Source organism: Mya arenaria, chromosome 7 (assembly GCF_026914265.1).
Source record: "Mya arenaria isolate MELC-2E11 chromosome 7, ASM2691426v1".
Classification (NCBI taxonomy): domain Eukaryota; kingdom Metazoa; phylum Mollusca; class Bivalvia; order Myida; family Myidae; genus Mya; species Mya arenaria.
Window position 1 is genome coordinate 48,352,216 of NC_069128.1, and position 72,089 is coordinate 48,424,304.

General features: G+C 32.7%; 1 protein-coding gene across 2 annotated transcripts; it reads left to right on the forward strand.

Moving 5' to 3' along the window:
- Positions 1-7,225: 7,225 nt before the first annotated feature.
- LOC128240134 (uncharacterized) lies at positions 7,226-58,674 on the forward strand. Of its 2 annotated transcripts, none has more exons than XM_052956655.1 (7): positions 7,226-7,384; positions 42,097-42,333; positions 43,274-43,463; positions 50,228-50,367; positions 54,370-54,639; positions 55,140-55,262; positions 55,569-58,674. In XM_052956655.1, exons 1-7 carry the CDS (start codon positions 7,321-7,323, stop codon positions 55,586-55,588), a joined length of 1,044 nt encoding a protein of 347 aa, XP_052812615.1. In that variant the 5' UTR covers positions 7,226-7,320; the 3' UTR covers positions 55,589-58,674. The 2 variants fall into 2 exon arrangements, with proteins under 2 accessions (XP_052812615.1, XP_052812614.1); XM_052956654.1 differs by lacking the exon at positions 7,226-7,384 and adding an exon at positions 22,080-22,317.
- Positions 58,675-72,089: the final 13,415 nt, after the last annotated feature.

Genomic DNA, 72,089 nt, shown 5'->3' on the forward strand with positions numbered 1-72,089 from the left:
AATGCAAGTTCTTCTTTATTGTTTTCTACTATTGTAGTTTTGTGCTGTTCTTCCATGTTTCTTGTTTGTGATCTTTGACGTTTACCCATTGCCATTTTTTTTATACAAGCTTTGAGCTGCAACTATAGGATATTTACGTTTTCTTAAATAGCAACAAGACATATAGAAGAATAATGACTTTAAAGAAGAAAATATTCATCTGTAGAATGCATTTCAATGATAAATAATTGACAACTAATTAAGCCCACGCCGGTAAATTGACGTGATGATCTTTGCTTTATTAGGCGTGGTAGATATGAGTTACATTTCCTTTAAACTTTGAAAATACTTTACAGAGATATTGTCAAAATTTAAATTTGTTTTTGAGAAATAATCATTTTTCAATTTCGTTATTAGTTTGAGAAATACAAAACGTCTATCGAGCTCAAATCATCTTATTTTGAAAATAGAGAAGTTTTTATATGAAACGCGGTCAAAACATAACCATATCTCAGAGAGCATTTCATTCTGCAGGAAATTAAAAGCACGTTTTATCGACGATGAGATGATTGTTGCATGGTTTGGATTGTAAATTGAACTTTCTTGAAACATTAAACGGAAGAAAAAGGGAAACTATTTGTTAGAAAGGGTTTCAGTATCATTAATGTGAGATATTAAACTAAAGTTTAGTTTCCCGAATTGTTAGTTTTTGGTTAATTTTCACCGCTTTGGATGACAGACATTTGTGGTAGTGATGTACTCTTCCTCCCAAATAAGATTTACCACAATTAATTATATTGTTTTGATATTCCAAAAATGATAAATAAATGTCGAAAACAATGGTTCTTATGAAGGATACCGAGTTTTATTTGAAAGAAATGAGCATAAAACACGGTAGTTCTACCTCATGAGACTATAGTAGACCTCAGTAAATTATTTATTATATAAGATATTATAATAATCATAATAATAATAATAATAATAATCATAATAATAATAATCATAATAATAATGATAATAATAATATATTATTATGATTATTATTATTATTATTATTATTATTATTATTATTATTATTATTGGTATTATTATCATTATAATTATTATTATTTATTTTTTGAGACAATTTTATGTGTTTAAATTATCCATAACATATATTTCTAATAAGCATATTTTTACAGGGCGCATATTTCAATCTGTAGAGTAACTACAGAAAGTCCTGCGTGTAATCTGATACTGATCAAACAGAACCGAAATGTTCACGGGTCACAAATCACGTTAACTCACTGAGCATGTAAGTCTGAAATGGAATAGGAAATGAAGAGCATAATTATATAATTTGAGGCATATTTTAGATATAATAATCAGCAATATTTTAAAAAAGAGTTTCTTCTTTTTCAAGATTAGTCAAACATTATGTTATATAATTTTTCCGTGTAGTCATGTTAATGAGCTCTGAATTATATAGCTAAATTAGTCTTAAATTGCTACAGCAATGCTACATATTGCTTGACGCTTAGATGAAGGATGTAACATAATGATCTTATTAAGGTTATTTTTATGATATAATTAGCTTTTAATTAAATGGATATTTGTCTTCATACTGAATATTTAGTAATTATTGTACGGCATATTTGATTGTTAATGAATGCGTAAGTGGTTGACAGACGACTTGGTACAAATGCACAGTTATGCATAAATTGTCATGTTAATTACAATAACGTGTATGCTTTGGGTTGTTAAGCTGTCGCATTTGCCTCATATTAGTGGTATTTAAATTGGATCATTTTCTCTGTGAAGTAGAGAGGGCCGGAGGAACTCCGGGTTGAGTCCTTTTTGGAGTTAGGTTTTGGGAATGAGATTAGAACGTTATATTGTACTAAGAACTATATTATTATATTTAGAAAGAACCATTTAAATAAAGAATGAACATTGAAACAATTGTTGGTTAATAACTTAAAGAGTTCTATAAAGTTCTGTGGCTGTTACGCTACAAGGATATATTTTTTTTGTAATAAAACGTTCAGAAGCATACACAACTATACACAAAACATCCAATCTTCCATAACATCATCCCCACATGCCTCACTGAAGTGAATACTGTTAAAATAACAGTGTTTCAATGTCGTTGAAAAATAAACTCACTTTGACTAAACCAGTCGTCATGGTTAAACGATAAGGACAATTATTTGGCCGATGAGACATTCTTAGTTAATGTCAACTTTACTATAAATTGAACGAACCGACTACCACAACAATGCTTAAACCAAACGCATCTCATTTATATTGTTAAAAGCATAAAACAACGTTCACTAAAAACATATTAGTGCAACCTTGTTTTTTGTCTGCTATGTGTATTAATTTATTTTCAATCGTGGCCATTATTTCCGATATAAAATAATCAACGGGGTTAGCAAAAAAGGTATGACTGCTATTTATAAGATTATTTAATGATATTACTTTTCTGACCACTGTACCAGTACAGAGGATGTTTTATTACTATTTCAAGATATTGGGTGCACTCGAGAAAACATGACACTCGTTTTCAGTAGCTTTCATGTGAAATAATGCGAAATAATTCAAACACATTATGTCTAAGCGCTCTACTGTAAGGTCTGCCTTGTCTTATTGCATTATGCTTTGAACCTCTGCGGAACCTCTGCTGGTAACAATGTTGCATTGTGTATGAATGTCTGCACATATTCACTCTAGACAAAGGTCTGCCTTGTCCTATTGCATTATGCTTTGAACCTCTGCTGAACCTCTGCTGGTAACAATGTTGCATTGTGTATGAATGTCTGCACATATTCACTCTAAACAAAGCCGATCACACCAGTTTCAAGCTAGAAATGTCTTTTGTAAATACAACGTTAAGTAAACTGCCAACAAAAGTTGCAAACTTGTATTGTACAGATACAAAACACCTAAAAAATTGATGTAAACTGCCAACAAAAGTTGCAAACTTGTATTGTTCAGATAAAAACACCTTACAAATTGATATAAACTGCCAACAAAAGTTGCAAACTTGTATTGTACAGATAAAAAACACCTTACAAATTGATATAAACTGCCAACAATAGTTGCAAACTTGTACTGTACAGATAAAACACCTTACAAATTGATATAAATGGCCAACAATAGTTGCAAACTTGTATTGTACAGATAAAAACACCTTATAAATTGATGTAAACTGCCAACAAAAGTTGCAAACTTGTATTGTACAGATAAAAACACCTTACAAATTGATTTTTCTCCCCAAATAAAATATTGAAAACGCACGACGAATTAGTCCTTCTGCAGGAAAACTTCGAAATCATTCCTAAATGACAGCTATTTTTCTTGGTAAAATTTTCCTTATTAAGGCACTTATTTTCTTCAAATCTTAGCTCGTAAACATGTTTGGTCTAAATTTACCAACATAAATAGGATTACACATTCTTAATAGGCATGCTGTTTTGAACCGCAAGGTTTCACTTCAGAACACGTTTATTTCTTTGAGCGATTTTATTCAGGATATCAAAACAAAGAGTAGATTGGTGAAAAAAGAAAAAATGTACAGTATCGTGTTATAAGCATTGGGCATATTGTTTGCAAGTCTGAAACCAGCACTCCTCAAAGCATCAGTCTGTCAGTTTTATTTGTATGTATTGCCCACTGCTTCCCATATGGACCTTCATGTTATGTGATATGTCATTGAGTGATTCAAGTGCCATGCATTGTGAATGCCATATGCGCTATTAAGATATTTCTATGAATTTAAAATACAGATATATATCCGAGCAGAATCAGTTTCTTATATATTTTATGAAACTTGTAAGTACATTATTAAGAAGACAGAAACATAATGATAACAATACATTTAGTTAGGTCATGGGATATTGAAACAATATTCCTCATTATGGTCATTACACACACTTGAACCCATATTGAACTGAGAAATAATGCACCAAAAATAGATAAAATCAACCAATGAAAACAATTACCTGCGGCGAAATGTTTGGTTAAGAGTCTGTGACGTCATTTTACCCTTTAGTATTGTTTTGTTGCAATTCACGTTTATCAAATCTTTGAACGTCTTAATCAATCACGAATTTATTGAAAAATACCAGATTTCTTACATAAACTTTATAAAACAGCTATGTATGTTTATCAAGGATTGTAAGGTACCGCCTTGGAACACAAACCTTTACATTCTAAGGAGAAATACCCTCCCCTCCCCAATAGATATAGAGGAAGTCGAAAAATACCTTTCCAAAAGACAATTGCCAAAAAAGGAGCTAGAGTCACACTACTTAAATCCAAACAAAGCAATACTTAAATCCAAACCAAGGAATGATATTTGTAAATCATACAGACAAGTATGACTCTTTAGTTTGTGATTGCATACAGGTACTCTTAAAATGCAAATGAAACTGTTAGATCTAAATATATATTGAAACTGTCATTCGACAGCTAAACATTTTATTTCAAGCAATTCGAGACGTGCTACTTCAAAAGATATTACTCTTGTTAATTGATTATATTGGCTAAGGGTAAACAAAACGTCTCTCGTACTAAACATCAAAGTAGAACACGTAGGAAATTAACATAACCAATCAACAAGGTTTATCTTTTGGTGCGTGCCTTTGATTTTTGGTGAGTATTATATCTTATTATTATTATTATTATTATTATTATTATTATTATTATGAGAACTATTATTACTTTTATGAGAATTATTACTATTATTATTATTATTATTATTATCGTTATCGTTATCGTTATCGTTATTATTATTATTATTATTATTATTATTATTATTATTATTATTATTATTATTATCATCATCATCATCATCATCATCATCATCATCATCATCATCATCATTATATCATTTTTATTATGTTAAAAATCATCATCATTAACAAAAAACTAACGTATTAATTAGAACTCGTAAATACTTTTCTGATAGCCATTGTTCATGCTGTTTTGTAGATATTAAGGCATGTTTGAGGCTTCGATATGGGTTTTAATTAGTCATAACAAAAACCTACAATTATCATGCCTTCACTGTAAAACACGATACAATCAGTAATAATAGTTCAACAGTAGTTGTACAGACCATATACACCTTATGATGAGTAATTGCTTGCTACTTCATTTGCGAACGCATGCATTATAACTTGATGAACTTAGGTATTGATCATTTTGCATATAGTGTTTGTGCGTGAAATACTCGTGAATTATACATGCACAAGTTACATCGTAATACACTGTTTGTATATTATGCATTACGCCTAGGTATCAAACAGGGGAGAACGGCTCTCAAACAATCTTTGGTTACGACTACGGGACTTGCCATGAATAATTAACAAGGGAAACCACGACCTGATCATTAAATAAACTCTCCTATCAACAGTTTTTCATACATATTATGACTGCAATTCCGACTTTATTATCGACTCTTAAATAGAAAATTATAAAAAAACGAGTTTTCAATTTATTGGAGAAACCCGATTTAATTGCCCAAAGAAAGGTATAACGAACACTGAACGAGAGACCCAAGGGGCAACAATACTTATGTGAAAAACTGCAGAAACATGCTCAGTAGCCAAAAGGTTAAACATAAACCCAGTTTAATGGCACTGGGTAAACGCCAAAGACATAGAACATAAGAACAAAAAAAATCACAAACAAAAAACACCGCTTAACAGCATAAAAATCCACAAACAGCACAGTGCATATATACTATATTTATGTTCATCACGAATTGTTAGGTACCGCCTTGAGACGGTCAGTAAAATGTAAATTTACAGGGGCTTTAAACCAGTTTACGTGCAACACAGACGTATGATATTTATTAAGACTAAATATCCATCTTACAACTGCCAGGGACGTAACCAGGCATACCCCAGCACGCCTGGACGTAAGTGTTACTATTTATTCAACTGCATTAAAAAATGATCTAATCGTGTAATTAAGACTGAATGATTGTACAAAAAAAATATAAATATATCAATCAAGGGTTTTAAATTTTGTGTTTACGCCTTTTATCGTAACAGGCACATTCGAAACAATAATATTTGTTCTATTTCGTCAGGAAGCATTCAACGCAACAGTCCATACCTATTTATGAAATAAATAAAAGATCACATTAAATGTTGTGCCAATTTAATACAAATTCATTAAATCGGCTTATTCAAGTTGATAAAAAAATACTCGTCAAGACTCCGTACATGAAATATCATCTTTATTGCATTAGGCAGCAATATATTAAACGTAAAGTACAAACTGGTTTGACTATTTCAAAAGACATCATTCTTTTAAAGAAATTATTTCAATGGGTAACAGATGTAACATCAGGGAAATAATTATTATATCTAGCTGGCATTGGTAAGGATGACACCTTAGTGTCATATCAATAGCAACGCTCTCTAACAATGTTAACCTTTTCATGCCTTCAAGATGTTCAGGAAAACTGTATTTATTTTTTAAGAACAAAATACGATTTGTAATTATATACTTTTCTCTTGTGTATTAACATGAACAATTAAGAAAATAAACCGGTGATACCTTTCTGATACTCGTAAAGCTTCAATGTCGTGTCTTAATTCATTTGTGAGTTTCAGTTATTTTCCTTGAAATCACACGTCTTTTTATTACTATTGTGGTATTTCCAAATTATAAATCACCTTTTTCCTTGTATGACAAATAAATTCATTTCAAAGTTAAAGGAAAAAACATCATAAGTTGCAAGTGCTCTTAAGAATAACAATATTAATGGATAGATCTTTATAGCTGAAAATCTCTTGTTGGAGATGTATATTTTTAAGTGGTTATGAATTATAACCCCGTAATGAATATGCATTGATAAAAATACATTTTTACCATGACGTATTTTCAGTGATTTAAACATTTACCATACACTGAAATAAGTTGCTTTTATGTATTGTATAACCTAATGCAAGTTCTTCTTTATTGTTTTCTACTATTGTAGTTTTGTGCTGTTCTTCCATGTTTCTTGTTTGTGATCTTTGACGTTTACCCATTGCCATTAAACCGGGTTTATGTTTAAACTTTTTACTACTGAGCTTGTTTCTGTAGCTTTTCGCATAAATATTCATTGTATTAAATTGTTGTAAGATGTTAAATTTCAAGCTTATGCACATATATATTACAAGGTTACAAGTCAGCAAAGAGAACGAGGATGATTCCACCAATATCGGAGTTCTCAGTAATGATCATGCGTCGTCGCAGTTCGGACGCCTAATGATAGCTCAATACTCGCTGACTCTGCTGTGTCTATCGGAATTCCACATGTAGATTGCCAGTGGGAAGCTTTACAAGGATAAAGTCACAAACATGGAGTTTGTTAGCATTATCGTGATTGTTCTTGGACTTATATCTATATCTATTGATCCGACATGTGAGTCGTATTGTTTTTTTTAACTATTTCTTTAATCGTATTCTTTATTCAGCTCAGGTTGTTTAGTTTTTAAAAAGTGTTGTTTTTTCTCGGTCATATTTTTTTATTAAATCTTAAATTTATTTTACAAAACATTGCAAACAACATTTGAACTAATGCAGTTATTTAATTTTGTTAAAAGTTGTTTTATTTTTTTTAAATAAAATAATATAGAAGGGCATACAATAAGCTGTTTTTCAAAGTTTGAGCATAAGATATTGCTTTACATCAAAACAAAATAATAGGAACAGTTCAGGAGTTAAGTCGTTTAACCCGTTTCTGCATATAAAGAAACAGTAAGCTATATATACGTTCTAAAAGTCACAATTGTTTATAATCATTTTCATTTAATGACTTGTAATTGTCTTTGTTTTGTCATTGTTGGTTCTATACAATATTTCCAATTCAATGGTTATAATTTACCTACTTATTAAACAGCGAGTTTGCCATCAGCATTTAACATGGATTACAACAAACAACATTTCGAAAGTATGCGTTGTTAGGAATTTAAACCGGACAAATTGAAGTACTATTAAGTGCTCAAATGTCTATAAATAAACGCAAACATTTACATTGAAAAGACAAATTCTTGCCATAAACTCATGCACAATAAAATGTATTGGGTGTGTATAATTTACCGATGACGTATTTAAACACTACAGATATAGCTCATCTTTCTCCATATAACTAGGACAATATGCTGATCAGTTGTGACCAGTTGCATGACCAGTGGTTTAAACAGCGGTCAGAATAATAATACAAATAGACTAATCGATTGCGATTTTGGCAGAGAGAGGCTCGGTTATTCTCTGTCAGAGTGAACGATTGATCTGCATGCACATGCATTAACAAAACCCAAAGTAATGAATGCTTATTGTCTATTATGTTTATAATTAAACAAGGGCCTGGAATACACTACATTAGAAAACACAAACCTACACAGAACCAATCAGACAAAAACGCATTAAATCGATAAAGTACCTAACAATCGGTACCTAACAATCCTTTTTAAACATACCTAGTTTTTTATATAAGTATATATGCACTGTACTGTTGTTCCATGTTTCTTGTTTGTGATGATTTGATTTTGTGTTCTTTGTCTTTTGCGCTTACCAAGTGCCATTAAACAGGGTTTATGTTTAAACTTTTGGCTGCAGAGCCTGTTTCTGTAGTTTTGCACATAAGTATTTATACATAAATTATGGAGTTACCCTCTCGGATGTGTCAGTGAAACACGAGTTATCATGCACATAACCTTACACCTGTCCTACCATCATTCACAGAATAAAAAAAAATGTTTTTAGATAATATAAGATAATCCTATTCATCATATCATTTGTATTTGCTTTATGTGTTGTTTAACTTGATAAAAGAAAATTTGTTCAGTGTTGTTAAGGCCTTTATCGTCTGCCTCTAAACTACAGTCATATTTGAATTGTGGAAACTGGGTTTGCCTATGAAGTTTGCATTATATTACCAAAGTTTAAAATCATTTTTTGCAAAGTGTTTTATATTTAACTGGGTTAGTTGATTATAATGATACATTTCAGTTGCTTAAGAAAAAAACGAAAATGCTCGGAAATGTGTTCAAAGATTGTAAATGTCAGATAAAATATCCCAATATCACATTTTGTGAGTCCGAACACTTAAAGTTCGTCGCAATAATTATTATCCCGCTAAACAGACAAAATGATCATTCTTTTTGACCATCCAATACCAATTGAAAAAAAAATCGATCCGCAAAAAAAATCAACACATTTCACCATCCAGAACACAGACCGAAAAAAAAATTATCCGCTAAACAAAAACAAAAGTGATATATTTTACCATCTTATTCGAATTAAAATCATTATCGCTCCGCTTAACAAACAGCATATCCGTCCTATATTATCATACAATTCACGCTTTGAAGAATTTAGCGCCACGTTTTACAAACTCCAGTTTCATCTTATATTCTATCAACTACGCATTCAAAAATTGTCATCTTTACGCTGAATAAACAACATGTTAATTTTTAACGTTTGAAAACAAAGTGAAAAACGAATCATTCCGCTCAACAAACGATATATTCATCCTATTTAACCACTCACTGCAAATACTAAAAATGGATAACATTCACTATAAAAGCGTATATATTGAAAAGTGTTTTTGAATACTCAGTGATATCCCCATCGGAAATAAAAAAAAACATTCCCTATGGCTATAAAATATGTTTTCAATGCATCCTCAACAGCTTTTGTAATTGTATTCCTTGTAAAAGTGTCCTTTTGTTCTCGCCAATGTTACCTTAAATTTATATTTTGACGTTGTAGTTTTCTATAATATAGACGTATTTTGTACGACCAAAAGTTATATAGCTGCTGCTCCAAAAATATACTTTTTGATACGTCCTGTAGAAAATAATCAACCAAACAATCAATGTAAAGTACAAGAACAAGCACCGTAACCGACCCTGTTAACAGGCACAAATTATGGCCACTAAGGACAATGGGCGAGGGTCACCAGTGTACAAACACCACAATGAGACAAAACACACATCAACATCAACGTTTACCTACTAAAAACCGGTATCTAATGTCGAAAATGAAAAACAAAATAAAAATGATTTAGACAGTATATTCATGTATTAAGCAACAAATTGTTTAACTAAAATTATCTGGCCTCATAGGTGTCATATTAAATTGTACGCAATATATATATTTAAAAATCTTAAAAGCTATTATTTAACGGATTCCCATCTGATAAGTTGTTCTATGGTAAACGCTTGCAATTCGTTGATTCGTACAAACGTATTTTCTCTATATTGGAGATCTTCGCATCCCATTTCGCGTAATGGAATTTCATTGCCATTTGTCTCTTTGTTAATCTCCCCACTGAACAAACAACATTTTCATCAAACAACGCAATTTCTTGTAGTCGATAACAATCAATACAAATTGTATTATAATGAAAAGCCCGCTGTTGAATCACATGTGACTTCCTTGTCGGAAAATGAAAATAAAGATTCTTGGCTCTACTTTATGTTAACTATCATTAGCAAGGTTTTAAATTGTTGTAAATTGATATTAATATACATTTTGTTTTATTTAAAAGATGCCTCAAAACAAACTGTCTGTTTATGCCTTGGACATCCTAAGATGAACGTCTTCAATTGCTCGAAGATTCGAACAATCATTCTACATGCTGTAGATAATATATCGCAGTACATTTCGCGTAACGGCAAAATCGTTGCTTTTGTCTTTGTGTAGTTCAACTAAACACACAACGTATTCCAATTCAAACAAATAAATAAGCTCTAGTCGTTACTAATCAATACAAAAGCATAATTCCTTCATTCTGACAATCCCAGTGTTGAGACAGAAGTGATTTCCTTGCCGGAAATCAAAACGACGATTCTTAACGGCAGAACGTTATGTTTATATTGAATCTTTGAACGCAATTGTGACTTTTTCATGATGAACAAATATAATATTGTCCTCCCAAATGGTGCCACAAACTGGTATAATGCCATTTATATTTCAAATCATAAGACCTCTGTACTTCAAGCAGGGATGCTGATCATGTTCCGAAGGAGTTGCTCCTTGAAACCACCCTTGTAATCAAACGGGCTTTATGTTTAATCATTCGGCTATGGTACTTGTTTCTGTAGTTTTTCATATAAATATTTAAAATATGAAGATAGCAGGAACTGTTTATTGACAATTTCCTAAATTTCAATTATCGAAATGTCATATGCAATAATCACCAACGATCAGAGAAAAAAACAACTGCTCTGTTGACATGCCTAGTCGCATGAAACTGTCATATCCATACAGCCACAAGTCGAACACTACAAGATACCTTAAAGCCAGTTACCATTATGCATTAACGATAACATGTCCTGCTACAGAAACCAATGAAATGTTCATGTTCATGCAGCCATCAGTCGACGTGTACAATAAAGCATATAGACAGTTTACATCGCTTCAATATCGATAAAGTGATCTTTTGATGTTACAGAAAATTATGGAACTTCCATGTCCATGTTGTCATCATTCGAGCCCGACAACAAAACATATAAACAGTTTACAACGCTGCAATTCATATAACATGTCATTGTATTGCTTCAAAATGTGCCATGGAAATAGTTTGTACATGTGAATTATTATGGGATATTATTTGTGTTTTCTGCACCCATACTTATTTCCGCCTTTAGTTGTTCAGAGTTAGAGACTCAATTCTAAAACCTGCAAGTCTTGATTGTGTTCTTGCAAAATAAGAATTAATCAACCATTGGCAATGCATATGCTGATTAGAAACTTATTGTCAAATTATAGTTCTACGATATTCGTCCATAACAAGCTCTTTTATCCATTAACCATAATGTTAAAAGCCACATTTTTTAATATCACCATCAAATCATGTGTTTAGCAACACGATAAATGCGTTTCAACATTGTCATTTATAAATTTTAGTACAACATGTTAATACGGATTGTAACACTTTGCTATTTCAGGTATGTCTGGGGAACGGTTAAATTAGCTTGCCTCACTCAAAAAAGAAACAAATGTTACTATATCGTTTGAATATTTTACTATTAAAATTTCTTTAACCCAGCACATCCGCGGTTTTAATTTGTAACCGAAGGCATCACAAATTGCAAGGTTGAAATGAATAAATAAAACATTATGTCGAGCATTAAAACATTCCCTCCGAATCGATAAACAAGTCCCTAAAGACCTTTCCAGGGAAAACTTGTCAGATAAAACATGACTTAATTCTGAACAAAGCAATTCTATTTTCAATAAATAAAAGAGAAAGTATGAATTTGCGTTTGATGGCTAGACATATAATACAAAATATGCTCATGAAACTGTCTAAAGGTTGTTTGAATTATTCCGTGCGTTATTCACATGTTTGTATGACATACCAATTTTTAAAGGAGTTTTACTGGGCTTATACTATATGAAATTTGAATTGTGCTCACGATACCTCGGTGAAGATTATGTAAACCTTTATTACTGTTCACGTTACTCGCGATTAACTTGATGTACATTATGTGACACCTACTTATTTTCGATTATGCGTGCGATTTACTGGACATAAACTATGTGACATCTACATAATGTCTACGATATTTGAGCATTACCCGACGTAAACTATGTGACATCTACTAATTGTCGATAATACTTAAGGATTACTCGACGTTAACTATGTGACATCTAATCATTATCCACGATACTTGAGCATAACACGACGTTAACTATGTGACATCTAATAATTGTCCACGATACACGACGTAAACTTTGTGACATCTACTTATTGTCTACAATACTTGAGCATTACTCGACGTGTGAACCTGATTATTATTCACAGACCCCTAGTATATAAATCCAGTATACTCTAGAATATAACTTTGGACTTTCTATCATTATGTTCACTAACTTTACAAGTAACGTCTATTTCTTTAGATTTATAGCGGAACAGATCATCAGCTGATGTGTACTCTCGAATACTATTTCAGTTTATTTATAACAAATGTAGTATGACTTATTAATTTTTTAGGTGTGTAACCAAGAATAAACATGTCAAATCAATTGCAATGCTTACATTAACACTAAGCCATTAATGTATATCTAACGGAAATTATCACTTTATATACTTTATATACAAATAAGAGCGTTTAAAAAAAAGCTTTTAGCAGCAAGAATAACAGTTTAAGAAATCTAAAATAAAAAATAGACGAGATATTATTTGCATGTTCAAAGAGAACCCATATTTATGAGCAGCACGATATAACTAAGTTAGCTGACGTAGGTAAAATGACGTGTAGATCTTTAGTATATGAAACGAGAAGAATATTCGTTACACTTCTTTAAGAGAATACCTTACAGCGAGCCTGGTTTATATTCGTTTCTGAGAAATCATGATTGTTCAATGTCTATACTAACGTGAAGGACACAAAACGTCTATAAAAGCAAACTATCCAAATGTTCATCTACAGAATATCGGGAAGCTTGAATATAAAACGCGAACACAAACACCTCCAATTTCCCTATTAATATCATAAAGCACTCAATTCTGCTGGAAATTATAACACTAATTGACGTTATTGTGTTCGTTACATGGCATTGATTTCAAAATTGATATTTTTTAAGTCCTTAAAGGTACAATACAAAGGAATGATTTGTTACAAAAACAATCAACACTATGCTTGTCTTTTTATGCCCCCACAAAGTGGCGGCATATAGGGTTGCCCTTGTCCGTACGTACGTCTGTCTGTCTGTACGTACGTACGTCCCGAAGATTGTTTCCGATCTAATTCTTGAAAACCGTTTGTCCAATCCTCACCAAACTTTAAACACATGTTTGTGACCATAATATCTTGATCAAGTTCGATAGTCATGGAAATCACTTTAGTCATTTAGGAGTTACGGCCCTTTTTTGCCAAAAATACTTCAAAAATATATGTTTCCAATCTAATTCTTGAAAAGTATGTGTCCAATCCTCACCAAACTTTACATACATGATTGTGACCATAATATCTTGATCAAGTTCGATAGCCATGGAAATCGCTTTTGTCATTTAGGAGTTACGGCCCTTTATTTGCAAAAAAAGACTTGAAAAATACGTCCCGAAGATTGTTTCCGATCTAATTCTTGAAAACTGTTTGTCCAATCCTCACCAAACTTTTAACACATGTTTGTGACCATAATACCTTGATCAAGTTCGATAGCCATGGAAATCGCTTTAATCATTTAGGAGTTAGGGCCCTTTATTTCCCAACAATACTTAAAAAATATCTTATCCGATCAAATTTTTGAAAAGGATTTGCCCTTGTTAACTTTACTTTATAGCTCTAATCTTATACCCAATGTTTTGTTTTTCCTTTGTAAGTGATAGAACCACGGTGTGTCACAAACATAACGGTACAGCATTTAGTGATCGTATACTTATCAACATAAGAAGGAACAATTTGGTTTCTTAATTGGTATTATTTTAAAGCAATGAAACTTTAAATTTCCTAGTCTTTATATCATAATTATTATAAGCAGTAGAAGTATACAGATATAAAACGAGTCCATGCATGAGGTTTGAAGAACAAATACTAAACATTGTTTATGTATACGTTTGTGATGGCCGTAACGCAATTTATGCCATTTGATAACAGTTCTAGCATGTCTGCGGCAATTAAATGTGTTTAAATTATTCATAACCAGCCTGTCTGCACAGAACACATGATACAATCAATAGAGTTACTACAGAAAGTCTCTAGGGTCATCTGATACTGATCATACGGGTCGTTATGGTAAAAATAGCAGGTCATGTTACCTCACTTGTTTTACTGAAATTGAATGAGAAATGAAGAATATACACCATATTCTGTATGCATTAAATAAAAGTTTAATACACATATAATGTGTTGTTTGTGGAGGTTTTGTGCTGATGTTCTATGTTTCTGGTTTATGATTGTGTTATATGTCTTAGCGTTGCCCCTTTCGACTATCGTACTGTTTTCTTTAGTTTCTCATATAACTATTAAAACTGATAGGACATTTAATACAAATTGAATACAATTAAATGCTTAATTGGCCATAAAAATGCTTACATTTTTACATATGCTTGCCATTAAATCATGCGCAATCTAATATGTAAGCTGCGTATATTTGCTCAATGGCGAATATAAACACAACAGATATAACCAACTATGCTTGAAACAACATTTACATATAATTAGGACACCGACCTTATCACTAGTGATGTGAACAGCGGTCAATTGAATCACGTATATACGTAGATAAGGCAAAACAATTTTGGCACAGAGAGTCTCTAATATTCTCTGTTAATATTAACAATTGATCTACATGATCATATATTTACAAAAGTCATAACTATGATCGATTGTTTTCTGTTTAGTAAATAAAAATTGTCTAAATGTACATGTATTTACGAAATGTGTGATTTTGTTATAATTTATTTTATTTTGGTAAATAAACTTTGATAAACATAAACATAGTTTTCAAAAACGCATACTGATGATAGGATATTGTCGTCTATTTTGGTAATTGAAAAATAAGATATACATTAACATGTCTTTACAAAACGCATAATTATGATAGAATATTGTCTTTTTTTGCTTGTAGTTAAACATTGATCGACATGTACATGTCATAACAAAGAGCATTAATATATGATGGTTTGTGTTCTCTTATTTTGAAAATTCAAAAATGTTCATTTCTGCAGAATCCAATAGTATGTTTATATGTCCAAAAAGAAAAAAAAGAAAAATGACACTCACATATATCTAAGCACCATTAATTGATCCTAACAGCAACAAAACAAAAGACCTTAAGAAATAGAAACACATATTCAAAGCTTAATATAGATAGCACAACGAAAACTTTTTGTTCGTCCCGCTAAACAATCAAAGATTTCATCCCATTTCAACTTTCAAAACACACTCTAAAACATTAATCGTCCCGATAAATCAACAACATTTTCATTCTATTTTACCATCCAATTCAAACAGAAAAAACAAACGTCCCTCTAAACAAATAATACATTCATCAAATGTCATTATCCACTGCAAACACCGCAAAGTCGATAACAATCAGCACAATAGCGTTATTTCATTATACCGGACAGCCAACGGTTACTGAATCAGCAGTGATTGCCCTGAATGTAAATCAAAACATCGATTCCTAATGCCTGTAAGCATGTTGATAAAACATATTTAAAGCTTAGTTGGTTTCATTCCTGACTTTTCATATTGTTCTCTGAGATGTTAATTTTTTAAGTATATGTTAACGTTTAAGCGTTGTTGTTTTATCAAGTATAGAATGTTGTACTACCGATAGGGATGTTGCTACTGATCCAAATAATAGCTTTCATGAATACGTCGTGTATAACATAGTCAACAAAAACCTCAATAAAGACTTCAATGAAGAACTCTCCTAGTGATTTATATAGTACATATGTTGTTTGTGGTGAATTCTGCTGTTGATCCCTGTTTCTGGTTTGTTTTTGTGTTCTAAGTCTTTGGCGTTTACCTTGCGACATTAAACGGGGTTTATGTTCGAAATTTCGACTGCTGAGCTTGTTGCCGAATTTGTCCATATAAATATTCAAGGGCAAAAACATTAGCCAAAATTTAAAAGAAAACATGTTAAGAGTTACAAAGATATGGCCCAGACGACAACGAACGAACGCCACAAACAGACCGCGCACGCAATAATATCAAAGTCTACATATAACACACTTGTAGCATATGTCTAGACTGGGATACAACATAAATACGATTAAGACATATACCTTAAGCATCACATTAATAAATATCATTATCAAGGATCTAAATTGGCATCTTTTGATAGTAATATACATTGATTATTATTACATAAATGTTATTTGCTAGGTTCCCTTCTTTCATGCATAAGACGCTTTAAGAAAAACGAACTTTTTATTGCTCAATGCTTCAAACAATTTAATTTTCTCAAGCTCAAGATTGGAGAAGAAATACGATTAAATCACATACGGCGTAACAGAAAACTCAATGCTTTTGTCAATATGTCAATCTTGCCACTTAACAAAAAATATTTTCATCCTCTCACATCATCCACCTCAAACAAAGAAATTACCTGTAGTCTATGACAATCAATACATTTGCTTTATTGCACTATCCTGAAAGGCCCAGTGTTGAATCATGAGTGATTTCCTTTCCGGAAATTAACAGAACGATTTTAATGGCTGCACTATATGTTTACATAGAATCGTTGTAAGCGTTGGTGACTCCATTCAAGATGAAATAATCTAGTATTGTCCTCGCAAATGGTTACACAAATTGTTATACAAATATATATTTTACAATTTAAATTTCCAATTCTAACACTTATGTTGTCCCAGCAGGAATGCTGATCCTGTTTAATACATTAAGATGAGTTAACCCTCGACAGAACATGAACAATTAAATAGTGGAAACTGTCCCTTGGCAGTATCCTTAGTTGTGATCTAGTTGCAAATGCCACAATTCCATTTCAAGTGTAAGAATTCACATTTTGAGTCTGAGTCTGAGTTTCAGCTTTTTTTTTAAATGGCCTCTGTTGTATCCACCACAAGGCTATGCACTAAGTTATATGCAAAGCAAATTCTGAATATTTTGATATTAGCCAGTCCGTGTGGTACATTTAACAGACATGCAAGAATAACTTGGATTTATGATATTATATGCATGGATTGGAAACAAAATTAAATCTTAGTGTTTAAGGTTTTCAGGCATATTCTATAACATTTAAATGTTATGGTATTCGATCTAAAAATAATTTACTCATGCTGTTTTACGCTTCATTATTGATGTTCACCCTCAAAGCGATTTTTAAGAAATAAAATGTATGCGCTTAAAAAGTGTCTTTTAACCGCTTAAGTCAAACATCCTATAAAATATTGTAAAACTTATATTGTAAAGCTAGATCGTATGTGCCCTAGGGCCTTTCATTATTTTACATCGTGGCTAAAAACTGTTGCTAATGTGAGCAGACAATCATTGTCAGATTAGGTTTACAACGAAACGGACAATAAGTAAAACTATTATATAAATTGTTTACTAGTGCATGATCTTGAACACAGATTTACCGCGGGTTTTACTGGTAACAAAACGGTAGGCAACATTATTTGCATTTTGGTGAATAATAACTTAACATTATATCGAGCAATCAAACAACCCTCTCAATCGATATACAAGAAGTCCCTAAAGACGATAACGGCGGCAAAACTGCCAGATAAAAAAGAGCTAAATGTCACAGTACGTTTGTTTGCTCAAAGCAATTCTATTTGCACTAATAATAGGGAAAGTATAAATTTGCGTTTGTTAGCTAGACACACAAAAATGATAATTGCACTTAAAATTCTCATCACGAATATTGTGAAAAGAGATAACATTAAACTATTCAATGCATGTTTTAATAGTTTTGTGTCATAACCAAGCGTCTTTCAAGCCTGTTATTTGAATATTCATCAATAGAAAATCGTGGTATGAAAGGCGCACTTAACACAACGATTTCCAGATTAATTTGAGAGAGCAATTAATTATGCAGGAAGAAAACAAAACTAATCAACGACGTTGTGTTTGTTTCACGGCTATGTATTCAAAATTCAATTTGTAAAGTCATAAAACAGTAGAAATAAGGAATATTTTTTTGTTACAAAGACCTTCCGCATCGCTGTAATTGCGCTTTTCAATTAGTTTTTTTTTATCAGTTGTGTTTTGTTTTAGTTTCAATTTCTACTGTAAGTGGGTTTGCTGTCCTGTATCACAAAGTTAATGATCGAGCTCAACTATTGTACTGATAAAAACACACTTAGAAGATAGAATTTGCTTTCTTGCATTCGTTTGACTTTGAGGTAAATGTACATTTAAATAGGTGATATGTGTATGTATTATCATATGTCAGGGAAAATGAACATTTCAATTTACTAGTACTTAAACCATTTTTTTAATAGCGTTTTAACCTTTTTTTCCAACTTAAAATTACGTTCTATTAGCGTACCTTTGTAAGGACCATAACGCAATGCGTGCCATTGTATGTCCATTTAAGTATGTTTGTGGCAATTATATGTGTGTAACTTATTTATGACACAAATTTCTAAGCGGCTAGTCCGCAAAGAAAACATGATATAATCAATAATCAGTAGCTACAGAAAGTCCAGCATATGGTTCTGATTATGATGGAATAAAATCGTTACTATGGAAATCGCAGTTCATGTAAACTCTGAAATGGAATAAGAAATAAACAACGTATACTATAATCAGCCTGTTTGCACAAAGCACATGATACAATCAATAGAGTTACTACAGAGAGTCCGGAGGGAAATCGTTAATAAATTAAGAAATGAAGAATATAAACCATATATGGTATATCCGAGATATAAATATATCAAAAGAATAAAAATCGGCAATGTAGTTCATCGGCAAACGTGATTGAAAGGTGAAATGTTGAAGAAGATTGTTTCACAATCATTAAAATATATTCTAATGTTGGTTAACCAGTATTATTTTATAAGTCTTAATAATAAAATGATTTAGTTGAAGGTTTGCACAATCAGATATTTCAATATTTATGCAAAAAGCTGCAGAAACAAGCTCAGTATCATAAACCCAGTTTAATCGCACTGGGTTAACGCCAAAGTCATAGAACATAAAATCCACAAACAGCACACTAACCGTAACCCTCAAGTCATATAGTAATATTTTATTTAAATCAAAGGGAACAGAACGATTATCACAAAACACACATTAACTGCTTTATGTTTTATCAATTTTTGATTGCGGCAATTATTTGCGAAATGAATTATGCACGCTGTTTAACAATAATGGTATAACTGCTGTTTAAAAAATAAAAAATAAAAACAACGATTGAATAAGTCGCCTGACCACTGTTTAAACAGTTAACAGACCCCTCATATCGGAGTCTCTCGAAACAGCATAACACTGATTTTCAGAAGATTTCATTTTACAGTGGCTAAAAAAAGTACATATGACCACGCGATTTGCAGTGAATGACAGGCATATACATCTGAGGCATGTGTTTTTGGAGATTGTTTTCGCTTTTAGGCTTGCCATGTAGATACGTTAGTTGTATTGGATGAGACAGCGCGATAACAGAAGCCAATAATGGTATTATTAATTCATTAGAATGATGCAATCCTTGACAAATACTTCAGCGTTGCATCGTTCTACACTATTCTATCAAAGGAAATTTTGGAGAGAGGGATTGCATCACTAAAATACAAACAAATGTAAAATATTTAGTGTAAAATAATATATAATATACGTGTAAAAGCAGAAACTAGCATAGTCTTTTATATGCTTAGAAATAATTTCATAGCTTTTCTGTAAAAGCATATTTAGAAATTAACATCACTTACTGGCTTGTTTGCACCGGTTTTGACCCGTGGTGCCCCATGTGAGAACCCCTTTAAGTCACGTGATTCCTCACCCTGAAAACGTAAGGGTTTTTGACCTGTTGACCATAAAACAATAAGCGTTTTTTTACATAGTATATTGTTCATATAGTATAGTAGTTCATTCTGTTGGAACGATACTAAGGGCAATCTTTCTAGCGCCGTTCAAAAATGTTTGAAACTTCCGATTTATTCGTTTGCTTCCCTTTTAGGTAGGAAAATACCTTATTTTCTTTAATGCTCTTGAATTTCGTCTTAAGAGGGTATTAATGTTGACATGCGTTTATATTACTTTCATATAGCCATTTCAGACAAAGATAACGTCCGCTTTTGGCCAGTTTTTGTCTTTCTTAAAGAATGGACCTCAAGTTATAATTTGGACTTCGTACTACAGATTAAACAGAACCTATACATTGATTTCAAATATATTGGCCAGTTTTTGTCTTTCCTAAAGAATAGACCGCTAGTTTAAATTTTGACTTTGTGCTACATATTTAACACATCATACACATGTATTTCAGACGCAGTGGCAATTGAAACACGCGAAAAATAATCTAAGCTGTGGAATATTACTGATCCATTTCTCATTGAAACCCCTATTTCTTAAAAGCCCTTCATTTACCTCAAACGTTATATAAAAAGACATGTTCTATGTCCCGATTCTGTAAAAGAAATAGGTTTAAACATTCTTAATTAGCATGCTCCTCCTTTGAATCGCAGGGCTTCACATTATAAAAAGCTCATGAAAAACATTAATTTATTTTAACTATTTTAAACAGAATATCCCAAAAAGGTTGAAGATACTTCTGCGACTATAAACAAAATATTTTTTTAAAGACAAGACAACCTTGAACACATAAAAAGCAATATGTAATGGGCAGTGTTCATATTACTTGCAAGTGTGAATCACGCACTTTCCATCTCTTCGGTCTGTCAGTTATATGTATGTATTGACAACTGTTGCTCTTATTGACGTTCATGTTATGTTGTATTCCTTTGAGGAATTAAGTGTCATGCAATGTGTATTCCAAGACAGGCAATCACTCCATTTACCTGTGTACACAGTGTCATTTGGAAAAAAACATAACCTTTCGAAAAAATGTTCAATAAATTTATAAATCATATGGACTTTACATATGATATATTCCTTCAACTGCCAAGAACATGATTGACATGACATAAACTTATTTCAATATCTATCATTGAATCATGACAAAACCACAATTATCTGATTTTCCTGTTTCCCCAATAACATAAGAAGACCACACTCTGACTTAACATTGGGACAACTATGTTGACTGAGTTAAGGTTATTATAGCACTCTTCAAACTCGTTGTAAAATAAAGAAAGTTCAAACAACAGAAACTCATGTTAAGTAAAACGTGTATGTAAAACCAGCATTTGGCAGAAAAAACATGTTTTATTATATATCTAAAGTGACATTCAAGCATTTTAAGATATGCGTTTACAAATTGTATCATTTCTTTGAAGGAATTAATTTTATGAGCCACATGAGACATTTAATTACATCTAACCGACCATGATAAATTTTCCCCGTATAGCGTATTCACACTCGTGCCCATTGTATTTAATTTGGCCCTAAACATGTGCCGCAAAAACAGTGTCATAGTTATCGCTTTTCTGCTACTGGTCTAGTCCTTGTAGCTTCCATTGTATTATTGAATTGGTAAGCCTCAAGCTCACCGCACATATATAGGACAATGTAACAAGTCAGAAAAGAGAACGAGAATGATTTTATCAATACCAGAGCTCTCAGTAATGATCATGCGTCCTCGCAGTTCGGACGCCTAATGATAGCTCAATACTCGCTGGCTCAGCTGTGTTTTACGGAATTTCCATGTAAAGACTGCCAGTTGGGAGCTCTACAAGGATAAATATGGAATTCGCTTGCAATTTCGCGATTGTTCTTGGATTTATATCTCTATCTATTGATCCCATATGTAAGTTTCTTTAGCGTCGCTGTTGACATTGTTTTTGATTGTCATTATTTTGATCTCCTGGTCGAGCTTTGATTATCTGACGTTGTTTGTTTATTACTAAGTGTTGCATATATCGCGGTCACTTTTGCATTTAATCCAAAAAATATATTTACAGAAGTGTGCAGTATGCAACAAACCATATTGTAACTATGAAGTAATTTCTTTTTTTTATACTTTTTATGATTTGAAAGGATATCTAAATTGGCTAAATCATTGATGTTTTTAAACGTTGTACATTAGGTTTTTCTTCGTAAGAAAACAATTTGACTGGCACAGTTCAGGAGAACATTCGTTTAAAATTGTCTGCATGCAAACAAACGATTGGCTATGTATAATGTTTACCAATCTGTGTTTTTTTCCATCATCATTCACCATGGTTGACCACAACTTTATAATGAGGCGGTATTAGTAATATAAACGTAACACATTAGAGTACCATTAAATGCTCATTTACCTATAAATAATCGCACCTTGACATTATATTAGGCACACTCTACTGTATTGACCGATGGTGTGTACAAAGATATAAAACAGTTTGCTTAAAATATCATTTCAACATTACCAGAACAATGTGTTGCTCATTTATTTCTTGTCGTATGACCAGTGGTGTGAACAGCGGTCAGAATACGTTTTACGTCGACTAATCAATTATATTTTTGGCATAGAGAGTGTCTGTTATTCTCTGTTAGAATTAACATTTTTTTCTAAAACATGCATGTAAACAAAGCATAATTATGATTAGAAAGTGTGTTTTATTTTTGTTCCTTTAAAATTGATCTACATTTTCAAAATGAATTATTATGATGGGATGTGGACTTCTTGTCTGGTAATTACAAATTCGAAAAAAACTACCTTTTCATAATCCAAAACTATTTGTATTCGTGGAAAGAGAACTACAAATAAAATAAAAGAAAATGACATATTACCTAGCAGCAAATTTGTTCCTTAAAGCACGCAAAACCAAAAGACCATAAGGAAATGAATAACCATATATAAGGTATCACATGTCAGCACTTAAATAGTAAAAGAAAAATATTATTTAGAAATAGTCTCACTTATTAATCAGCGCATTGTTTAAATATCATTATCTAGAATCTAAATCGTCATAATCTGATATCAATATATATTTACACAATGTATTATTATTTAAAAAAACGCCATTTTACAGATTCCCATTGTTATTGTCTACGACCTTCTAAGATGAACGCTTTCTATTGCTCGATGATTCGAACAATTATAATTTCTCTAAATTGGAGATACTATAACGCTGCATCACTCTCTCCCTGAACAAGCAACATTTTCATCCTCTTCCATCATCCACTTCAAACAAAAAATACCTCTAGCCGATTGCAATCAATACAAAGGCTTAATTATATTGTTCTGCAAATCCGAGTGCTGCGTCAGGAGTGATTGCCTTGCCGGAAATCAAAACAAAGATTCTTAATGGGTGCACTCAATGTTTACATTGCATCTTTGTAAACATTGGTGATTACATTCATAGTGAATAATTCTGATATTTGCCTCGTAAATGGTTCAGATTATTCTATGTTGCCATTTTATTTTCCAGTTATGATACATTTTTCAACCAGCAGGGATGTAGATCCTGTTGAATTGATTCTGGATAATTTTCCCCTTGAAAGCACGAGAACGTTTACAGTATGAATATAGCGGCGACTGTTTATTGACAGTTTCTTAAGTGGTTTTCTTGTTTCGACAATCACAATGTCAGAGTAAACATTCCCTCGTAATCGATAAACAAGGAGTCCCTAAAGACCTTTCCGAGAGCATATCTGCCAGATAAAACAGAACTGAATGTCACAGTACTTAATTTTAAACAAAGCAGTTATATTTACCAATGAATAATTTGGAAAGTGTGAATTTGCGTTTGATGGCTAGATTCACGGACTGTTAATATGTGCGAGAAATTGTCAATACGAACTTTATGAAAACTTTTACTTTTACTTTTTTACTTTTATGAACTTTTGTTATAATTTCTACTCTATACGCTGTACTCTTGTAATACCCATAATATTTTCGTTCAAGCATGTTTGCGGCAAATAAATGTGATTAAATTATTCATAACAAATATTTCTAATCAGCCTATCTGCACAGAACAAATGATACAATCAATAGAGTTACTACAGAGACTCTCGCGGGTCATCTAATACTGGTCAACAAGATCGTTATGGTAGAAGTCGAAGGTCACGTGTTAGGCTGAACTAATAAATGACGAATACATTCATATTTGGTTTATCTAAATTATAAAAGTCTAATAATCAGCAATCTTTCTTACCACCAATAATGTCAGATGTGTTTCCTTCGTCAATATTCATGGACAATGTCATATAATGCTTTACGTGCAGCGCATGTACATAACAACACTGTTATATAATGCTTAAAGTGAAGAGCTGCGTATTTTATTTCACAATTAATTGCCCCTACTGAAAGAAGCAGTTGTGAAAACAAGGCTTATTATCGTTATAAACGTTGATTATGTTTGTTTACAATGAAACTGAGTTGAGTTTTATTGCGTCTTTGTTGTGCTAATCGTTCTTCCCCTTAGGAGTTAAAGCGTACATTCTGACTTTGAATGTCTAATTGGACAGACGTTAGACTTTATTGTTCTATTATTAAGACTTCTTAAAAAACATTTTTGTTTCAATGACTGTAAAACAAGTATTTTTAACATTTGACTTATCAATAACTTTTCCCATAGTTTCTCAAAAAGGACATAGGTCTGGTTTCTGCCGAGCAATAGGACTCGAGAGTGATTTCTTCACATACAAGCTAAAATACATAATTCTTTTCTTAACTGAAAACAAGGGCTATACATTTACGTATCCATCCAGATGAAACATGGTAATTTCAAAACGAACTTAACTGGGTTTGGACATTTTAAGGACGAGTGTTGCCATGAATATCGATGTGAAGCTGTCAGAAACCATGGATAGACCATCGTAAAATAACTTTTATCCTTTTTATGAACTAAGATTTATGAACACGTATTCAATATAAAAACATAAAAAAGTATATTGACCTTATCAATTGAGTGTAAAAGTTAAATTTCATGAACATAAATTTGCACAATGACCTAATCTTTACCTCTCTCTTATAATTGTGACATCCAGGTCAGACCGTCTATATTCGATCTACTTGTATATGCACTTGGTTAGACTTACGAAGCCCATGCCAATGGATGACAAGAAAATAAAGTGAGGTAGTCTAGTTAGTGTTGTTGTTTTTGCACACTATCCTTTCACCAAGGCGGCCATGGTTCGAATTCCCGAGCTATGAATGAACTTACTCTGAGTCACGATGCTGCGCAAGATGAAACCGGATAACCCGGAGAAGAAGTATTGATTACCTACCAAACTCACATGCGCCAAGGCCGGGAATTCGAACCATGGCCGCACATTAGTTATCACATTCGTTGTACAATAAATACAGCTTTAACTAAACTAAAGGGAAGAAGGCGCCTCTTTAACACCGACATTTGACAGAAAACCATGCCATTTAAATAATGCAATGCAAACTCCAGGAACATTCATGCTTTGTGAGATGTGCGTTTTCGAAAAATAATATTCGTTTATAGCAAACAATTTTAATGAGCGGCATGTGACATTTTATTTCATCTAATTGACCTGGGTAAATCAACCCCGTAAAGCTTAAACTTATAACAACGAGAAAGATACTAAGTACTGAGTCTTAAATCCCCTTTGATATTGTCTGATCCTTTAATGGGCTTCGTCATGACATTGTTGTTTCCATTGTTTTAATTAAATGTCTTTCTTGTGTGGATACAAAACTGCACTGGAGCCGAATAACAAATTTGTCCAACACTGATTATACAGCATTGATATAAATGGCGTACAATAAAATCAAAACTGTTCCTGGATTGATGTCAGTAAGCACTTTGTTCTGCAGGAAATTAACAAAACCAATCATCGATGTTATGTTTGTTGCATGGCTTTGATTTCGACATTAATTGTCTTTAGACTTTTAACAGAAGCAATAGGGAAAACGAACATTCATTTCAAAGAGTTCAATATCCTTCCGCTAATGTTAAAAAAAATAATTGTGAATTTCATCAAGACTTGACTTACTTTGACTTATTAACTATCGTTTCAAAGAGTTTCATATCCTTCGGAAAATGTTGAAATATCACTTTGTTGTGAATTTTCATCCAGACAAGTCTTGAGTTATTATTATTATTATTATTATTATTATTATTATTTTTATTATTATTATTATTATTTTTATTATTAATTTTTATTAATATTATTATTATAATTATTATTATTATTATTATTATTATTATTATTATTATTATTATTTATTTTTATTTTTTTATTATTTTATTATTATTATTATTATTATTATTATTATTATTATTATTATTATTATTATTATCATGTCTATTATTATTATTATCATTATTATCATTATTATTATTATTAGTAGTAGTAGTAGTAGTAGTAGTAGTAGTAGTAGTAGTAGTAGTAGTAGTAGTAGTAGTAGTAGTAGTAGTAGTATTTTTATTGTTATGAAACTAAAGGTGTTTTCATAAGTTTTTGAACGAACGTATCTAGACATAGTTTTATGATTGTCATAACTCAATTCGTGTCAATTTCTATCCGTATAGGCATGTTGAGGCAATAATATATGTTTGCATTATTCATAACAAATACTTCCAATCACCCTGTTTGCTCAGGTAAACATGATACAATCAATAGAGTAGCTGCAGAAAGTCCCGCGGGTAAACAGTAAACATACAGTATATATGAAGGCATATATATATATAAATATACAGCGCATATAAACATACTGAACACAACATGGCTTATGATTAGTAAGTGGTTGCTACTTCATTTGTGAACGAATGCATTATCACTACCCTAGTATTGGTCACCTTGCATGGAGAGTCTATGCGTGAAATGCTCGTTCATCATTCATATTGTATAATATATATGTAACATCATAATACACCGTCTGTCTATAATTCATTACAGCGTATGTACGTAATGGGGGAGAGCGGCTCCTATACAATTCCTAGTTATTCCATCGGGAATTGCCATGAATGATTTACGATGGAAAACACGACCTGATCAATAACATGACTCTCCAAGCAACAACCGTACATCGCTGGTATGGCTGACATACTGACTCTAGTATTTTCCATAAATACAATATCCAATACAAAGTTATCAATTGTTTCAATAGAGGAATGTTCGAAGGCAGCAGATACTCAAACAGAGACACACAACTTAAAATTACTGCATATTCATACTTAATAATGATGCATTCAGATAACTATATAAACAATTGTCATGGTTATGGTATAGATGCAATCATTATGGATGCATACTGGAACTGGTATCGTCCGTTAAAACAATCAAAATTACAGGGACAAGCCGAATTGACAAACATTTAGAGGCACAAGTTGCAAAGGCCTTCCAAACATACAAGGAGAGACACAACACAACACAGACATAGTACATGATGATATGTTTAGTGTATGTGTAAAGAACAGGTGTTACTGGCTTACTACAGTACACACGGGTCTGAGAACACGTTTGATTCCTATGTAATGTCAAAAGCTTTCGTCTTGATAAAATAAAGGACAAAGGCTATAGCAATGTACAACGAGGTTAATATCATATAAGCCAGTATTATTTAACATGTATATACAGGGGTTTCAATTTTATGGCGCTTCGAACTTTCCAGATGTACTGTTACAAGTAATATATCCGGCTTAAAACAATGGAATGCAGACATCATTGTTTATCCATTTGTGTTACTAAATCTAAGACCATATTGATGCTGAGGCTGGTAAACATGTGAGCAAAAGTAAAAACATGCCTAAGAACATGACCTAATGACAGTTAACTCCTAAAAATTTCTTTGTTTATGTTCTTTGACAATGTAAATAAATCCATACATCTAGTATTACAGAAATTGCAGCAAGCTTTAAAAAAATCTTTGTTTATGGTCTTTGGCAATGTAATTAAATCTATACATCTAGCATTACAGTAATTGCAGCAAGCTTTAAAAAGGTTTACAAAAGAAAGTCTTTGGAGATGTTTATTTTCTAAAAACAGTTAGAAATGTTCGTTATTGATCACATTTTTTTACCAAAAGATGAAACGATCATTTTCGGCATTTGTGTACACGCCGTTTATTGTCATAGCCATATTCGGACGTTAGTTTAAACGTATTTTATTTTTACAACGATTGCGAATCAAGCTATTGCAACTTATATTAATCACTCTCGTTGGCATGATGTTGCGCAAGAGTGTGGTCTTCTGTTGTGGGGAAAACCGGAGTACCCGGTGGAAACCCACTTGTCCGTCTCCGTGACTATATACCAAACTCACAAGCGCCTAAGCCGAGAATCGAAACCGGGTCGCCTAGGTGAGAAGCGAGTGCACTAACCACTGCGCTAACCGGACAACCGGACGTTTTAACAGTTCTATTATGACGGAATACATTAAAAACACCAGTCGTTTTATATTTTATATTATTCCATAAGACTCGTTGGCATCATGAAATAACTGAATTATATCGTTTTAATATACTACTACAATAATGCTTCTCAACATGATGCCATGAATAAATGCGTTTTTAATTATGCGCGTTGCATGGCGACGTTTTATTATTTTTTTCGCTTCAAATCATCCTATGTTTATCAATGGCATAACTAGAATATCACATTTCTGACAATTAAATATAAAACTTATTAATGTGGAGTAGATACAAAAAATGTCAAGGCTCGTAATAACAAGTAAAACTTTAATTACCTCCGTTTTGACTAACCATTCATGTAATATCCTCTATTTTTTGCCTTTGTCAGCAATATATTATTGAATGTCAAGTATAAGTTGGTTTTTCTAATACACACACATCATTCCTTTTATGGAAATTATTTCTACGAGTAACAGAATAACATCAAAGTAATTAATTGTAACTAGTTGACGTTGGTATGAATAAAACCTTAGTGCCATGGTAACGCTCAACATATTTTCAACTCTATTATTTTGATCTTGAGTTTTCAAGACATTCAGAAAAAATGTGTGTTTTAAATAGTTAGTATCTATGATTGCTTACGTCGTTTTGGACAAGGTTCATGTTGTTTTTACTGAAAATTATACTTTTGTTAAAAATGGAACAAAATCAAAATTGTTATAAGATAGTGCTTTAATTCGTAAAAAATAACAAGAAAAATTAACGAATTAATTTTAATAATTTTCAATAGTGTATTTATGGCAGCAATAAAGTAAGCAAAGCGGTGATATCCCTCTGAAATTCTTTGAGGTTTCCTTTGTTGTGCCTTTACTTTGACGTATATCATATTGCAAACACCGTTTAAACACAACATGAAAATTAAATGGACAGGTGTTTGTAGTACGTTCAATATAATTTCAAATGTTTCCGTTTGACATTTTGATGTAACAGGAAGTAGCAGCCTACGTTCTATGTATAACAAATTGTACTCACTAAATTCATTGTGAAAGAACAATAGCAATCGACTGTCCATTTTAAGTGATTATGAGTTAAAACTTCTCTATTTAATACGCCGATATGAAAGTTATCTTTATTAGTCAAAATAGTAGCATTATTTTAATAACTGTTTTCTCTGTGATTGAAGCGTTGTATTTACAAAAACCATTAAGCTTTAACTTGCAAACATTTTTTGTTTAAAATTTAAAATGCTACAAACAATTACATGGCGGAACGGCACACCAACCTTATTTATGTACATTTATTAATACGCCAATTTAAAAAACCCATCAAGTTCCAGTCAACAATCCGAGCAATTCGGGTATCAGAACAGATCAAGATTGCAGTTTCGTTTTATCATCGAACATATTTAACAATATTGTATACCTTTGATATTGAATGTATCTTACTTAGGTTTTAGCATATAGGACCTGTCAGAACTAATTTGTTATTTTTTATTTTTTTTAAGCCGAAGGTTTGTAAGTTATTAAACTTTAGAAGGTCTGTCGATCCCGATTTTCATTCGGAACCTTTTTACCCGTTTCGGTCTTTATCATAGGTTGAACATAGGACCTATGAATAGTAAAGAATACAAAAAATACAGGATTTGTATTCGCGTGCGTCCCGATACGAAAATATAGTGTACGGACACTTGTTGAAATTGAGAGTCAATGATTGGACGTATTATTTAGGTATTTAATGAAATGTAGATATGTATTGATTATAAGCTTATTAAAACAATTGTTCAGTCAAAATCCCGTTTTTTATTTACACATGCAACATACAATACAATACATAATATACTATTGTGATGATAAATTTGTTGCTGTAAAGACATTTTTAAGCCAGTTTTATGTTGTGTGTGTTTTTTTTTTAATTATTCATAACAAATATCGCCAATTAGCCTGTCTGCATAGAAACCAGACAAAAATGAATAGAATAATTACAGAAGGTCCCACTGTTAAACATATAAAAAAACAAAATATTCAGCCGGTTGTTCCCAGGTCCTGTTCTGAAATCCAAGCTGTAATTATATGTGTTGTTTTGTATAGTCGTAACTGAGACGGCTAGGGAACAAAGGAAAATCGTTGTGGTAAATGATGCAGGAGTTTAAACTCCACTATTTTTCAGTAAAAAAATCATGGTTTTTGAAAATATAAAATATTTTCTAACTTATCTCAGGTGTTTTGTTATTCTTTCTAAGAAATGATAGAAATGTTAATAATCTTACGCAATATGATAGTGCTTCACGTTTCGACAAAGAAAAGTAAAACACCTATGGTCGACATATATAGATTTACCTTCCCATACTTGTCATCTTAATTGGTTTAATTTCTAGATTGGAGAAAAGTGAACACTTCATCATGTTGGCTTTTAATAAAGCTTATAAACGTTGCGTTTACAAATGGTGATGGAACCATTGTTACAAAGAGACTCAATCCGTCATTTTAATGAGGCTTCTCCAGAGTTCAGATTATAATAAGACATGATTTTCTATACTTAATAATGTGCGTATGTCTTCTTATAAACCTATCATATTATAAATTGCACATCCTAACAACTTATTTAGTGTTCTCTACAACTACGTGTGTTCTGTTTATTTCAACATTCGCGTAAAATGTTCGTTCACAGTTTTGAATAATTAAGTTAAACCTTTCGTAAAGTAAACGGGACAATATAGTTTGGCACTTCATCGATGCACAAAGAAACCTATTAATGTTATGGATCATTATGTTTAACACATTTGACCTTAATGATAGAGATACAAAAAAGATGTGAAATTAAGATAAAAAAGTACGCGATATTGTGTCGCCCTTTTAGCATAAAAATGCCTGGTAACAAGGCTATTATTTGAAATTCAATTTGTTAAGGCTGATATTATTTCATCTGCACACAAATTGTTTGCTTTTTGTTTACCTTTAAAATCAAATGCAAACAGATGTACGCCTTTCTTTTGTGCATTTATCAGGTGTTAACATATATTGCAGCCCTTTAAAGAGACTCGTTTCACGATATTAAGAGTCAGATGTCAAAACTTGTAGGTTCTTTTTGTATGTAAAAACAATGTTTGTTGCAGATAAAACATTATTCAAAGTTTATTGTTGAGTTCTATAGAGAAAAGTAAGTAAATAATCACTATCAAACTAAAGTAACGATTTTGAGATTTAAACTGTTTAAGGATTGAGTTCCACAATTTTGTATAAATAAATATCCGCCAGTTGTTGTTTGGTGATTTTTCATAAAATAAAGAAAAACAACCTTTTCTCCCACCTCAGATATGTAGATCCGAAAATTTAACAATGCTAGAAATTCTTATCTTACCCACGGGCAAAGATAAAACAAGTACCCGTATGGATCTCCTTTTTAATGGTCATCACATTGTAATTAACTCCATTGTTGAAGACCGTCGATTGAAGCATCATAGAAACCTTGTCTTGTGGCAATATTTGGAATGCTTATTAATTATTTCTCGCTTCAAATGTCACAATAAAAACGTTTTCACTCACCTTTCAAGAAATAATGCTTCACTCTCCTCAGAACTATCTAAGGACCGAATCGACTATTAACATAATCTGAGTCACTGCGCGCATATCCATGACAACCACGATTTAATACATATCCATACGCGTTCTTTTCCACTACGAACAAAAGAGTTCTAGCAAAAAAAAAACTTTTACTTAATTTGGTTAAATGAGGTCGGAGAAAAAGCATCTTTCATAACCGCTCGTGTAAGATAGGTTCATCCCAACCCTCGCGCAGGGTGTTCTGCAGAAAATCGGTTAACCTTGTTTCAGCAAACCACCCTACGTTCGGGTCGGAATGAACCTATCTTACACTCTAGGCCATAGAAGATACTTTTAACAAAAGATCGCTTACAACATAAATCATTTGAAGGAGATCGTTAAACGGGGGCAAAAGAATAAGCAAAGTGTTGTGCACATCCCGAAAAGTAATAAGGTTTCTTGCTACAGAGGCTTTTCCTTTGGATTAATTTGCAATATAACGTAAGAACATTTTAAGACATCATTATATTAATTTTTGCAATTTGAAACAGGATAATCGTCTTGGTGAAGCTATGCAACTTAATATAGGCGCAACAAGAGGTATATTTTGAGACAGATTGCGGCAAAAATACACTCAATGATTTTATTTAAATTAAAAGTAATGTTTAATAACATTTTATATTAGGAGTATACTAAAGGTTAATTCATAAAAAGAATCTGAGATCAACATACATTTGCATACCAAATATTGAAAGCTATGCTGTCAAACTATGAGACTATGCTTACTTTAGTTTCATATATTTTTTGCCGTTTGAGTATAGCTGGAACAGATAAAACTAGCCGGAACATTGAATAACAACATCGTGTCATTCGCACATTCATATTGCTTGCATGTCAGACTCCATCGATTTGTCAATGTAAAACTCTACATTTTATTGCGTAGTGTATCATATTGGACTTCATATTATAAAGAATGCATGATTGTTGAATCGAGTGGCATGGAATTTAAATATCAATTGTCCTCTTCAAAACACGGATCATTTGTTGCCTTTTAAGTAAAACAATTAACTGCACGCTTAATTTATTGGCATGTCCCAATCTGCATATATTTGACACATAGAAAGAACAACAAAACTCTAAAATAATTCTGGAAATATATGTTTGCATACTGAATTGGATCTGTTCATGACTCTAAAGGATATAATTACAAATACTGATCCACATGATTTCTTTCATTTGACGTCGTCATTGAAGCATAAGCAAAATGCGTCTGATACCAATGATTGTTAATATTTGGAGAGTATTAGAGTGTTGCGGATTTGCAATATTGCCGTCAAATGTCAGATAGCGATACAATTATGTCTTCCTATCAATCATGGCGATCTAGTTATGAAATAACAGAGAAACAGTTCCTTGGAGATTTCTAGATTTTCAAATGCGACTCAGCCTGACGAATTACTTAACCATCCCAGCAGTTATCTGAAACGGTCATATATTAACAGGAGTTGACTTGAATAGTGGTCCTTTTAACTAGATGTATGTTCAACAATCTATTTAGGCATTTTGCTTAAATGTAGGTCAATAACTGCAGCATACACATTTTATTAATTCCTAATTGCTTCTGGAAACAACGCATTTGTATTATTCTAAGATATAAATTAATGTTGATATCGAAAGGACAATATATCTTAAAGCTACACTCTCGTAGATTTTCCGTTTTGACAATTAACAAACCGCAAAATGAAAAGGGTAATTCTTTTTTTTTTCTCTCTTGTAATGAGAAAATTTTTGCGTAAATATCTGCAAACCAGTGATGAAAGACTTCTGACAAAAGATCAGATCGCAAATTTTCATATTTCCGTTCGAAAAGTAATGTTTGATAGCATAAAGCGTTAATAACGGTTTAAGAAAAATGCATTAAACATCAATTTTTTTAGCTTAAATATGAAAATCTGCGATCTGACTGTTATGTCAGCAGTCTTATACCACTGGTTTCCATGGAATTCTGCATAAATTTGCTCATTCCAATACAAAAGAGTTGTAAAAACGATTAATCTGTGAGAGTGCAGCTTTAAAGAAAGTACGAACGTGGCATTAAAAGGTATTTTACGGTATAAAGCTTACGTTAGTTAGAAAAAATACCTTAACTTCGTTACGACGCTGTATACATTTTCGACCCGAACCATTTCAGCCTTGAGGCTTAACTATGTTACAGGAAAATGCCTTATTTTATATTGTTTTCTGCGAATGCATCGTTATAAAATATCTTCGTTAGCCGTGTAATTGACAGAAAACGTCTCATAAACCGAAATTCCAAGGGTTTTTTCCACCAAAAAGTGTAATTCTTAGATAAATTATACCAATTTCAAATAACGTCAACGAGCACTTCATTGTGCAGGAAATGAACAAGACTAATCAACGATGCTGTGATTGTTGCATAGCATTGATTTTGAAATTAATCATTATTGCAGTACTTGAACGGAATCAATATGGAAAACGAATCACAGTTACAAAGACTGTCAACATTCATATGATACTACTGTGGTTTCATTGTCAGCTTTTTCAGATTTGAATTTCAATTTCATTTGTACTCCTTCTTGAAATGACATGTGATTTTGTTATTTTATGATTCTTTTAATTTATATATCTCATTTTTATTTGATGTTTAATAATGCATTTCAAAATCAATTTTGGTAGCAGCCTTAGTAATACGTCTTTCTTGAAATGCCATCGTTAACTATATATAAGACTAGATTTTGATAAGTATGGTGATGTGAATAGATCTTAGTAAGCGGCGATTGAAAGTGGTTATACACTCCGTATTTAATAAACATACCTTGTATGATTCTTTATTAGCCAACATCGTAATTCTTAGCCATTGTTCTTTCTGTGGTGAAAGCTTTTATATAAAACACAAGCTTAGCTTTAATTTGCACACAATTTAAATAGCGGAGTTACGTATATATTATAGATCACAATGGGGGAAAACCACGCACATCCCATTAATATTTATAACTCATTACAAACAATAAAAACAACCATTTCATCCTTATCGATTTTGTTTCAGTTTTCAATTATGTTTAACATTTCGTTCAGTGTAGGAAGCAGAAAAAAACGGGATTGCAGTTTACTGTAATAAACGAGCATGCTTAACATTTTTGTATTCCTTTGATAGTATACATTTGTTTTGAGCCCTATGCGAATGAAAATTGAATAAGTGATGAGCACGAAATAAATTCATTTCTCGAAAATCATTTGAGTATGCTAATGTGATTACCGATCTATTGCTGTCTAAGCATGTATTCTTCACCTGCTGTTTTGTATTTAAAAAACACACAAATCGTCACGAATCCATATTTTGATAACTATACGTTTCTATAGTTATTGGTTTAATCTCCAGATTGTTTATAGAGTAGTCCATTTTGTAGGTAATTAACAACACCTACCAAATGTTCATGTTACATTCCTAATTGGTTTTACTTTATGTTGTTTATTTCGAATTACAAATCGCCACAAGTATATGTGTTTTCACCATAAAACAAAATTGACAGGTAACTATATGCAAACAATGCGATAAATAAAATTCTGTAAAATAGTTCATCATTTAGTTTAATGTTAAGCTTTTTGTATTCTTTAAAAGTGCATCAGATTGTTGTAGACACGAAATCAACAATGATTGGGCCAAATGTGACGTAATACGTTTAAAAACGTCATAGTTAAGATATAATTAAGATTTAATTAAATGGATATGTGTCTACATACTGTATGTTTAGTAATGTAGGGCATATTTGATTGTCATTTGAATATGGAAGTTGTTGACAGCCGACCTGGTACAAATGTACAAAATGGTCATGTTAATTACAAAAACGTGTATTCCTTGGATTGTAAAGCTGTCATATTTATACAAAAAAGTAGTACTTAAGAGAGATGATTTTGTATGTAAAAACAGTTGGGTTAGAGAAGGCAAGAAAGCGGCCTTGGGTCCTTAATGGACGGCAGTTAGGATGCGGGATTACCTTAAATGTCATGCTGTACTTAGACTTGATTATTATACTTAGAAAGAACTGGAACAATAAAGCACCAACATTCGAACGGTTGTTGTTTAATAGCTTAAAGACTTCCAACAAGTTAAGTGAACAGTAGCATTACGTGACACAAACCCACAATAATATATTTGTACAATGTAACAGCAGCAGAACATCAGTAATGAAACATTTATAGTAGTAATAAAATTAAGAGGTATAAGGCACAGGGCTCAAAGGACACTAAACGAGAGACAAAATATGTATACAAACACCACAGACACACCGCATAGCTTCATGAATAAATGATGGCAGTATAGGCTTGGAACGGCTGGTAACCGAAACACGGGTTCACTGGAGGGTTTCACACAATATCATTCTTGTCCCGACCTGCATCAACACGTACAAAGCGTGGTACCAATGCAAACACGAAATAATTGGTTTCTGGCTACTCAGCTTGTCCGAATTAATATTATTTAATATTAGATAAGCACAATATCTGACGTCAATGTGATTATTATTTCGTTGTTCAAATTTTACAATCAATGGGATGATCGTCATGCCATACATGTATATATGCCGAACAAAATCGAAATTTCTCTCCTCGTCCTAGGTAGAATACTTCTTAAAGACCCACATGAGATTACATTATCTGGTGTACAGTATGAGAACATATTTAAGGTAAAAGTTAAAATGATTAAATTGGTATTATGAACGGAGATAATCATACACAAAATTTCGATATAGTGATAGCTCTTAAGGTTAGTCTCATTTAAAGGGTGATAGGGGTTACCAGTTTTTTTAATGTACTTACTTTTTAGGCTGGTTATCAATGTTTCCAGATATAAAGTAGAGGTAAAACAAAGCAAAGCAGAGAACCAACACATTTGAAAGACAACTTCATGTCAGTGGAACATTTATATTGGTGTGCGAGTAAAGCAACCATTACGTTTACATGTAATCAATGTTATGCGCAGCGTCAATGATTGTACTTCATATAACGTGGTATCCATAATTGTGGAATCAAGTGGCATGCACGTCAAATGTCAGCAGCCTTCTTCAAAACATGCAGGCTGCTCTGTTCTCTCTTTATTACAGCCGGATTTTTATTGACATAATTGTGTTAATTTGAACATGTTTGTTTCAAAAGAAGAAACAGTAGAAAAACAACTATTATTAAAGAAGTTTGCATATTAAGTTGTCGAGTTTAATAACGCCGAAGTAAATACTTATAAACACTAATACACATATATTTTCATTTGACTATCTCCTTGAAATAATGAGCAAAATGCATTTCTTACTAATTGTCATGAATATAAGTAAAAGGTAAAGCGAACTTGCTATTTAACAACACAGTTCATACGTTTGACTTTTATATCTTTATCACGATTTACAGGTCTTTGATATTTATTTATATTTATTTATATTTTCTCAGACAAAATAATTAGTTGTTCCTTTCCTGATGGACACGTATTTGGTGTAATTATTGTCATAACGAAATTGTCTTCGTTAGAAATGACTAAATATTTCAAAACTAGAGAATATATTCAAATGAAACATGAACTGCTAGATACATAAAGCATGCGCACAAAGAACCTGGCAGTAATATGAATTGTGTAATGCCCTTTTTTCTACTGAAAAACAACAACAGACTAGTGTTGGCGTTCGCTCCTCGAGGTTTTTGTTTTCTCCATATTATCATAGTTCTACAGAAACAAGCTCAGTAGCCAAAAATTTAAACATAAGCCCCGTTTGATGGCACCGGGTAAACGCCAAAGACATCGAACACAAAAACAAACACTCACTAACCAGGAACATGGAACAACAGCACAAAACTCCACAAACAACACAGTACATATATACTATATAAAGAAACTAGGTGTGTTTATCAAGGATTGTAAAGTACCGCATTTGAATTGTCAGTTAAACATACTGATTGTTTTTAATATAAAATCTGGATTATTAGTTCTATTTTTGATAGTGTAACCCATATCAAATATATCATGTGTGTGGATGTTTGGCTATAAAGGATGTTTACAATGCAACAAATGGCTTTATATTCAGTCTTTCTGTCGAAAGGAAGGCAATACTTGAGAAAAATCATTGGATACGTACTTTTGAATAAAATATGCTTTGAAATTGTGTGCAATATTTATATGTAAAACTACAGAAACAAGCTTAGTAGCCAAACGTTTAAACATAAACCCCGTCTAATGGCACTGGGTAAACGCCAAAGACAAAGAACACGAAAACAAACAATCACAAACAAGAAACATGGAACAACAGCACAAAACTCCACAAACAACACAGTACATGTATACTTTATAAAAAGGTGTGTTTATAAAGGATTGTTAGGTTCCGCCTTGGTACGGTCAGTAAAATGTAAAATTACTGGGGGTTTAAATCAGTTTACGTGCACAAACCTCAATCTTATCCAAACAATCCAGAATAAAGTCAAACCATAAAATATTAATCTTATCATCAAAGTATGCATTGAGGAAACTTAATAATAAAACAAAAAAATAATAAACTATTAGGTGAACCCCAGTAATCTAATGATTAGGGATTCCAACTCTATCTGCAGACGAAGGAATTAAATTCAAAGTACTTATTTCAAAACCTTTTTAAAGATACAAGAACAGCACAGATGTGTGCAAGCAAGAATATCGTAAAAGAATGGATGAAGTACATGTACATACTTCTAAAAACACTTACGTGTAGTGTTTTTAATTGTCACATCATTCATTGATGAGTGCATTATAGCCTGAGGAACCTTGCTGTTGTTGCGCAAGCTGTTGATCAGCATATGCTCATACATGTTATATCACAATACGTTCTCTGACTATCAATTAAGTGGCGTAAGTTATTAGATAACATAGTGCAGCTTCTAGACAATCCCTTGTTGTTGCAACGGGGCATTCCATCAATTATTTACGATGGAAAACACGAACTAATCAATAACATATTCCTCCCAGAAGCCAATTTGGAAGCTCTTCTGCATATATGTAATGTCTGCATTTGAAAACCGTTTGTGGGCTGTGTTTATGGTCTCATTTCCGAAAACAATGTGTTCCCTGCTATACTCAGTTTTCCCACACAATACAAGTGCACGTGTCAACGGGAGTTTTGCATATAATGTGTCATCGGTAAACTTTGACGTAGCATTCCGGCTATGTGACCCTATCCACGATCTGAATTAAATAAACAGTTTAATTAAAGTATTTTCATTGGATGTAAAAGTGACACTCTTATTCAAAATACACATGTATAACATACATGAATTTTGACTGATAAACTGTTAACAACTTACTATATAATGCATTTATGGAAAATATTAACTACTGATAACAAGGTTGAAACCGCGTTTTTAATAGCAGAAACGGCAAAAATATCAAATAATTGGTAAATGCTAAAATAATTACTGTGGTCTACTATAGTCTCAAAAGGCAGAAATACCTTTCAAATTAAACTCGGTATCCTTCATAAGAACCATTGTTTCCGACATTTGTTCATCCTTTGTGGAATATTAAAACAATATTATTTTTGTGGTAAATCTTATCTGGGAGTATGAGCGCATCTTTAAATTCGATTTGCTAATAGACAGAATGGCGTCATAGAGACAAGGATCAGAATTACAATGAATATGGTCTGATCATTACCTGATTCCTCGCATCTGGCAATCATATTTAACTGCTTATTAATAAGTATGTACATATGAGTTTCAAAGGATGGTCAATGCGATAACAGTTCATGGACTTAAATATGTTCTAGAACTATTTGAGAACATAATGAGTTGTTCTATACCATCCCGCAGATTTTGGTGCAAGAACTTGAATATTTGCTAAACATTTCTAAATCTGGTTTCAAAGATTCGAAAACTCTAAACCTATGGATAGGTCTACATTTGGATGCAGCATTTCTACACGTATTATTATAAAGTCCCTGCTGCGGTAACAAATGTCCTAACAGGGGCGTAGCTAACCCTCTATTCATGAGGATTCATAATTCTGCTAGGGGGGTTCGGGGGCGTGCCCCCTCGGTAAATTGGCTACGCGCCTGTCAGCGTATATATTACTAGACAAACAATCAGAGTATATATTCCAAGACAAACAATCATATATAATAATACATACGCTGATTGTTTGTCTAGAAATATATATACGTTGATTGTTTGTCAGGAATGTATACGCTGATTGTTTGTCTTGGAATATATACGCTGATTGTTTGTCTTGGAATATATACGCTGATTGTTTGTCTTGGAATATATACTATATACGCTGATTGTTTGTCTTGGAACATATACGCTGATTGTTTGTCTTGGAATATATATACGCTTATTGTTTGTCTAAGAATATATATACGCTGATTATTTGTCTTGAAAAATATTCGCTTATTGTTTGTCTTGGAATATATACGCTGATTGTTTGTCTTGGAAAATATTCGCTTATTGTTTGTATTGGAATGTATACGCTGATTGTTTGTCTTGGATACTATTCGCCTATTGCTTGTCTTGGAATATATACGCTGATTGCTTGTCATTGAATATATACGCTGATTGTTTGTCTTGGATAATATTCGCTTATTGCTTGTCTTGGAATATATACGCTGATTGCTTGTCATTGAATATATACGCTGATTGTTTGTCTTGGAATATATACGCTGATTGTTTGTCTTGGATAATATTCGCTTATTGCTTGTCTTGGAATACATACGCTGATTGCTTCTCATTGAATATATACGCCGATTGCTTTTCTTGGAATATATTCGCTGATTGCTTGTCATTGAATAAATACGCTGATTGCTTGTCTTGGAATATATACGCTGATTGTTTGTCTTGGAATATATACGCTGATTGTTTGTCTTGGAATATATTCGCTAATTGTTTTTCTTGAAATATATACGCTGATTTTTTGTCTTAAAATATCTAAGTTGAATGTGTGTCTACATTGTTTTTGGATCTCGAACTATCCACGTTATTTGACTGTTTTTAAATGTCAACATAGATGTTAAGTGTTCGTCTTGAAATACTGTTTACCAGTTATCTCGAACTCGTTTTGCCCGATTTCCTCGCTGGGATTAGATGTAAAGGACCATCTGTTCTACTAAATGTAAGCATGCCCGCTTGGCTCGATTTTCCCGAGACTCGAGGTATTTTTTTCCGATCACTGGGAGTTCGAGCCAACGGGATTTGACTGTTTTGCTATTCGCTTTAGTCGGTCCTAGTAAGACACATTTGGATTGAAAGTGTAAATCAGATACTACTTATTGTATTATGTCAAAATATTCGACCTTATGTAGGTAAAATGACATTTTTTTTGCTGATTGCAAAATATTCTGATGTTTAATATCTTACTTATTTCTTTATTCAAGACATGCTCTTAGTAACTTATACCTAATTAGTATGACATTTAGAAGAGATGTCTAAAGAGGATATTTATGTAGTACTTGTTACACAAATGAGCTGAAATAAAACACTTTCAGTAATATTATACACTCAACCTTTAACATAGACACCTTATTAAGAATACCGTTTTATAAAATCTCTAAATGTCAGAGGGAAGAAAAATAGAATTTTCAGAGAATACAGGATCTTTATGTAAGACGGCGGTTAAATACTAAAATATTACAAGTTTCTGTAAATGTCAGATGCATTATCAAATAATATTCCTTCACATAAGTAGACACTGTTGTTATTTAAGCGTTGTGCTTTTTTTCAGATTCGACATCCGTCAATTCGAACGGAATACATCAGGACTTCCTTGACACTGATGCTCGAACTCGAAACAAACGCAACGCAACGTCATACGATGTGTTCGATTCTTCAGTCAATGAGAGTGACGTCATAGTGCCTAAAACGGAAATTCCAGAATGGAAAATCAAACTACAAAATCGAAAGTATTACGGGTCTGCACAATACATGCAACGAAAACTTTACACAGACAATCCTGAAAAAGGTAGAGAAAATATATAAGAGATAGTTATTTACGTATTAGAGAATAGGCTCTTGATGAAATACACAAGGACTAGCTACTGCAACAATTGCCCAAGTTATTGAAACTATAACATAAATATAAAGTATAAAAACGTAATCATATTTTATATAATCTGACCCTTAAGAGACAACAACACATTACAACGATTATATTAGATTAAATGCATCAATATTTCGAACAACATTTTGAAATGCAGGAGTACAGATATTGGTGTCCTTATTAGAAAAAAAGGCTAAAATTGGTGTTGAACTTGTGCTATTTTACGGGTTTAAAGCTGAACGTTTTGACAACTTTTTTTTTATTTTTTTGTCTTGGAACGAGCCAATTTTTGCGAGAATCCATGGAAAGCAGTTATATAGACTGCTGACAAAAAATTAGATCGAATTTTTCAATATTTAAGTTAAAAAATGTTTTATGCATTTTTTCAAACCGTTAGTAACGTTTTAAGCCATAAAGCATTAATTTTCGAACGGAAATATGAAAATCTACGATCTGATTTTTTATCAGCAATTTATATCTTTGGTTTGCAGATATTTATGCAAAAATATGCTCTTTCCAAGATAAAAAATTAAGAAAGTTGTAAAAATGATATATCCGTGAGAGTGCAGCTTTAATGTCTAAATGTTATATTACCGGGCTTCTTTCTGTAGTTTCTCATATACATATTAAGTAGAGGAACAACATTCACAAGCCAGGAAGAATATTCAGCAATGTTGGCAAAGAAGAGATACAAAGGCCGCAAGGAACAGATAACCCGTATCAGAAAAAATATCACTCAGAAATCACAGCATAGAGTTAATGTCACTAACCGATATAACAGTAGATATTTCTGAGTGCAAAATTAAAATATTGAATTCGCATGAGGTCATTTTAAACATACATGCGCTATATTCTCTTCCAGCTCCAACGATATGCTTCAACAACAACACCAAGCACAACAAAGGGGTCAGACTCGGGGAATATATCTGTCCCATGTCCAACCAGTCTGACTTTATGACCTTCTGCTGTGGACCAGCGACTGGGCAGAGATGCTGTACGGAAGCGGTGTTCTCGGAGGACAAGGGTGGAGCCTTTGATGATGGCGACTTAGTGTAAGTTATTTTGCTTAAAACATGCTTATCATGCGTATTGCTTTGCGAGAAGATAGTATACATAGTTTGATAATAACTTCACTTTTAAAACACTGACAATCAGATTTACAGAAAAGAGTATTGCTAAAGAACAACTGTCGTACACTTAAAGGGGCTGCACCCCGTATGATGAAATAGCGAAAACAAAATTGTCGAAAACTGACATAAACTTGGTATCGATGTGTACAATGCATTGAAACTTACTTACTGAAGTACCACATAGTTTACAATTGATTATTTTCCCCAGTTATTTTTCGTATTTTTCCATTAAAAAAGATTACTAGGTATGTCTACCTAGTAGAATTCATTCCTTATGCGTGATTGGCTAGTCGACATAATCACGTGATATAACCAAGTTAAGTATATACCTGAAATATTAAAAATGTTTACGGTAAGCCTCCGTAGCACAGTGAATACAACACTGGACTGCAATTTTTGCGACACTGGTTCGAACCGGTCTCCGACTCGATATTTGTTTTACATTTTGGTTTTTTTTTACAATTATGATATTAAAAACATTTCATTAAATAATTGTCCTGAGATTCGTCACAGAAAAAATCTTTTTTTGGTGCCAATCTGGTGTACAGTCCCTTTAATTGTGATGAAGAAGAACTCCAAATGCTGTCCTTCGTAATGCGGTAAAACAAATCATTGAGGACGTTCAATTTCCTTTCATAACAAGTGTTTAATATGGATAGTATTTTATCTCTAAGAGATGCTTGTTTTAAAATCAAAATGTTTATTTACAATAATTAAATATAGATGTGAGCAAAATTATAAAAATATATGTGTTCAGCAATGATGAATAGTACAACTTTGTTTTGTTTTTTTATGGATTGTTGAAGAAAAGGCACAATTTTGACGATGCTGAAATTATATGACATGGAACATATTGACAGAATAATAACGCACACGAATATCATGGCTTTAATAATTGATGAGACCTTGTTCAGTTGAATCAAAACAACGGATGATCGTTGGTGTTAGCTCAATCGCGCTTGTCTTTGTGCGTAGGCGTGTAAATTTGCAGAAGATAACACTATCGAATGTATAACAAATTTCATTGAAAATTGAAATGTCAATGATATTGCAAAGGTTAAGTTATTGTTTTCATATACCTTCAGTATGTTTTAGAATATTGGAATTTGTATTGCAAGTTATTTAAAGAATTTGGATATCCCAGTAGAAAGGGCAACTACAGAACAGGAAAAGCTTATCAGAACATATCGTTATATACCTTTTTTATTGACCTACATAATAAGAATGGAACTGTTTGTATTCTAAAAAACATCGTTCGCATTAGAGGTTTGTTGAGTTTCATGCAGAATTATTGACGACAGATGCAAAATGAGCACGTAAACGACTATGTCATTTTCAGACCAAACACCCCAAGGGACCTATATTTTTTCAAAATAATCAATTTGGAATGTAATTTTAACAATTTGGACTATATAGCTAAACTTCAACTACCAATACTTATTCCATGCCAACTATTTATTATTTTAGATGGCCACACTATTTGTTCTAGAAAGACTATTGCATGAGTCTGAAAGCTTTCGTACGGACGCGCGTTGGTCTGATTTGTAATAAAGTAATGTCAACTTTTCCGTTTAAACCTTTAAATATTGACAAGTTAAGATGATGTTTTCATGTGCCTCCGCACATGCCATCATGTTGACAGTAATATACTTTTTATTTAGTGTTTGCATTAACCGTTGCCATAAATGACATCTGTTGTCAGAACTGACATCTGTTGTCAGTTTTAATAACAATCTATAGCATCAATTTTAAGACATTTCTAAAATGTGCCCAGCTGTGTGTATAGATGTTTTGCCGCACTGTAAAGGTAGTAAAAACGGTCAACTAAAATTAAAAAAAAAAATTCGCAATAAAAACCGAAGATAATTTCCCCTTTTTGTTATAAACGCAGTCAAAATATGCAGCAAAACGCAGAACTAGAAATTTAAGCATTTCTCCATGAAACATAAATAATGAAAATAAAGGCACATGCATTTATAAAGGCAAAATGACGTGTATTACGTCTCTGAATATCTGAAAATGATTGACACATATGTTTATATTGTCCAAATTTTTGACTGAATGCATATTAAGTTTAAAATATGACTGTGCTATAAAATGATATCTTTACTTCCGTTGCACTTTTATTAAGAGGAGAAATTAACTGCTGAAATATACTATGTTTTATTATGAATGAATCGTTTTATTAGAGTCAGCTGATACTACTGTTCAGATCGAACCATTTCTTGTGATCTTCAAAATGGTAAGCCTCAAATAAGACTTTAATAACGTTTTATTTCCATTTGCGCTCAAAAACAAAACAAAAAAAAAAAAAAAAAAAAAAAAAAAAAAAAAAAACATTGATAATAAAAAAGACCGATGAAGGCCTTGGGACGGATCCTATAGTTTTTAGGATATATATTGGGTACAATAGAGAACCATTCTGATGTTTGTTGCCCCGCAAATGCATGTCCGTATTTGTCCTAGCTCATCTTCAATTTAGGTACTACCAAATACACCACTGAGGTATTAACCCATCCGAGTTTTCTGTCAATGGAGCATGCGTTCATCTGCCTTGAAAATAGGACAACTCCGCTCATTTGGAATGGAGTTAATAAAAATGCCAGAATATAACAAAACTATTATTACAGAACATGTATATCCTAACGCCGCTTGACTAAACATTTGGTACCTTCATAGTTGAAACCGAAAAATATTTTTTACCTGGCATTTAAATACAATAGTAAGTTGTTATTGCAGTCAAACCCCGTAGGCTGGAATTCAAAGGCCGGCGAAAAACCTCGAGCCAAACGGGTATGTTTACCTCAATAAAACTCAGTCCTTAACACATCGTTTGAGCCAACGAGGTAATCAAGCTAATTGAGTTCGAGCCAACAAAGTTCACCTTTATAACGCTTTCCAGCAGAGGGTGAAATACACCGAGAAAAGGAAAGTTGTAGAGTTGTTCAGTCTTTTGATATTGGCAGTGTTACTCTTGAGAAAATTTTAGTCGTTGCCACTTCTTAATGTCTCTCTATGTGGTAAATACAGAAAGCTATTATAACTGGCAGCACTGTCGTCCACGTCGACGTTGATGGGAGCGGATGGTAATTACGTTTTACTTGTATGGCATATAGTAATTAATACCTAAATGAGATTCTCTGCTTTTAGTCATAATAATAATTGAAAATATCATCCTAGCAACATTTTCTGGAGAAAGATGAAATCTTCAGCTTCTTGAAATTCTAGTCCAAATCCCTGTAAAAAGAAATGACATAAGGAAACACTGAACCTAGCTTTAACGAAACTGTGTTTATTGCAGGAAAGAATATTATTTATTTATCTTTAAATTTGTTTTGTTTTCTTGTTGTTGGGTTATGTTATTGTTGTTGTTTTTGTTGCTTGGGGGTGGTGGGAGGACCGAGATATTGCTACAAAACAGTTCTGTCTCTCCAAAATGCAGCAGAACCGCCCTTTAATTTGAGGATAACGATAATAAATCAGTGCTCTATTCTACAAATAGTAATTCTAGGCAGAACAGAACGCTCGACGAATTATTCTAATTCCTTTGACAGACCAAACAAATTGTTTTAATATTATTTAAATTCGATTTTATATGCACAGCAAGCTTAGAGACAAATTAGCATACTCATTTTAGCAATATTAGCATGCAATGAATAAACAGATACATATAAAACACTAGAAAGATATGGTGTTATCGCAAATATATAGCAAGCGTCTTTTGGAAAAAATTGTAGGTAATTTTGATTTGATCCTCCCGTTATAAATGTTGACTTTGGTTAATTGAATAGAGGAGGATAATAAATATTTACAAATATGCACGTTCGGCGCAATAATGTATCCCATGGCGTTAACCATGTACAGAATTGTCTCAAATATATAAGGTTACAACATTATCCAGCCTAAGAAGACATACTATGAGCTTGATAAATACAAGTTTATTTGTCACTTTTACCGACAATATTACGAGCGTCATCATATTGCTTCAAATATACAAAGGCTTGACATTTTATAGATCACCAAAATAAATATGACATTAAAAATGGCGGCGTCAGTTGGTTTGAATAAAATGTTCAGAAGAGATTCAACAATGTTATCTAACATACTGTGTTTTTCACTCCATTTCCCATCTACAGAAATGCAACGAAGTCAAACATTAAACGTACAGATACAGTTATATAATCCTTGACATATCGCAATTATATAGAACAATGTGTTATCTTTGCCTACCCTAAGTTAACTCCTGTATTTGTCTGAATATTCGAATGTGTTCAAGGGAGAATATCAGGGCAAATCAAAACACGATAGAAATGCCATTTTACACTCAGGATAACTTCAACTAGTACTTACATCTCTAACAGTCAGTTTAAATACTGAAATGCATCTAATCTGTCACCGTGACGTTAATACAAGCGCAATGTAAACTAACAAATGGATGTTCAAATTGAACAGACATAAATGTAGTTTGGACATATTGTGTTTGTGCTTTCGAGTTGTATGAGCCCGTCTCTTAAATTCTCAATACCCTTCACCAATCGATGGCGGTGGTGCAGTCGGTGACTTTCAGATGTGAAATCGATCGACATGCAAATGACGTTTGCATTTGATATGTCATATATTTGATAGACTGTGGCGGGTGACAGCCACAAGAATACATTTATTTAAAACCATATATACGCTAAGTTAATTTGCAAACAGTAGTATTCGTAAGGCGGTTAAACTAGCTATTCAGCTGTAGCGTTGCTCTTGCAAGAAGTGTATTTGAGTCATGCAACTGTTTTATTTCTTCCTTTGTGACACGATGCTTGTTTTCAAATAATTATTTTGTACTTTGTTTGAAGCGAGAAAGTAGAAACGTGAACTCTTCTCCGTGTTGGTTCTTTTATGATTGCCTATAATTGCAATAAATCAATAAAAGCAAACAAAGGGTGGTCGTTTATCAACATTAACTGAAATTTTCCATTCGCTATGAGCATTTTATTCGTTATTTGGCAGCTTAAATTGCTTCTTTATACTTCCAACTGTTGCCTTCGTTTACAGATAATTGTGTTTTGTTGCGCCAGTGTTGACAAGACTAAAGCAATTATGAGCGAATAATGGCAAATAACTTCTAATAGAAATAATAAAGGAGTATTTCAAATTGACCTTCACTGACTGTGTTCGCTATTCGGCAAGATTCGTTCCCTCTGGTCATTAATACAAAAACTGGTTATTTCTACGAAATTATGATACATGCAATATTCTGGACTTACATAAGTTAGATAGATCGATTAAGCTCTGCAAATAATATACACATTGTCTACATCGTTTAAGTCTACATAGTTTTGTATATTTAAAATATGAATATGCATCATATAACACAATGAACAATTATCAATATACATCTGTTATAGTTCGCCAGTGTTTTATGAAATTCTGCACCGAAATGCGTCTGCATCAATGTTTTTTGTTTCAAATTGGAATGTCAATGGTTTTAAAGTCAACTAAACTCTCTGTCAAACTACAATGTATGTACAATAGCATTCATAATGTTTTCATTAGTTACCTTATATATGTTTTAGTGTATTTGAGAATTTGAAATCTTATACCGATGGTATTTTAAAAAGTTAGTTCACTAACGAACAAGGAATATTTTCATTTTTATGATTGTGTCTAAAAAGCATTACACTAAAACTAATTGATCATTAAGATTTCATTTTTAATCTTTCCCTTTCGCAAAAATTGCCTCGAAATACATCATAAATAATCATCTTAAAGAAATACAGAAACACACGGTTTATGTTCAGTCTTATCAACGTTCGTTTTTTTTTCTTCTTCATGTTAAGATCTTTTGTATTGTATCGTGTTAACAAAACCATTTATTTTACTGTTTTAATTAAAGCTATAGGAAAGTAAATGCCTTTGGGTCCCATCATTGTATGATGAGTTAAGTCTGTATAATTTATTAAATCTGGATTTTAAAGTCAGATAAATTCTCATAGAGGCATAACAAAGTTATATTGTGATCGTTTGGTTCCTGGAGGGTGTTTGCTCAAGCTTGTGCCGCAATATAAAAGTTGGTCAGGATGGTTGTTGATTGAATGCTGTCCTTTTTTGACTTGCAATGTCAGTCATGTAAGCAATGCTAGAAACGCTTTCATTTCATTGCGTTACATCTTAAGTATCTTTATAACGCCATTTAAGACTAATTTTACGTTCACTGTATTAACCAATCGCGTGTTTCATTTCTCAAAGCAGCCATTAACGACAGTTGAAATACTGACTTGCATTTGAATCAAGTGAAAATAGTCCGGAACAGGTGTTTTTAATATCTGCGACCCATGCATGTACGATGTCAAATATGTTGCCCGAATGCATCGATAAACCCTGGTCTATTACTGTTCATGTTGAGTAAGGACTTGGAGTATGCCATGCAAAATATCACATTTAATAATGGGGTCTTAAAACGGACCCTTATATCAATATCGTGTATCGTGTTATACTATTGATAATTATAAATCTCAAGATGTCAGTTACCTCAGTAGCTCGCTGTTTCTCTCACCAAAATGGTCGCGGCGTTTACCTTCCCAAGCCAGAGAACCAAAAGTGAATATTTTAGTTTATATCCGCCTTCAAAGGCTAGATAAATAGGATATATAAAGTAAACTGTGTTAATAAATTCTACATTCTACACGATTTATTTTCAGGACAGGCCTTGGTATAGCCGCGGCTTTTGTGGTCTCCCTTTCATTCTGCATGTTCCTGTATTGCTGCTGTTGTCAACGCAGGCCTGAGTTGCATAACGGCATCAAACTCATGTGGGTGCGACGATCCTTTGGCAAAGAAAGTGAGTTGTCCATAAGGTTATTCACATTGCTTACTCTAAAGTTAATAAATTCAACTTTGTCCATAAATGCTATGGCAAGGAACGTGAGTTGTTGACTTTGCAAAGTATATGTACTTTCTCTGACTAACGATCAAGGATATAACAATTCTCAGTTTGTATTAACACGCGATGATTCGTGATCCATACAGATTATATATTGTGTTTATTGTGGAAAAACATATACAGTAGGCATAAGCCCATGAGTACAGTATACAAATACAATGTTTAATACATTCATATGGTTGGCGATGAGTATTTTTTACATGTAGTAAGATACAGCGAAAGGAGAGTAACTTGCATTACAATAAATGATAATTATTTCAGGCAGAACTCAATGTTTGAGTTTTAGCAACGCACGTACTAGTATATATATATATATATAGTTTAGCATACTTTATATCTGATGTACATATAATCTTAGTCCAATATCTAATGACATTGTACATAGTTCTATTTTTACATGGCATCTTGCCCAATTCACCATAGACAAAGACATTTTGTGTCTGCAATTTGACTCCAAGTAATTGCTTATAAAATCTAAGGTACAAAATCTCTAAGACTGGTGCATTAGAATATCCCCAGATTTCACTACCATAACATATCACTGGGTCGATAAGTTTATCAAATAAATCTAACCTGTGACTAACAGAGATGTATGGAAATTTAACAAGATATGACTTCATCGTGTACATTGCTTTCATGGCTTGACCAGCTATACTTTCAAACGCCGTATTAAAAGACCCACCTGTGGTGAACACAATTCCCAAATAATTAAATTTATAAACAATTTCAATTTCTTCATTGTTATAAGTAAATATAATGTTACCTAATCTCCGTCCACCTTTTTTTAAATATCATGATTTTAGTTTTACTGACATTTACTTTTAGCTTCCATCTATTACAATATTCTTCCAATATAGATAAACCATTTTGTAGTCCCTTTTCCGTTTCAGAAAAAATACATATATCATCTGCATATAAAATGAGATATAGTTTTAACATACCAATATCAATACCATCATGGCCTTTCATAATCAAAGTTTCTTCTAAGTCATTTAGATACATAGCAAATAAAAATATATTCTCCTTCGAATATTTACACCTCAACTTCTATTCCTTAAATGAACTGCCTTTCGGCAATTGCGTTCAGCAATCGATGAACGCAACATCTTCGGATATGTTCGGATCGTAATTCATTGCATAACAATATACATGAAAGCTATTGATCTTGTTATTGGTTGTATTGTGTCTGTAGGTCCCGTAAAATATAGATCAACATTTTTAAAAGTGTTAGTTTATTACATTTTAAATATATTGGTACATTGGTGTTTCAATTTAACGTTTTAAAGTGATTTCAAGTGGTTGATCTTTTCCCGCGTTATTGTGACGTCATTTGAAAAATAATGTTCCCGGTTATAGTCGGGTCGTTCTATTTACAGAATGGGTAAGAACGGATTACTGAAAGGTTGAATGAAATAATGAACATTGGTGTAAATATAAGGAATGAATTCGGACTCCACACACATTGACTAACCCAATTGCGTTCATACCCCGATAATGACATCAATCCCGCAATTCATTCCTTAAATATACTTTGGCTATGAACTTCGATTGTTGATTAGAAAACTCGCATTTGCTTACTCTGAAAGTCTAGCATTTAATCATTTAAAAATATCATTTGGCAATGAATGTGATTTATTGATATTGTTTTATATTTTCTTACTCTAATGTTATAAATATTATTATTTATGCAAACAGCTATAGAAAGACTCCATTTAGACTCCGTTGAATATCCGTTGACATGAAACGTGTGATTTTCGGAAGGTTATCTATATAAGCGTAGTATTTTAATATCCTTTGGTATAGAACATATGTGAATTACAATGTTGTTTGTATCGTTTGAAAAGTTTGAATGTTTTATCAGTTTAGTTTTTCTTACCCGTTAACTAGGTTGTGTATCTAGTCTTAAGTTGATATTTGAAGCATGAGCTCGTGTTGGAAGATAATTTGTTAAACCGTAGATGCAGAACATGTTTGATATTTTACTCATGCTTTTCTTAAACCAATACGGAATGTTTTACTTTTATTTAACAAACTTCTCCGTGATTTGATTTAAATAGGACAATGCAAGTGTAGGGTTGAAATATAAGCAGGACATACCTGTATTGTGGTGTTAAATGAATATCAACGGGTAACTATCTGACAGAAAATGAAAGGGATAGTTATATACAATATCTTATACACACTTAAAAATAATCGACTGCTTGTGCATAGAAACTAGTTGTAGGTTAACACTGATTATCTTTTGAGCAATGATTAGTTGTTTTGCAACATACGTTTAAATGGTCAGCGCTAATCATGAAGAAGTGCGCAGTGCTAAACGACTCCTCTATTTTGTAAGCGGACTCCAAAAAAACCAAATAAGTGACATGCACTGCTGCGAAACAACATATTGCTGTTCAGTTTTATGGCACCAGCACTGAATGGCTCCACGATCAATACAGAAGCCACGTCAGCATCGAAGGTACAATACCGAAACAAAACAACACATAACCATACTAAGGCAATACACTAATTACTAAATAGCTATACTATTGAAGGTATTGACTGCGTTTGAAATGTTATACAGTTACATGTTTTACCCTGCTGTAAGACTTCTATGTTGAAATATATATTCAGTATTAATAATATATTTAACAAGAAAGTGGCTAGACCGTTACCTAAGCACCTACCACGTACAGGTACTGCACCATGCCGGTGCATTATTGTTCAAATGGTCATATCTATATTAATATCGGGGAAATATATATTAAGTTGATACGGAATATTGTACCGTTTGAGACTACATAAATGTAACATCCCTGAATTTAAGCCTCCCACACTGTTTCAGTCCCCGAACCTGCAAGAATAAAGTTTGGGTACAACCATCAGCTACTAGGAATAGTACATTGTTAACTTATTCGGTTTCCTTCTTTTTTTGTCTGAGGATTTTGCCATGCTGTTGGCGATAGTAGAGTAAAGCGCAAATAAGACGTTTATAGGCTACTAGGGCGAATAATAATTTCATAACAAGAGTTCATTGAAACCCGAGTCTATATAACTAGATCATAAGGCCATAATCTCAATGTCTGTTACGCACCATCAATTTGTAAAACCAAGCAGTTTGAGAGATACGAAGCTAATTAGCTAATTGCATTATACGCTGTCATGGTCGATGCGTGTCGATGTTTTAAAAAATGTATAGACCTTCCAACAGAATCAATTTAATTCCGTTACCAATAGCGGAGACACAGTAGTCTGTAAACTGATTATTTTCACATGGTGACTAATATCATTCTCTGACGTAAAGAAATTAGTCAATTGTTCTCGACAGTCATCGGGCAAATTGCGTTTTAGTTAAATTATCGTTTTTTTTTCCATATCCCATTCAACACCTGCATAAAGATTAATTCAACCAAAGTTGCTAGTAATTATTTGCATTAGCCGGATGGCGCGTGGATGATCTGCAGTGGAGAAAATGCATTTAGAACTTCCATGTGACATTAAAACATGTACAACGATCGTGGTTGCCTGCTTCTCCGACCACAACATGATACTTTCTTGTACTCTCGCATTCCTTAAACAACCTTATCCAGACGTTGAAATACTGCTTTTGGCACACATGTCATACCTCGGAGAAATTCGGTAATAAGCCTGATGGTCGACTGTCTTGTTGTCAATAAATGCATTTTGTCGGATCTGAACTATAACTGAGCTTAATAGTTTAACCAAATATTCAATATTAGTAAGAGTGATTGAAATTATAATATTTTAACCAAATGTGTTGCGTTGGGTTTTGTTTGTAGTTAGATACATTTCAATGCTGTTTACTTTGAAACATTCAAATATAATTTTGAGAAACAATAAGTAAGCAGACGAGGAAAGCCCACATTATAACGTTTCATTCACCGTTACGTTTTCCAGTAAATCGTCTGGAACAGCCGGCGTACCACGATCATATGACGGTTGTCAATAGCATCACTGGGCTCCGCGAGAGCCGGGGACCAAGTCGCCAGGGGAGCCGGGGACCAAGCCGGCAGGGAAGCGTCCGGAGCATGCGTGGTAGAGGCGGAAGTGTTAAAGATAAGCATCAAAGTGCAACGCCGACACCATCAATCAGCAGGCGCCCTTCGAACGACCTTGCTCATTCCCACCCGGGACCTTCACACCACCATAGTGGCCACAAACAAACATGTAAAAAGCTTTATCGAATTGTGTTATAACACCTTTTTAATAAATATTTGGCTACTATAATATTCTTATCGCTGTAGTTTCCTCTGTATCGTTGCAGATGAAAGCTTTCTTTAACATGTTAAATTGACATGGTTCTATACGCAATGCATTTCAATTTCATAGCGAAAATAATCTGCTCTCATACAGCAGCTGACGCCAAATAAAACCTTGTATCTGACCTGTGTTTTGCGTTTATGGAGAAAACCTCTCTAAAACGACACTGATGAACGTTGCCCAAAACTGCCAAAAGCAAACGTGGGCGCATAAAATATAACTTTCAACTCATGCGTTAGCACCTGCAAACAGAAATCCAACGAGGATGACACATCCCAAGGTCAATTGTTGTTATCAAACTTACTCTTAAAATAACAGAGTCCAACAGCGCCAACGCTTAAAACAGCAAAGTAAGACTAGTAAACACAAATTCAACGTTATGAACGATGTTGATATTCATCTTCCAGCACCAGATGACAAACAATACCTTGGTTCCGAGTTGCCCAAGGCATCGGTGGTCATCACCGTGACCACTCCATCAGACGAACATGGACCGACAGCACCCTTGCTCAAAACGGTGCAGCACATCGGTAAGCACTGTAAAAAAATCAGGCATACTAACGCACGCCAATCCGTAAAGGAAAGTATTTTACCAAACAAAATTTATTGTAAAGGGAAATTACTCGAAATGGTTTTGTATCATTTTTTTCACCATAGAATTTTGAATAATTAGCATGATATGTGTATTAATTTTTGCCTGTACTTTTGCATAAAGTTAGTCTGTTTTTTTCAGTCGACAACGCTAAAAGTCATTTAGCTTGCATACAACTTTTCAATTTAAAAACTTATTTGTACAGATTAAAGAATGTGCGTTTGACTATTTCTTTAAATTTTAGCACAACCCGAGCATGTGTGACTCGATGCTACGTTGACCTTCCAGTCGATTCTTCGAAATTGTTAATTCAAAGGATTCAACCGCGTGCACAATTCGATGAGGCTGAGACAATTGGGTACCATTTGACAAAACACACCTTTACATTTAGACGGATGAACGATGTTTGCAAAAAAAAAATGCAAAACGAATGATACGCAGCTGAGAAATCATAAGACTGATAAGATGTCGATATATGGATAACACGTATCATGACGAATTTTTCATTGTTTGCCGCAAATACCTACATTACATCAACTTTTTACTTGTGTCACTTTGTATTCATGACATATTTGGTTGCAAAACACAGTTTTTACGGGAATCGTACATTTGTGCTACTTTTTAACAACTACATGTACAATGTACACATTTTTATTGCAAGTACGATACCAGGAGGAAAGAGAATTAACCGATTGTGTGAGTAGTATATTAAAGTTTAAGCGGAAATTTCGCAAACAAACCAAATGCTTTTACAAGTACATTTTATTTTACCTAGATATACATTAAAACCGAAACTTTTTGGTTTGCAACGTTTCGATTATAAAGGAAACAAAACTTAAATCATAACAGAATGTAGAATAAAAAATAATATATTGTAATCTTAAAGAATGTTATGGTATGTAGTTTAATGCTTATACTGAGGCAACCTTTTATCTGTTAACATGTTCATTATCCTTATAACATGGCGTTTTATGTTTCAGTCTGCCATATGCCATAACGAAACATTTATTTGTTGGGTATTTGTCTGTCTGATTTTTATTAATCTTTCTATGTGACGATATTTTGAATACAGTCGTATTCTGGCTGTATTTTGTTCTGTTTTCATACCGATACCGTCCTGAATAGGCGAAATGTGTCTCAAACACAAAGTAAAAAAAAAGTTTACATATGGACAGGTTATTATCTTATTCTTTAACATTACATATTATATAATTAGAGATTGTATAACGATTTAAGTGTTCTTGTATGGATTAACTCCTACTGCTTGAGTGTTACAGTGTCCAGTGGCGATACATCAGAATTGCTGCTATGTGATGTATGTCACATATAGACTGGAAAAAAACCTCTTATATGTCACTGTACGCTTTACATAAAGTAATTGACACGGTAAAAATAACAAGTTGAAACGAATGCAATATTTAAGCCAGAAAAAGTGAGCAAATAAACAGACGAGAGACAACAACTTATTTAACGAACGACTTAGAGCTCATTTTCATCGTAATCGTAATCATGTTAACATGGTAACTGTATGAGTTGTGATTAGCTATACATATTTTCCATTACATCCTAAAATCTACGTCATAGGTTGTCCGTGTTCTAATGGCTATTTTATACAGAGCGAGTTCAATTAAGAACTATGGCTATTTTATACCGCGTGAGTTCGTTAAAGCACTATAATGGAACTGATATAATTGTTGTTAGCGAAATACATGTATATGTTTATGCTTGAATTTAAACCGTTCTACATTTTAATACATCAAATATACAGTATGTTCGAGGCCAGTTTAGTGCAACTTTTGTCTTTAATGTAATCGATCAGATCCACTCATTATTATGTCAAACTTTATTGTATCGATAATAATCGATCGAAATCGCTCATTATTTTGTCAAGTTTTATTGTATCGATAGTAATCGATCGATATTGCTTATTGTTTTGTCAAACAAGGACATTGGTTGTGGTGTTGTACAGTTTGCTCAAGTCTACTTTTACCAGCATTTCTTATCCTCATTGGTATACAGTTACCTGCCTTTCGTTGTATTTGTGATGGAAATATTAACAATCAAATGATATACAAGCTAGCTTGGTCATTTAAGCACGCATCATTACTATTGTAGTTCATGAATTATTCTGCGACATGCCTTTTATCACATGCACCCTTTCATTGATAGTAAGGTCTTGAAAAGTAGTTTCATAAGGGCCTTCAACAGCGCAAACGTCGTTTCCCCACCCACTTTTCACTTTTGAATTTTAGATAAAGTTTATACATGTTTTTACAAACTGTTCTTTAACTTTAAGACTTTGATACATAAGTATTGGAATCATTAAGACGAAGTACATGTTTCCCCAAAAGGGCTAACACGAAATATTGTTGTCCTGCCTTCATAGTAATGATAACAACTCAGTCAAATGGCCGAAAAAGCTGAACCTAATTTATTATGCAAAATATTATAAGCAAGGCTACACTGCAAAAAAAAGTTTCATTCTACATTTAAATAGTTAAAGAGTTGAACACATTAACCACATATTGTTTTACTCTAAATACGAGATGAAATAAGTAATTTTGAATGACAGTTTTATGTGTGTTCATTATGCAGCCATTTATTAGTAAATATTTTGTATAGTTTTACCATGCACTAGATAATTATATTAACATTTATTATTAGTATTGTTTAATATTGATTTTATGTAAGTATTGTAACACATTATATATATTTTATTTCTCTTCCCATATGCCTCTGGTGAATGGGTTCAAATATTGCTGTGCAAATTTGTTCTGATGTTCCAGTTAAGATTTCTTGCTTAAAATCAAAATGACGGTTCATATTTGCAACATAATGACTGTATTTGGCTTTTAAAACTATACTTCAACTAATTGATTAAGCTATTTGTTTTTAAAATTTACAGTTTCAATGTTTGTTGGTATAGTTACAAAACATGTTACTTGCTTTGAACCAAATAAAGGTGAAATGCGTTATATGATATATTAATAGTCGTTTGTATTGAGTGTTCCTTTATAAAGTTTCTTCAAAATCCGTGATGAAAGTTTTATAGCAAACATGTTTGTATAGTATATTATTTGTTTAAAAATGAATTTATAACTTATGTTCTTTTGGGATATAATTGTCTATAAGCATTAATACGTGAAAACCGATCAAAGGTTAATGACATTCCTTTATAGATATGTAGAAGTTTTGGTAGATCTTTGTTGTTTAAAAAGTTGAAGCAAATTTACTCACATATGATGTTGCTGCATTTTTCTGATATAAAACATATAAGTGCATTGGAATCGTAAATTTATCGTGTTTTATACGCACTTCTTTTTCGTATGAATAAAGTTTTAGAAATGTTATTGCTTTATTCTATATAATTAACCTTTCAATTCGACGTTTGAAATGACAAACTTATCATGTACGGTGTGCAACGCGATCCAAAATAACATGATTTAATTAAAAAAAATGAAAGTTAAGCTGTAAGTATCCTTAACTATGATCTTGTTGATAGGCATATAGTCCAAGCCCTTCAAACACACGACATTAGTTTAAATTATTTTAGTTCGATTGCGACGATAGCTGATAGCTTAAAGAACCCGTGTCCGTTTCCTGGGTAGAAACAGGTACTGGTGTCAATTTTGAGTTGCCGTGAAAAAGAACTCCTGGCGGGGTTCGAACCCACAACCTCTTGGGCGAATGGCGGACAATGATACTACTAGGCAATTTCCACCCATACACAGCATTGAACTGAACAAAACGAAGAGTTACTAGAGACACTGAGAGTTTCGAAGCGTATCAAACCTGATTCTAGATACAGATTCAGAAAGGTAAGAACATTTGGTTTTGCATTTGTGATTCTCGAATCTGAATATTTGAGACCGTAAATCAACTGCAACTACTAGGAGACAGGCCTAACTCCTTAACAAATGTGGAGATTTGAAGTGTTCCATGCTTGTCAGAATACAAAGCTTGTCAATGGTTCCGTATGCTAAAAATGTTCATTTAAAGAGGAATAGGGATTTCTTTACAAACCCTGCGAGTTAGGTAATGCAGTTTACAAATGATACTACATAGTCTCCCCAATTGGTACATCTCTCCTTACGTTAATTGTTTGATTTTGGATCTCTGAGGGATAGTATAAACAAAAAGTATTGATATATGTTTTGTTGGTCCTGAAACAGTTGGTTCTTGTAACAGTTGGGATGAATATTTAATTTAGATTCTTCTAAAATTGCTTGCATTATCACGAACGAATTAAACCAAAGAAGTTAACTTGATATATCTTTTCAGCAATATATAAAATATGTTTTATAACCTACAAGTACCTTTATTCCTAACATGATCTTTGATAATCTTACCTTATTCGTATGTTTATTAAAAGAAATGTCTGAAACTGATATGTATTTATTATTCATATACACGGAGAGTTGAAAAGGACACATACAGCGAAAACATTGAAGGTTCAATTACATCAGTGAATCTCACGCACCGACCAATCAGTTTTCATTATACTTATGAGATCATATTGTACTTGGCAAAGGCCATTGGGAAATATGTCGCGCCATTATTGCATATCCGTTTTGTTTGCTGTCTTCTATTCAAAAACCTATAGAAAGCATTGATAACGTAGGCAACAAATAAGAATTATCTGTCAAAAGTGTAATGAGTTTTTTTACCTTGCAAATGAGACAATCACAAACGCTGCGAGGGGAATAATAAATACATTTATTTAGTCTGCTTAACGACAGAAGATACCACACGAACTTTTTGATTGGTTGCTTAGCGCAAAAAGACGGCACCACAATTAGGGAACGTATATATGAATATATCAAAATCATATACATTAATCTTTCAACAGTGATTTGGAGGGAATGAGCTGAATTTTGACATTTACAAACTTAAGTGACATTTTACCTAAAATAACCTAAAATATATATTTTTTTCTTCAGATTCATCAAAGGGGTCACTCATGCCAACTATCTAGCATAAATAACTATGAATTACGGCACTTTTACAAAGTCAGAAAATCTCGAATTGTCTAAATAGAGTAAAGTGAGACAACTCCAAATTCATCGAAATGTGACAGCTAAGAAAAACATGCCTACAAAAGCACCCAAACGAAAAGTTGCAACAAAAACATGTAGCCAACATGCAGATAAACCTTCAATCTTTCAATTGCAACCACTATTCTCACCTGAACATGTATCTAGTTGGAGAAATTTGATCAAGTTTCTGAAAATATCCCAAAAAAATCTCAACACATATTTGTGGTGCATTAATATAAATAAACCAGTCTATTTTTTAATATTGTATTAACAAAAACCGAATAAATGGCGCAGGGTAATCTCCAAAGACATAGAACACAAAAACAAACAAGTCACTTATAAGAAACATGGAACAACAGCACAACACTCCACAAAGAACACAGTACATATATTCTATATCAAAAGACTTGTGTGTTTATCAAAGGTTGTCAAGTACCGCCTTGGAACGGTCAGTAATCCCGCCTTGCCGTTTTCAATGCTAAACTCTGTATTTCTAGATAACGATTTTGAGAACAAACTACGCAAAGCGAGCATGTTATTATCTTTTATTGACTTGATCCCGATATAAAATCGACAGGAACTGTGTTTTGTTGTGCATGCATTTTTGCATAACCCCAATATACATTTAAACATCACGAATTGAAAACATAAATAAATTATACTCTATTATGAAGGTAGTGTCACTTCGTATCAAGCAGTCAGGATATTCATATACTGTTACAATGAGACAGTCTCAATTCAAGCTCAGTTAAACAGTCCGATTATTGGATGAATCCGTTGACAGATATTTCGGATGTCTTTCTTCCGTTGCAGTGTCGCATTCGAGTAATTGAATAGCAGATGAGCTAGGCGCATATCCGGAGCGACAAAAACTGTGCATACTTAATACTTTTCTCAACATTACTGGGTCGAGCCTATGCGTATATGATTTTGATAGTTTTCAATCCCTTTTTTTCATGTTGTACGAAAATAGAAATAATGTTCATATTTATATCCAATTCGCCCAACATTTCTTGTTGCAAGTTTCAAAACTTTTAAAAAAGTTAATATTGCTGACAGCAGAAGCCAGTAATGGCAACGGTTTTGTCTAAATCGAAGTAAGTCTTTAATTAGTGTCATCAACATACTCCATTTTGCGAAAGGGAGATCTCCTCGACCATGAAAACATCAGGTTTACTTGTCAATGATAATGGGTTTAAAGGAAATAGTTGACATTCATTAAAATTACACTCAAGCCACATCGTTTCCTCGCAAAAGCTTTCAATCTACAGACCAAAGATATTTGCCGCGGGCAATTGTATATATGCTATGTTTTTTGTGTTTTCTGTTCCATTTGTGTTGTATTTTCTAAGTATTTTTTGTTTTATTGCAAGTTTTTTTTTTAAATAATCTAACATTAAATGTCATTTCCTACATAACTAGTAACTCCCCATTATGAACGCCAAATATAAAAGAAATATATCCATGTTTTGAAGCATGTTGTATTACTTTATTACAAGACGAACAGTGAAATATAATATTAACTGAAATTATGTATTCGATCATTTTGGGGTTATAATTCATGATTATTCTTGCACCAATTGGTCTGTAGCTAAGTATTTGCTGTACATTTGAGTTTCGATATTTTCAAAGTCAATTTAAGTGAATCACATCTGATTTGAAATTAATACTAAAATACGGGTTGGCTTATCAACATGTGAACGGCAATTCGTTCTGTTTAAGGATATATTTTTTCTTAAAATAAAAACAGTTTAGATATCAATAATTTAACTGCGGCTTTGATAACTACGAGAGGATATAAATGTTAAACGGTCCTCAAAATCGTATGGTTAGTTTGGTTTACACTAAATTATCGTGAAAATTGTGAGGAAAGCTGTAAAAGGGTATGCATGAATGTATCAAGTACTTGATAAGGTAAAGAGAACGTATACTTGGTTCAAGGAGGATGTTGTTTGCACCAGGTTTCGCCTGAAATTAAACTTTTGGTCGGGTAGTTTTTATTGAAATGCTATCTTTCTTGTGTTTGTTGTTCTTTTTTTAAAAGCTAAACAAGTAAACCTTTTCCATTGTGTTACATTTAAATATTTGTATAACGTTATTTAGTAGTCAAGAACCATCCGTTGAAGTATTGGAAATCATTTTCCTTTCACTGTGCTTACCAATCAGATTCTTCCTTGACGACGGGGATAAAGAATAATAGTTATTTCTCAAATAATAAGTGAATCTCATTTGTAAACTAGACAGTCCAGAAAGAGCGTTTTGGGGAATATGTGGCATTGATTCATGTATGATGTCAAATATGGTTCCCGAATGCTTTATTATGTTAGCTTTTTGTGTTCGTGTTGAGCAAGAATTTGAAAAATGGTGTACAACTTTCATAAAGAATAAAAGTATCTCTTAAATGCGACAATTAAATCGATGTCGTATATTTTGTGATTATATTGATGTTTTATGCCTTGTTAAGTAATTATAGATTACACTAAAATAGTTACATCAAAAAGAGTAAATCTTATGCCAAATTGCCATTTACCGTAAGATATCCCTTCGCTTCTCACCAAATAGTTTGTGGATTCGAGATTATTTTGATCGGTCAATTTTTGTCTTTATATATATGAATCAGTCTTCAAAATCGAGCTATGATAAAATAGTTTACCTTGTAGTGGACATTATAAATAATCAGCATACATGTACACGACGCTTTTTAAGGACATGCCGTGGTATAACCCCGGCGTTTGGTCTCCCAGACATAATGCATGCCCCTGTATTGCTGTAATTGTCCACGTAGGGCTGATTTATACAATGGCATCAAACTAATGTGGGCTTGAAGAGCCTTTGGCATAGAACATGAGTTGGTCATTAAATTATTAATATATTCGTAATTTATATATCTAGCATTTAGTCGTTTTCGAAAATCATTTGGAAAGGAACGTAAGTTGTGTTTTGGTTATTTTGTTACAGTGAAGGTCTAGCATTCCGTTCATTCGAAGACCCTTTTGGCAAGGAATTCGATTTATTGATTAGGTTGTTTATGTTCTTCTACTAAAAAGGTTTTGTTTTTTCTATAATACAAGGAACAAGAGTTGTTGACAAGGTTATTTATATTTATTCACTCTAACTATCTAGATTAAGTCGTTTTTGAAAATCCTTTGGCCAAGAACGTGAGTCTGAATAATGTTATTCACATTTGCATTCTCTAGCATTAGGGCTTGTTCTATAATCCTTTTGCAAAATCATTTTCTAAATGTTGTTTTATATCGTTTGTTTAATTATATTGTTTTATAAGCTTAGTTTTACCAAACCGTACGTTGATTACAAGACATTGGTTGATACCAATGTACCAGCTTGTCTTAAAAGATTGTTAAGATATCATACATGTTTTGCACCGATGGAACCACAGATAATCATGAACCAATAGAAATATTTTAATTTCATATTAGTTTGCACGTGTTTCGATTTCAATAAAACAATAACAACTTAATTGAATTACAATGTGTCCACATAAACACATGTATTCAATTATGATAATATATTGACATCGCATGGCCTAGACCATTAGCTAAACACCGACCATATGCAAGTTTGACACCATGTCTCTTCACGGCATAAACTGTCCAAATGAACTTGTTTATGTATATATCGGAGAAAAAATCAGAACATGATACAGATTTTTGCACCATTACAGACTTACAGTGAAAATAATAGTTTTGGATGAGGACCTTAAAATACTTTTGTTTTGCAGTTGCACAACTCTAATACCAAATCCCGGATCAACCCTGTATGTCATGAGAACGTTATATGTAGAACCATCAGCTACTAGATCACCATATTGAGATGTTAAATGTTTTCTTTTTTTCCTTTCCTGCTTTGGTCTGGATTATGTCACTCTGTAGACAAACTTGGAATATTGTGCAAATAAGACGTGTATTACCTATATGGGCAAATATTAATTTCATTGTACAGAGGTTTGTTTTGATATTATAGCATTTGAAATTCTGTAACATACAATAAACTAACGACTGAGTTTTTTTCTCAAAGCATCGTTTGCAATTCGACGCTAATTAATTAAAGTGCTTTATATGCTGTAATGATTGACGCTTGTAAAGAATTTTAGATATCAATGAACCAATATTCACACAGTATCAATTCATATTCTTTAACGGTTTCTGTTTTTATTGCCCAAATGTTCAATCATACAAACATAAATGACATATATATGTATACTATTTAAAACAAACCGTTATACTAAATAATGTCAATGTGAACAAATAAATTTTGATCTAACTCTTTTTTTGAAAACTCCTATTAGCGTTTGGGACTTGTTTTCTAAAAATAAAAGGTAGACGAAAAAAAAAATGGGAGAGGTGGTGTGTCTTTGATGTTTCGGTATAGTGTTCCTAACATAAATGTTAAATTTAAAAATGAAAAAAATCCTACTAACTTTAAAAAACCTACTTACTTTAAAAAATGTCTTATAAAGTACAGTTCTATGGTGGATATTTCATTCAAATGCGCTTTACAATACTACTATATACTAGAGCTGTTTTACTAAGATAATAAATGTTCTAATTGTTGCCATCGTCTATTATAGGTGTTGATTTTATTCTTCATTGTTGCTATTGTTATCTCTACTTTAGTCGTTTGTTGAGATATTGGACAAATATGGCACGTGTTGGTATCTTTCCTTCACATTTTGATTTAAAAATGAAATATTTTCCTAGAAGTATCATAAAATTTATTTGATAACCAATTTTTTCTTTGTTTGGCATTAAATCACAAAAGCTTATGGTTTTATATGATAGTTCTCTAAAGCTCACTTCATTGAAAGAATTTGTTCCAAATTCACCCCAAAACGTCTACGAAATATGACATTCCCAAAACATATGGATGTTTGAGTCGACGTTCATTACACAAAAATCATATAACTTTGATGCAACAATATTTTACGTGTAAAGCTTGTCATTGTTCATTATGTATTTATGTTGAAATATTAAGTTTCCTATCTATTGTTAGTTTGAGCGAGTGTGTGTACACATTTTTCCATTGTATAGACTTAAGATCAAATTGAGATTCCCAGTTTTCTTCTCGAGTTCTATTTTTAGGTTTAAGTTGTATAATAAGATTCTTGTAGACTATGTATGCCATTTTTTGTAAAAAAATGTTTTATTATTAGGGAGTTTTATTTTGCTGTTGTTCCATATAATTTCTTTCGCTACGATCGCAGTATCCGTCTTATATGTAAACGATGCCCATGATTGTATGCTCCAATTGTATGACTTCTAGAAGAAAAACAGATTTTAATTTAAGATTTTGAGTGCTTTTCGGATCCAAACAACTTTTAAAAATTAGATCTTCTCCAAACTGTTTGGTCATTTGCATATATAATTTAACCCATATAGATTGTTTGTTTTTTACCCAGCTTGCTTTAATTGCTTTGACAAAAATAGATATATTGAGCATTTTTAAACCACCATTTTCATATTATTGAATTATTTGATTTCTTGATATTTTATCGGGTTTTCCGTTCCATAAGAATTTGTACATTTTGTTTTGTATCATTTTTAAACATGCTGCAGACGGTGTTTCCAAAACAGTTAGTGGGAAGCAAACATTTTGTTTACAATGATTTTGCCAAGTAACGAAGGATTTCATTTTTTTCCATTTTTCAAAACATGCCTCAAATTCTAAAATTTCATCAGTGAAATTTACTTTTTCAATCTCAACTGTGCCGTTGGTAAATGTTATGCCTAGCGCAGATGTTTGGGTGATTTGCCAATTATATTTCTTACAAAACGTTATGTCAGCGTATCTAAGTGGACCTAATCGTAAAACTGCACATTTAGCTTTATTTAATGTTAACCCTGAAACTTTTCCAAAATCGTTTAGACTAATTATGAGTTCTTCGAAAGATTTTTGTGTTCCATCCATAAGGAAACTGGCATCATCAGCAAATAAGGTTTGTTTCAGTTCTGTATTATATACATTTATACTTGTAGCAAGCGTATTGAAAAGTTATTTGTTTTTAACCAGCTTAGAACTTCTTCGCGCTTAGATCGAGGACCTATGCCATTAACATTAAAAGTACATACATCTACAGGCATGTTTTTATAACTGGTATTCATGTTCACAATTTGCTCTATTATATAAAGTATACTTACCAATAAAACCCACTTAACAATATGAAATAAACTGTGCTGATTATGATATTTAAAAAGTAAAGACCAAAAGTATTAATGCTACCTATATAGAAAGTCAAGTACTAAACACGCTCCTTTAAACTTAGTTTGCAAACGAATGAAAACCACTTAGTAATACAAAAAATACTGTGATGACTAAAAATCATATTTAGTAAAAAATACAAGAAAAAAGCACAGAAAATGTACTTATGTAGATAGGAAGTGTGGTGAAATGAATTGCCATTATCATTCTTCTTGAATATGCACAGTCATCTTATATATGAATGTTTTACATTTAATGCATGTATTATTTCTAAACGCTATAAGGCTTAACGTATTCATAGCAAAAACTACAATGAACAGCATGGATACAAACATAAAGAGAATTACACGTATTAAACTACTAGTTTAATACCTTAAGAGGGCAGTGTACAACATATATTGCACAAAGGAAAAACAAAGAAAAAAATGTTTCACTTGTAACTACAAATAGTATATTTTTATAAAATTATATTGAATGTTTTATCACATCATGGCAAAGCATATAGTAATATATCTTTTTATCAAACATGATACATATATTACATATATTTCAAACCATCGAGGCTTATTTAATAATTACTCCCCTAGGAACGCATATTTTTGTCGAATGTCGAAAAACATGAATGCATGCTCAAAAAACACCAAAACTGCATGTAGGAAGATATATTGTACTTTAACTTAAAAGTCTGGGTTAAACCTCAAAATTATTGTCCAGCAATTGTTCTTAAATTTCAAGATTAAAATACTAATAATTTATAATTAATATTAATTTTAAATGTTTGTGTCGGTCACTTATGATATTTTTAAAATAATGTAAGGCTATCAAATATACATGTCTTTAAACAATGTCTATGAGTTTTAAAGTGTATGTGTATTATAATACCAACTCCTAATGTACATAAAAAAACACATTCTATCTATGTTTGTTTGAAAATAGTTTAATGTAAGGCTATTAAAAATACATGTTTTTAAACAATTTTTAGGAGTATTAAAAAGTATGTGTATTATATTTACCAATAGTGGTAATAGTCTTTGTAAAGAGTAGTCTATAACCTTGTTATTAGGGAATTCGGACTAATATCATCCTCTGACGTGAGTAATTTAGCCAATTGTTCTCCACATTTATCCGGAAAATTGAGTTTAAGAGCAATTATCTTTTAGGTTTTCATTCCCAGGTCAACACCTTGACAGAGTTTAGTGCCTCCAAACCTGCTTTTAATGTCATGAATTATCCGGCTAGGGAACGGAGATTCTCGAGAGGAAAGTGCCTTATTTGTTGTTATGGTATTAAACATATAATACATGGATTATTCCGTCCGGCATCGTCGTCGTCTGCTTCTCCGTCAGCGTCTCTTACTCCCGCATTTCTTACACAACCTAATCCAACCATGGCAATAAAGTTTTGGGCATACATGTCATACCTTGGGCACGTTCGGTAACAGGCTATATCTTATTACTAGCGTGTTGTCAGCAAATCCATCTTGTCGAATCTAAGCTTAAGTGTATCTTAGCCTAAATTACGAACAAAAGTAAGAGTGCTTGATTATATGATATTACGACCAAATGTGTTGAATAGGCTTTTGATCTTAGCTACATTTTACATTTTAATGTTTGTTACTTCGAATGATGCATTTGAGCAAACAAAAATAGTCAAGAGAGAAAAGCTCAAATCTCGGTGGACCGTAGTTTAGAAAAGCCGAATTACCACGATCGTATGACAATTGTTAACAGCATTTGTCATCAGTTAGCTCCGAGAGAAAAGTAATCAAAGTCGTCTTCAGAACATTTGTTGGGACGTTTTTTTTCTCCAGTAAAGATTCTAGAACAGCCGGTGACGGATGACAAAAGCATCTCGTGGCTCCGAGAGAGCCGTTAACCAAACCGTAAGTGGATCAGTAGACAAATCATGTAGGAAAGCGTTTGGAGCGTGGTGGATGCCTGTTTAAGAAGAAGCTTGGAAAAGCTGCGCAGAAACCATCGATCAGCAAGTGCATTTTAAACAACCGTGCCCATTACTATCCAGAACCTTTACAACAACCTGATGGACACTTATCAACATGTAAATTATTTCACCAATGTATGTTATTGTATATATTGTTTAATATTTGGCCACTAGGACTGTCCTAGTAGTTACCATTGTTGTATTGTAAATGATGCTTTCTTTTTACATGTTAATTCTTCTTGGTTTAACACGCAATGCATTTAACTTTTATAACGTAAAGTAGTCTGCTTTCATTCAGCAACTGCCGACGACTTCCACGTTTGGTCTGACCTGTTTTTGTGTAAATATAACTATATAGGTTCCTCTTTAATTAAGACATTTACAACTTAATTCAATGTAAATATTTGAAAAGTAATTGCCCTTTTCGTGTATTGAAGTATGATAAGGTCATCTTACCTTTCAGCAAAACTATATGAATAAATGATAACTCGTAGGATAAGCAAAAGATAGAAGTACGAAGAGCTGCATTGAGTTAAATTCCGAGTCGATACAAAACAACTGCTTCAAATGAACTTAGCGTGGCAAGAGTTTGAGTAATTGACTTATCGTTACTTGCACGTAAATGTCAAATTAAAGACATTGGCCTTTAGCCTGTTGATTACCTTCACATCTGATATTCACCGACTGCAGCACCATCTGCGGTTGGTGCATTCTTTAACGTACCACATTGAATTGACTAATAAGGAGGTAGGCTCATACACCAGCAAAGCATGAATATAAATACGTTACAATTATATTGGTGTCCCTTCCAACGGCCAAACAATTGTATATTTTAACATAACACGTGAAATGCTTTGAAGTATTGACACCGACTGTTCAAAGATGTTGTTTGGTCGGTACAGGTTAATATTTTTTTGAATGTAAGATGGCTTTACAGATGCGCTCGTAACCGATTTACGAGGACGTTCCTATTTGGACGCACTTGAATTTCCATAGAAAGAATTGAATTAACCGGGTACGGAATTGAAGGATAAATCCTTTAAAAAAACAAGGCCTTTCTCTGTGCTTTAAATTCCTTTCTTATTTTGCATTTGTTGTCAGATGGGAAATTTATTTCGAAAACATATTATGCATAAGTTAAATCTCTTCTGAACATATTGTTTGAAACATGTGACGTAGCCATTTTCAATTATTATCATAGATTTGCGTTCAACAAAATTGTAGTTGTGACCATATACTGACTTTTTTACAATTGCTACTCCCAATGGTAATAGAGACAATAATCACCCAGCCATAAGCACTACCCCTATATGATACATTACAGTATTGAGACAGTTACGTACTCGACAAGAGCAAAAGAGAACATTTTCACGCCGGAAATGCATGCCCTTGAGCTCTGCTGATTCTCTTCTATTCAATTACCCAAAGACACCATTGACAATACAAACAAAACAACATATTTATTTATCAACTGAGTGATGAGTTTATCTGGCTTTGAAATGAGACATTTCGGAATGATAGATGTTATAATAAAGGTAAGTAAGGTTAATGGAAAAATATTCCATATCAACCTTTTCCAAATGTCGCTTGTTATAAATTTGCGGCATATCATTTATTTTGGATCCTGTATATGTGACTGTTTGATAATTACATGCGAATAGATTTGTTGCAATAATATTTGAATGCAACGTAGTCTAATGCATAAATACTATTCCCGCTTCCATGTTCACTATGCATTTGGAATAGTTAATGTCCATATCCATATTAAAACATCTTGTCGTGTCTGTCAAAGGTATTATACTTTTGTCCCGAGTCTCCTGGATGTATCACTTCATGAATAAACGCATAGACTTTACCATATAAATGAAAGAACATTGATTTACATTTTTATCAACGTGGTTCGATAGTTACTGCACCCCCATGACGACTCATCGACATTTGCAAACAAGAAACTGAAATACAAAAGGTTAGTTACTACACCAACCTCCCGAAACATTGACATTTTATGCAGTTAGGATTGAGAGTATTTACTATTTTGAAAGATATTTTGAGGCTGACCGTGCAATAATTACCGTGATTATGCTATAATATCATTTTAATTTATCCGCATGCAACGAATTACACGATAATTTGAATTTAGATCGACATCACAACTCAAAGTCACCGACTGTACCAATATCATCCATTGGTGTGCATCACGTTTAATTTACTTCTGAAGAGACGGACTTATACACCTACAAAGCATGAATATTATTATGAAAAAACCTTTGGTGTGTCCGCAGCAGGCCAGTTAAATCGTGTGAAAACATTGCGCTTGTATAAACGGCCCGGGGACAGATGATTTGCTTTGAAGTATTAAAAGCTGTTGTATTGGTGGTCTTACCTTGTAACGCATTGGAAAGTTAAAAAAGAAAGCAGTTGCTTACTCCGGATAGACTATTAGAATAATTCCCTAAATATGACATATTGTAAATATAGTATCCTTGTCTCTAAAATGTCAATTCTTTACTTGACTTTTACTATTTGTAAATGCAAAAAGTGAATGCGAAAACATTTCAGGTTTACGAAAATACGTGAATCTTTTCTGAACATTTTGTTACTTTGTTATCATCGACTCTGCTGTTATCATTATACCTTTGAGAATATATTGAACTTTTCAAAACCCATGGGGAAACACGTCGCGCCATTATTTCATGTCCGTTTTGTTTATTAACTGTCTTCTATTCAATTACCTAAAGACAACATTGATAACGTAGGAAACAAATCAGAAATATCTGTCAACAGTGTAATGACTTTTTCGACCATGCAAATGAGACAATCGCAAAAGCTGCGAGGGGGGATAATAAATACATTAGGGTGCTTTACGGCAGAAAATACCAAACGAACTTTTTGCATGGAACATAATGGCAGTTCCACTTATCATTTAGTAAGCGCAATATGTAAATGTTTTATCATTGCATGCAAATACATATTTCCTTTCAAAGAGATAATTATGTGCATTTTTGTCCAGATCAGTTCTTGTCGGACATTTATGTCGGGAGATGTATGAAGTTAATCTGAAAGAAGGAAATACAGCTGACATGATGCTGGTTACCAAAGAAGCCAAGAGAACAACAATGATGACCACGGTTGTCAGCGCCCATGACTAGTCTTATTAACTGTATTTTAAGTATTCAACATAGTCATTTATCTATTGATTGTAATATTTGTAGTGAGTTATATAAAGATATATCGCTTTCTATTACGGATTAAGGTCACTTTGTGTCACGGTCAATTTAATGTCAAAATCCCAAATAAAGTGCTGAAAAAACGTTTTTGTCCTACAACTGTTTTCAACCACTTACAAACTTATGCAATATTCCATTTTAAAAGCATACTTATTTGCCTTATATTCAGCTTTTATCAGAATAACCCAAAGAAGACTGAACATGATGGATTGGTACATACACCAGCCAGTTACGTACAACTATATTATAAGGAATTTCCTGCCCTCCGTTTTTATCTGTTTTATCGATGCATGCTTATACATAGCTTTTGGTATTGTTGTATGCAGCAATATGCATAATTCCTCT

Excerpts from the sequence above, each read along its gene's own strand:
- LOC128240134 (XM_052956655.1), top strand. The coding sequence starts at position 7,321 with ATGGAGTTTGTTAGCATTATCGTGATTGTTCTTGGACTTATATCTATA. Across the intron at positions 42,334-43,273 it reads CACAGACAATCCTGAAAAAG|CTCCAACGATATGCTTCAAC; the intron begins GTAGAGAAAATA and ends ATTCTCTTCCAG. Across the intron at positions 54,640-55,139 it reads TAGTGGCCACAAACAAACAT|CACCAGATGACAAACAATAC; the intron begins GTAAAAAGCTTT and ends TTCATCTTCCAG.